The following is a 69,879-nucleotide window of genomic DNA, read 5'->3' as shown; positions in this document are numbered from 1 at the left end:
CGCGTCATAAGATAGATATATCATTGTACGACGGAGAAATTCGAGATTTAAGTGCAAAACTTCTTGACGCAACTACAAAAATTAACGATATTAGCACAAAAATATCATCAGCGAATCTTGAAAAATTAGCGCGTATTAATATACCATCCGAGGTAGAAACAAAAAATCTTACTTGTCATGTACCATTTGTGTTAAAAACACAAAATGACAGATGGACACCCGAGAATAACACATTTAGCTTTACCGCGCCAATTACTGGCGTATATCAAATATATGTTATCTCCGTGATAAAATTCAAGATAATAACTGAAGTTTATAATACCTACGACGAATTTTTAAATATTTTGATAATTGCAAATTACACGGAAACATTTACGCTAGAACCACCAGATAGAACTACGACAAACCCGATCATTTATGTTGTAATTTTCGAATATTTATCCGGAACACACGCAATTGGTTAGATAAATAATCAATAAATGACCGCATCGGATTACCGATACAATCAGGCGCGTTCATGGCAGGATTCGTTAAAAAAGCTCCTCGACGAATATCAAACAAAAATAAAAAAATATCAACGCAGATTAGTTGCCATCGATGTTGCTGTGTACGCGGTAAGCGCAATAATCGCCGGTGCAGGAATAATCTTATCCGCGGTGACAACAATTGCGCCGATCGTAGCAACGATAATAATCTCGTCGACAACAACAATCGCAGGTGTTCTTAATATTATCGCAAAAAAAATATCCTCATGCACGAGTGAAAAATTATCCCTGTACACGAGTAAATTATCCCAGGTCAACGAAGCGTATTCGAAATTATCATCGTTGCTCTCCGAGAGTCTCAACGACGGAGTTATATCCGATCTCGAATTTTCCATGATGATAAATATCTACTCCGAGATTGAACAAATGAATATCAATAATGTCCGAACTAACTCAAATCGTGACAAACACAACACCACCGATAACAACGCTGATATCGGCAAGCTCAACCAGGCCAGAATTTAGTATCGATTTTCCAATTCCAATTAGCGTTAAAGAAATTGCGCTGTCACAGTTACGTGTCTATAACAGTTGGCCCAATATTAGATCAAAATCATTCGGTAGATTATCATCGAACAATTCGCTTGTTTTTGCCAATAAAAACCGTCCCGATGGAACTCCCGATTGGATCGTCGTTGGCATACCAACAGGCAGTTACGAAATTGAGCAAATTAACAAGGAACTTACCAGTAGAATATGTAATATAACCGGCGATGCTAAGCCAGGAATAAAAATATCCGCACACGAACCAACGTTGTCGTCGATGATCGAAGTAAAATCACCATATATCGTCGATATTTACCAGTCATCGATCAGGACCGTGCTGGGTTGGCCTGAAATCGCACCTCTGGCAAAACCAGAAAAATCTGATTTTATTATTCCAGGTTGGCACGAAGAAGCTCCTCCAGAGTTACCGGAACCAAAAAAATCTGATTTTATTACCGATGAAGGATGGTACGGAACTATCAGACACAAGCCTCTAATCCACAATGCCATCAATCTCATGAACAGCTACAAATTTAACCTGGTAATGTTCGCTTTTACTTTCAGGGACAAAAGAATTCTCTCGTGGTTGCCTCTTCCCAAAATTCCCCCCGGTGTGGAAATCTTCGACGCTACCAACATTAACAGGATAATAGCCCCCATAGACGGTATCTTGATAAGAAGAACCATCGACGAATTTAATCAAGAACATAAATTACAATTAAATTTATTGCGGGGATCCTTTCATGAATGTATCTTAAATAAATCAGGTTCATGCAGCGAAATTATCGAACGCGTGAAGATTTTAAATCAACTTGCGAGTGATATTGAATATTATCACGGTATGTTCATTCGGGCGATAATTGATGATATATCAATTGCCGATTATGTTCTTCCTATTAGCAGCTTCAAGTTGATCAGAAATTCGGGAGAAAAACAAAAATTCATGACAGTATTCGAATTAACCGAGGAAACGCTACCAAATTTCAAATTTCCTGATTATGACGTTGATGAAATGAGAAAATCCGTCGTTGATACCATCGATGAGTTATTTCCGAAATTACATGCCGCGTGGACTAAAAAAATACAATCAGAATCAATTCTCAAACACAATAATGATCCAGCCGGGCAGGGACGACATATCTCGCCGGGTATCGTTAATATAACGGAAGTTATCGCGATTAATCTTCACGCGGATGTCGTTGAAGGTAGTTATAATGTAGATTCGTCTACGTCAAAACAGGCACAGCAGGGATTTATCTTGTATTCGTTTTCACCTAGCGCCTCTCCGGGATTTTTGATAATAAAAGAACCCGTTAATCCGTTTTATCTGTGATGTCACAATCGATTATTGTCGAGGATAAATTTCAAACTGACGGATCAGAATGGAAATTTGCTTGATATACGCGGGGAAACATTGAGTATAAATTTGCTGGTGAGATCGTGAAAATAAAGAATCTTATTTTTAAATCTGTCTACCAGAGAGAAATGACCAAAAAAATAAATAAAAATCGGGAAAAAATAATATTTTTTTACAAATACGCGATTTTGACTACCAACTACCCCGTCAGAAATAAGAAAAAATTGATATTTATTTCACAAAATACAAGAAAAATGTACAATTTTCTTTATTTTGACTACCAACTACCCCGTCAAAATCAGTAATTTCTAACTTTGTCAAATTATTTTTATTCTTCACAAATTAATTTTATTTATTAAGAATATTAATTTTCACTGAAATTTTTTTTTTTTTGCTAAGTAACAACGAAATTGTTCAATTTTCTTGATTTTGACTACCAACTACCCCGTCAAAAATAAGAAAATTGTACATTTTTCTTTGATTTTGACTAAAAACTACCCCGTCAAAATCAAGTAATTTGTACATTTTTCTTGATTTTAGTAAAAAAAAATAAAATTTCAGTGAAAATTAATATTCTTAATAAATAAAATTAATTTGTGAAGAATAAAAATAATTTGACAAAGTTAGAATTTTCTTCATTTTGACTACCAACTACCCCGTCAAAATCAAGTAATTTGTACATTTTTCTTGTATTTTGTAAAATAAATATTAATTTTTTCTTATTTCTGACGGGGTAGTTGGTAGTCAAAATCAAGAAAATTGAACAATTTTTATTTTTTTTGTGGCAAGAATGAAAAATCGAAGATTTTTAATTTTTATTTTCATCGACTAGCTTATTTAGCTGCCTGACGCGTGAGCTAGTAATTTTTCTTGACTCGTACTCATCGGATAAACTCGATCTCACTTTTTCTACCAGCATCGATAATTTAACAAAATCCTCGATTTGATCATCGCTGACAGACGCAAGCGATTGATACATCGCAATCTGGATTTTCTTTATGAATTTGTATTCGGATGGTAGCGTGTACCTGTATTCGAGTTTTCCTTGGACAATCGTCTCAAATTCGGACCGGATTTTATCTGCGTCCAAATCCGAAGATAAATTTATATTTTTATTTTTCAAATCCTCGATGGCTTCGATGATGTTATTTATATTCTCCTCGTTCATATAATAATTTTGTAATATTTAATTAAATTTCCGAGTCTGAAATTATCGGGATATAATAAAATTCGATCCACTCGCCGAATTTGTAGGAAAATGTCGCGTTGATCATTTTTTCTGTCGCACGATGCACCGATGCTACTTGAATACCAAAATATCTTGCAGCTGCATACATCGATGTAAATACAATTTCCTCGCTTGTCTCTCTATTTATTGATTTAACCGCCTTAGCTGGTCGATATCCACCGCCGTTACCAAATTTAGAATTTTCACTAGGAGTTACCGCTCGGAGATTTGACAGTTTGTTGTTAAGTTTATCTCCGTCGATGTGGTCGATAACAAGACCGATTTCGATTGGCTCGTGGAAACATTCGAATACGAACTTGTGATTGGAATAACTTGTGGATCTTCTTTTCTTGTTTTTGTTGATGGTAAATTTGAGATATCCATATTTATCAATTATACAGACATGTTTCTTTGTTCTGATATGCCTAACGATGCCATCCGGTGACGCCTCGTATCCCGTGATCGTAGGATGAGATTTAAACTCGTATGTCATTTTCTCCGGAATTATTGATTCAAGAATCGCTGATTTTGGATTCACATAAGATATTCTGTTTGTCTAAGTCGTTATTAGCTTGAAATCGATTAATATAATCTTCTTCACATGTTATGACCGAGGAAGATTTTTTTTCGTAATATCGCCTTAGTTCCCGATAATTTTTCCCTCCACACGCCAGACACAATCGAGTTTTCCCTCGCGTGCCAACCTGGCAGCGTAGACATCGCTGTGGTCCTTTGCTACCACGCCGAATCGCATGTATGTGAGCGCCGCAATAATCGCCTCTGCAGGATTTGTCACAGAAATTTGTTGAACCGATTAATAGCCATTTGCAATGCATTATTAATTTAGATATTTGTCTAAAATATAATCAATGGATGCATTTGATCTTGATGAGGCAGAATATATTATTCCTGAGGTTGATCGAGCCAAGAAAGAGTTCTTCGACGATGGAGCGGTTCACACTTGGTCGACCTGGAAAACAAATTCCATCGATGCTACGATGAACCTGGAGCGAGCTAAGAAAATAATCGAGCATATAAAGACCGAGCATCCCGAAGAGCGATTTATTTTTGGAATAAAATTTATCGCACAAATGCCTGATGATACCTGGATTATTCGCGATAAACGAGATCCAGTGCGTGGCGGTAAGAAAAACGTTATTCTTGACAAAAATTCTAAACCAGGATTGTTATTGGGAATCGATGGCCCTTATTATGCTAGATCGTATCCAGCCAGCGCTGTTGTTTATGGAATTTATCGGCTAAATAACAATCCGGATATAAAAAACCTACCTGCGATGAAAGAATCACCGATGATAAATTGCGTAGCTGAACGTGTTATCGAACACATGAAAAATGCTAGACGTGGATCTGGTTTGACACAATTGAGGTTGGATAAAATTAATGCGTGGGCGAGGACCGTCGCTGATGGTGCATCGGTAGATGACGTGGCTGTGTTGAGTAAAAAACTAAAATTTCCTATCACGGTGAAAACGTTATCGGGAGAAATATTATACTCGTCGCCGTATAGATCCCGAGGAGCGCCAATCAAGATTATCGATCATAACTCCCACGCGTGGTCGTATTCGGTAATGATATTTCCGCGGGATCGTATAGTTAAATTTTATCCTGTGGAAAATTCTACGGAATTTTCTGCGGAGAATAATAATTCCGATGCCATGTTTAGATTTATTAAAAAATTAAGTGTATCGGATCCAATATCGATATGGTTATTTTCGAGCGAGGAAAAATACGATCAATTTATTCTGCCATGTGGCGATATTTACAGAAACGAAATATTACATGAATCGATGAGAAAACTCGCGGTGAAATATTCGCCGAATCCCCATCAGTTACTGACAAATTGCTTTACAATTTCGTCTGTGGCCGCTCATGCCGCTAGAGAGAAAAACTCGTGGAGGCCTACAAGAAACGAATATCTTGCTGATATTCAACTTAGCTGTATCGAATATGGCCATGGCGGATTATGGAATACCAGATACGATTTCGAGGATATGATTTCCATTGACATGAGCGCATGTTATCCTGGAAGTTTTCTTGGATATGGCGATTGTGCCGAGTATTTTGCTAAATTCGGCCATCCTGCCAACGAGATGACAAGGGTAGCAATTAACGGACCGTTGCCTGATTTTATCATAACAGGATTCGCTTGTGTCACGTCGTTCGAATTTGCTGAAAATTTACATAAAATTTGTTATATTTGGTTCGGCAGGCATTTCTTCCAGCGTCGTTGGGTTCCTACGGTGTTGAGATATATGCTAGATTCATCGATGTTAGTGTCGTTGACGGTGAGTGAGGCGATTATATCGTATAGGAAACAAACAGATGTGTGGTTGCCGACGGATTGTGATAACGCGAAAGATATAGGAAGAAAGATAATCGGTAAATTTACTCAAGGTGGATCCGTTGATCACAAGCATCGGCACGCTAGATTATTCATCAACGATACTGAGATGGATTTTATAATCGCCGATACAGCGTCACAAGGAATATTTTGTAACAGGGAGAATATTATCGTTGATGGAGCAAAGTTAGGTACCGTGATTAGTTATCTTGATGGAGAATCAGCGCAATATACACATTTACGATCATCGATGCTCGCCTATGTGAGTATAAATTTGCTCTCGATGATAAACAAATTTTCCGATATCGCAGTAAGAGTAGCAACGGATTCGTTCTATATCGATAAAAAATACCGAGATAAGTTGGAAAATTTAATTACCGACGGTAGCTCATGGGGAACTTGGAGAATAAAAAACGAGGATATTCTAGATTATTGTGAAGACGCCGACGTTAAAGATTGCGATGAATTTCACCAAGGTAGATTTGAAGAATCTTCGATGGCCGCATCTGCGTTCGATCCAATTTCACGCAGTAAATTCGTTTACCTGAATGGACCTGGCGGTAGCGGTAAAACAACGCGAGTAATAAATTTATTTGTAATTCTGACATGATCGTATTAACTCCGACACATAGATTAGCGCGAGAAATAAGGCAGCGTGGCGTTAATTCTTGCACGTACCATAGCTATTTCAAGTACTGCGGTGGATCATGGGACTCGGTGCGCATGGGAGATAAATATATCAACAAGGTTATAATTTTCGACGAGATTTGCACGGTGAATTTAGATATATTAAAATCGATATTAACTTGGCTGGGGGGAAAAATACCGCCGTAATAATGTGCGGTGATCACGGCCAACCTAATCCGATTGATGGTGAATCGCCTCACGAGTGGCTCAGAAGCTTCGTTGATTATTACGAGGAAATCGACGCTGATCATAGATCGACAGATATTTTGTTGACCGAGTTTAAAAAATTGATTCGATTACAACCGAATAAGATTCAATGTGACGTCATGAGAAAAATAATCGATGAGACTCCGATGAGCGATTTTCTAAATTTGTGGCGTCCTGATCATTTGATCGTCGCTAGTAGGAAAATTATTCGCGATATTATCCAGGAAATGTTATTCAAGCTTCATTGTGAGAAATTTCCAACGTTGCAGGTACCGTTGTGTTATAGGCCCGCTAATACTCGGCGACAAAATATCAATGTTACTTTGCCGTGCGGAGAGGAGAAAAACTTGGTCCTGAATGATATTATCTTCGTTGATATTAATCTTGTTAATGACGCGCTAAATGCAGAAAAATCACCATGGAAATTAGGTTACGCAACAACGATACATTCATCGCAGGGATTGACCGTCGATAGTCAAGTTTGGATCGTCGATGATAGAATATCTTGGTCAAATTTAGTATATTTGGCCGTGTCGAGAGTAAGAAAATTATCTCAGCTAGGACGAATTCGAGTAAACTACATTAGTGACGCTGGTGGTAATTGAGTATCTTCGGGTACTATTTGTAATTCCTCTTTGGTAAATCCGCGTTGTGGCGCCAGTGAATCTAGAATATAAATTGCCGGTCTTCCTGATGATCTTGTTACGGCGGATATTTTGTGTGTTGTGACGCTCCAAGTTGGGTCGGTTGCTCTTTTTCTTCCTCCTTCGACCTCACCTTCCTTATACAAATACCTGACTGTGACCGTACCTAGTACAGGCTGGATTGTTGAATCTCGCTTTAGGGGTATATTCGATTTTGTAATTGCAATTGCAGGCTTCATTGATATTGTTCGAGTCGTCTCATTATTTAACGCGTTAATTACATGAGGCAATCTTGATACCCAATCGTGAGATCGATTATCCTGAATGAATTCACGCGCGTACTGGTATCCGAATAATCGTTCTGCGAGCGTTTTATTGAATCTTTCAACGATAGCTTGATTGCGATGAACACCTACAATACCGCGACGGATTTTGACGTTATTCTTTTTCATCAGTGAAGTAACCGCGCCAAGGAATTCTCGACCTGGATCAATCTGAAGAAGATTCGGCCATGTTAATGGGGATCGGGAATAAATTTCGTTAAATGCCTTAGCAATTTCCGTTGATGTTTTATTCGATAATGGCTCTGCTTCTTTGTACCTGCTAGCGATATCGACGATGGTCAGGACGTACTTGTATGTGACTCCGTCAACGGTATCGTGAGGAAGAAACATTAGATCCGCTTGATGGACCTCATTGGGGACGCTGACGGTGAAACTCGCGTATGGTATTTTTTTAGGTGGAGGGAGATATATTTGCCAAATTGCCTGTTTTGATAGCCACGATTCAGCGATGGATTTTTTTTACCGATGCGACTTTGGCGAGTTTGGCGATCGCTGATTTTCCTCGCCAGAATCCTCGCGGAGAATAATATATCTGTTCCATATTATTTACCAGCGCCGAATACTAATTTGCCTTTCATCGCGCCTTTGATCAACCAGGATGCCAATTTCTCTTTGAAATTTTTATTAGGAATCGCGTTTAATGCGTGAATTAGCTTGATATCAGCGAGATGCCTTTGTTGTAAATCTCCGCTGTAATATGCGAGGTCGTGATCATAACAAGCTCCATCGATGGCGTTTATCGGATTTTCACCTTGCTTTGGTCGTTTATTCTTGTCGAGTCTGATGTCGAGCCTCGTTCCAGGTCCGCAGTAATTGTATCCTGGTAGATGCTTTTCTCCGGGATATTTTGGCCAGGGTAATCCAGGTAGATTTTTTAAGGAGGCTGCGATGTCTCCTCCTGTTCTACTTTTTTTTTTGTAAATCTAAATTTACGTGTCTTGCAAACTTCGCATTCTCCTGCAATTGCGTTCCTATTGTTGCGTGTGACGATTTCGGTTGGATTTATCGTAGCTGTGTGCGTGCGACACTTAACACAATATAGATCCATGTATTTTAGTAACATGAATGTAATTGATTTTTCAGCCACGAAACAACGCGAGCAAGTAAAACATCATGCAGCATTACCAAATTCGATCAGAATGATAATCATTGGCCCGTCAGGATCGGGTAAGACACAATTATTGCTAAGTTTGATCATGAGATGGCTGAAATGGGACAGGTTGTACTTGGTTGCACCATCCGTTGATGATCAGCGTTGTTATCAAGTACTAAAGGAATTTAGTGACAATACCGACGAAGGCACGATCGAATTCATCACGGATATCAACGAAGCTCCTTCCGTTGAGAATTTGGACGATGATATTAATAATCTTGTTGTTTACGACGATGTTATGCTAGATAAACAAACTAATCCGGCTAGAATATTCTCGCGTGGCAGACACAAGAATACCGATGTTATTTACGTGACACAGAGATATACGCAAATTCCAAAGGTGATCAGGGATAATTGTAATATTTTATCGGTATTCAATGGCTTAGATACGCACACGCTGAGAAATATCCACCAGACCTGGTGCAACGGTGACATGGATATAAATAAATTTAAAAATCTGTTCAGCCGCGCTCAGATGACGCCGCATGGTTTCATCACGATAAATCTTCATGATCCACGTAGTCGGTATCGTATCGGTCTTGATCAAATTTATTCATGAAAACGCAGCCCCACGTGGCAACAAAAAATAATAACACAAAAAATTATCCCAACCTGGTTTATTTCTGCCTCGGGTATTATGTTTTATGATACTCTTGGCATACCTACCTGATGCATCGAGTCTGAATCGCACGAAAATTAATCCTCGTGGAAAGCCGTAAAAGTGAAAATAGAGGCTTCCACGGATAAAGTTCTCGTAGGAGCGTTTATTTTGCTTGGAAAAAATGGTCTGTTAAGCTTCCCTGCTGCTTACGTATTGATTTCCCTTGTATATTTGTAATTATTTTAACACTGCGTTTAATTGTAGTGTCTATTCATGTAAATTGATTTCTCTGCATTGATTGAATTTGTTTTTTAAATTACATTATCGATGTTGTAAATACTGGTGGTGGGAATGGATATTGGTGGGGTTCATGGGCGCTTGGTGGGATGGTGGGTATTTGCCCCCCCCCCCCCCATTTCACCTCAAAGCATGTTTTGGCCTACATCCGTAAAACATAAGTACTGTCCCCCAAGTAAATCTGGTGGGTCTGTATTTAAAAAAAAACAAACATGATCTCTCTCTCTCTCTCTCTCTCTCTCTCTCTCTCTCTCTATATATATATATATATATATATATATATATATATATATATATATATATATATATATATATATATGCGTGTGTCAGATTGTTTAAGTTAATTCTTATATATTTTTAAAAGTCGATAGAATGTCTCCGGCGAATGTGTTCTATTTTCCCGACGCAGATTTTGCCTTTCTGATAAACTGGTAACAGTTACCTCCCGTATATGTTTCTTAGTCCGCCAGATACCGCTGTTTCGAGAGTAACGCCGAAGCGCAGGCGCAGTGCACAATCAGCTTCAGGACCTTTACGTTTCGTACCGAATCTAGTCTGAAGCCGGGAAATATTTTGTGAAACATGGATCCTCAAGCATTTATGGATATTGCCACAAAAGTGACTAAGCTTAAAATGTATCCATATTTCGATATAGCACACTATATTTTGATGTGCATAGCTGTGAGAGAAGATATGACCACATCAACCTCAGGTATTTTGCTTGTTCATCACTTAAGTTACCAGAGGTTCAAACTCGCATTGTTGTTTTTATTTTGAGAGATGAATTATTCTTAAGTAACGTTCACAGCCGGTAAGATTTAATTTAAATAAAAAAAAGACCGACGAAATAATTGCGAATCCAAACCTTTTGTTAACGTTTTAGGCTGAAATGCAAATTGGTAGTTGGGGTACCAAGACTCGAAAGAGCCAGTTTGTTTCGGAAGATTTCCTTTGTAGCGTTTATAGTTTGTATCGTTTTGATTTAGCATATGCGCGTATCGTGCTGTTACGGTTGTACATTTTTGGTGACCGCTGAGACTAAAATAGACCCTAACCATTCTAAATATTGCGAAGCCTCACAAGGCCAGACAAAGCCTGACAGACACGTGCAAAGTCTAATTAGAAAAAGTGTATTTATATAGTAAATGATATTGATGAATAAATTAACCAAATTGAAAGGCTAGTTTTCCTTATAATTATGCAGAATTAAATGACCAATAATTCGGTGACAAAGTTCGAATTCGAATAGTGATAAAGCAATAACAAAGTCTATCAGAATCATATTTGAAATGTTTGTTTTTATTTTAGAAAATTTTAATTAGACTGATTATCAATAGGTAATGCAATTTTTCAATATATGTCCTAATGATATATCAATTATTCAATGACAATTCTAGATAATATGATCTGTCTATATTCAACAAGCATAATAAAGGTGAACAAAGTTGTATTAGAAAGGTTTATTTATGTTGCAGTATGAGTTTGTAGAATAAATCAACCAAATCAAAAGACTATGGTTAAACATATGCCCATTAATTGACAGCATATTGGGAAATAAATTCTGAATTTGGATAATATCAAAGTCTGACAATATCAGTTTGAATTGTTTAATGTTTGAAAGTGTGTTAGCTAGATAAAATATGGAAAGAAAATCTCAAAGTACATCCAATTGCATTTCGAAATGTATGTAAAAAAAACTCAACAAATCAGTTGATGTTTAACTAAGAATAACAAAGGCACAATAAGCCTTACAGTCATACAAGGTGATAATAAAATGTGTACTCTTGTTGTAGGGTGTGTTTGTTGCATACATTACCAAAATATAAATATTAGATTTGGAACCAATACCCTAATGCTTGACTGGTAATTGGGAGACAAATTCTGAATTCATTCCATGTGAAAAAGGCATACAAAGCCAGTCAGAATAGTAACTAAAATGTCTTGTTATTTTAAAATGTGTATATCCAATAAATTATCGACACATGGCTAAATTTTCACACATGCTCATTGTGTCCTAAAATGCAAAGTCATAGAAAGTGTTGTTGTTATCAGTCCTAATTTGAACAGTAGTGGGTAGGATTGTCCCTTAAGTTAAAACAATTTGCTGAGAATTAATATATACCAGTACGGCATAGTTAAAGTAAGTAGCGAGTCGTATCCATGGATCGGGCATTACTTTTGTGAATGACTCATCTCACTTAAATATATTAAAAAAATTAAAAAAATAAACAATGAATTTGAGTAAATTCAAAAAAGAATAAACACATCGAATGATGGGTGACATATCAAATTAATGGCAAAAATAGCTATTTTTAAGAGTATATAGAAATCCTTTTAAGCTGATATTACTACCTTTGCATGATGTTTATATAGTTGCTTGTGAATCTATTTTAATAACCAGATTAATATATAATAATAAATGAAAAATAAATAAAAGCATTAATTTTACATTATGTCTGAATAACACTCTTTGTCAGTATATTCTGGTCATGAGAATTTAACTCATAACAAGAATAATGATCATCTTATTATTACAAGAATAAAAATATCCGAACAATTAATTTCTGATCAGAAACATATGAAATTTCAAATTCATGGATATAAATGCCATTTCAAATGTTCTTTGGGGACCATACAGTTCTACCAATAATTCCAACTGGTAGGAAAGACCGAATGTATTTTAAGTTGACAGTGCTGAAATAAGAAACACTGGAGCCATATCTGAGTTTTGTGTGATTGATGTATGGAACAATGCTTTATTGTGTGGTTGTGTCATTGTGTATTTATGTAAATATCATTAATGTAATGGATGTATTTTGTCTATTCTGCATAATATTTGTTACAATTTAGTTCATGTGTCGCATATTATATACTGTATTGCTACCAAGACATTTGTTCCTTCTCTCTACAGATTTTAAAAACATTCACATCTGTTCATGACATTAACAGAGTTCCCACGCTACTGGGAAAAAGTCAGGAGAAATGAAATTTTGTTTCCCGACCACAAAAAGTTCTTGAATTTTGCAAATATTGATGAAAGTCGGGAAGAACCTGGGAATTTTCCAACACCACTTAACACCCGAAACAATCATTTAATTGAGTAGTAACTAAACTGATAGTGAGTTCAATTTATCAAGTTTAACCAGAATATTCGGAAGTGCAGTGTTGATCATTTTGGTTGCTTGCAATAAACATATATGCAGAGTCAATCCAAATGCCCATGGATTAGATTTGTCTAGTAGACCTTTATTTTCAAAGTTAGCTCAATATTCGTATCTTTCCTTACATAGAAGGTATGAAAACCAGCCTAGCATCACACAAGGCCAACATGGCGGTGGCAAAGTGTAGCCGCTTACCGGATGGCCTAGCAAACTTTAAACGTTGTTAGATCGAGTGATACATGTATGAAATCGATATGAAAATTACTTATTTTCTCAGAAATTGTGAGTATTTAAATTGCTATGTCTTTAATCTGCTGAAAGACAAGATAAAACTACATTGTTGATGAAATGTAACCTGGTACTTGCCATTTACATTGCTAGTCGCATGAGTACACAAATCTAACAACCTACATTTTCAATGTTGTAGAGAAAAAATTAAAAAATATTAAATAAAAGGCGTATAATGGTTGTAATAAAATACAAAAACGAAAGAACACAAAGTTCTCCATATCTGTATATTCTGAGAACAACATCTGGAGTTTTGTTGTATCATGTGACTACCATGTTCACGTGTGCTCTCTGCTTAATAAATCAGACTGGCCAGATTGCTGGTTTTTACAAAAAGTATCTGACTTTAATTTAATATAATTAAATTTCTGTACAACAACATTATAAAGGAGTTTGTTGTTGATATCATGTGACTATTGGACTTCCGATGTCTTCATTTGAGATTTGTGAAGTCATGTGACTAGTAATGCAGATGGCGAGTTTTGGGTCAGTTTTCATCTGTGTCGTAGTTTTGTCTTGTCTGTCTGCGGATTAACGACATAACGTTTATAGTACTTGCCATTTCTGAGAAAATAAAACATTTTCTTATAGATTTCATGCAGGTATGAGTCAGTATAACATAAGTTTAAATTTTTTAGGCCCACTGGTAAGTGACTACCATATGTCGCTACCACACGGTGGTGTCAGAATTCCAAATTTTCGATATGCAGTTGCAATGACCCAACACCCCAACATAAATGTCCAAATATGAAAAATGGGGATAGGAATATTCAGAGGAAACTTGGATTAGAAAATGGACTGCTATTCGTTTTACGCCAGATGAAATTGTTGAATCAGAGCTGAAATGAGAAATTCTCGTCCCTTGTATTATATATTAAAAAATGATATGACCCCAGTATCAATACAGGTTTGCGGACTGGTTTAATGAATTAGAAGAAGACAAGTTGATAGTACAGAAAATTTAGTCCTTGTTTATACAGCAGTATATAATTTTGAAGGTCTTTTGTCAAAATTTAAATCAACCCTTCTTTAGAATTAAAGGTTTGAAAGGAAACAAAACATAATTTATGTTAATTATGTTGTTCCCACTTAGCAACATAATGCAGCAAAATAAAGTTATACTTTTTATTCTGTGCATTGAAATGACTTTACATGCCAATTTATAGGAATATAATCAAACTTGTTTCATGTGATACATTTTGTGGTTTTGTACATGATCATCTTTTCTGACTTTGATGTTTTTGGAGAGTCTTGAAAGAGAAACATCTTTAGATTTTAAAAAAAAATACATGTTTTATGATCTAAAATGTTCTTTAATTCCCTTCCCCTTCTTCCAGGCCTTTCTTTTTTCCTAAATTATTCGGTTTATATGCGAGTATATACTGTAATACTTTTATGTCCTATTCCTATTTTACGTTGCCACACAGCAAAAATTATATACTATTCTTTTCCTTTCTTTATTCTTTAACTTCACTATTCTCTGGCTTTCATATGAATGACGAGAACATTTACTAGTTTTTTGGTAAATTCCTTGTGCTGAATAGCTACTTAACATAAATGCTGGAGAAATGATACCCATAATATAAGCAGTACAGGTAAAACACATTTTTAATTGAACATGTGAAATAAAGAAACATTGTTCAAACAGGAAAAGGTATCATTGGTCATAATTACTGCATTATTTAGGTAATTTTCCAAATATTCGTCAATTTCTGGATTAAAACTAATAATTTCTTAATCTATTTACCATTGACACTAAGATGCTAGTGATGTAGACCTTAGATTGTATTACATTATGTGTCATTTTTCTTTCTGATGATACAGAATTGGGATTATTTTTCTTGAAGATATAAGAAAGTTCACATTGATACTTTATTTGATATTACCAAATAATGAATGCAGTTATCAGAGGCATACAGTTCCCAGTACACATAGGAAAGAAAAGTGCCATCATTTAGCAATCATCTGCACAGACAGGAAGAATGGATTTGTATTAGTCCAAAAGAATGATATATTTTGCAAATAAATTTAGATTGAAGGTTTTAAGAATGGTAACAAAGAGTACCTTCTTGTGCATAAATATATTTGAAGTTTTTGTACATATGTTTCCCATGTGTGTGTGCACAAGACAGAAAGGATGAGAGAGAGACAGTAAAATCAAATGATGAATTTGTGAAATGTGCGCAAGTTTTAAACAACTTGTATTGTTTTTATAAAATTTGTTTCATTTTTTGGGGGGAGGAAAGGCAGCATTAGTGTTTGCAAATTCAGCTTTCACTTTCAGTGGAACCAATTTTCTACCATAGATGGTATGATTTGAATCAATCACCCACTCAAAAACGAAATTATGGGCAAAAAAAGGAGACAACTTAATCCTGCATGAAGAGAATGGACAGAAACACAACACACGGTTCACATGCATGTTGCCATATTGAATTGAAATATTATATATACTTAACTATAAGTTGACCCCCACTTATTAGATCTGCAAAAAGACAATTTCTCTTTGATCTTTTTATAGGTTGGGATTTTGAAAGTCAGATCCATATGAAGTGGGCATATGTCAGTGTTTCAGAGTTGCAAGGCAGATGAGAGAGAATAAAAATGACAAAACCAGTTAAAAAACAATTGCATCATTGAGTGGAATATGTTACAAATAAATTAACAACTTCTAGTTTGTTCTAATTAAATGCTTGACATCTCAAATCTGCTTTTTATGATGATACCATGAATTCAATTATAGGTCACATACTTGTATAAAAATAGTTCCGAATGATCTGATTCCCATAATATGTTAATTGAACACATTATACAAATAAACAATGAAAGTTAAGTCCTCATCTTTGTGATTCACAGTATCATATAAATGTCACCATCTAATGTCCAAGAATTCATCCTTATTATCTGATAAAGTTCTAATATCCTCCATCATCTTCTAGTCATTGTAAATTGCCATCATCTAGTTGTCATAAATATATTCTGACTTAGTTTCCTCACCTGTCATGTGTGGTTGCTTATGTAAGAATGAGCTTGGGTTTTCTAACACTTTGATAATACATTCTGCGAAATTTATTAAAGTTTGCAGCTGAACACGTCATTTGTATGGCAAGATCATAGGGAGGCTGAACCCTATGATTGGTGGGACAGTTTCAGCAACAGAGAATCATATCAACCAGTACCTTGCCATCTGACAGCTGTGAAAGCCTGTATGGGAGTAGATGTTGGTTCAGATCATGCCTTGATGATGGCAAAGTTTAAGACAATAATTAACAGCATAAAGAATACTGGACTGCAGAAACACCTGCAATATGACACCTGCATGCCTAAGGGTGTTGAAAAAACCCCACCAGGAGTTCGCTATTTCCTGCTTGAATAGATTCTTGGCTCCATTGAAATACAGTGGGAATAAATGGAAGCACATTGTTGTCAACCTATGAGGAGACAGAAGAAGGTATTAAGAAGACTGAAGCTGGCTTTCAGAAGATACAATCAAGAAGATTGAAGATAGATGAAAAATTAAGCAGAGTCTGATATAGGCAAAGACCAGAAATAGCATCTTCATGAGAAAAACAATACAAAGAATAAATAAGTCAAGAAGAGTGTGAGGAGATACAAGTGGGAACTTGCCACAGATGATGAGAAAGCTTATAAAAATGATTTGAAAACGGTACACTATCACAAGGCAACTATCAGGAAGAAAAACCAACTTTAGTGAGCTTGTCATGGGAAGATCCTGAGCAAACCAGCAGAACAGATCAACAGGTAGAAGGAACATTTCAGCAGCTTGCTCAGGGTCACACTATTTTAAAAACCACAGATCACAGAAGAGGGAGAAGATCTGGACACAAACATAAAACCCATGACCAACAAAGAGGTCATACTGTAATCAGGAAAATCTTAAGTGGTAAAGCCCCTGGCTCATATACCTTCAGTAAAACCTTGATTGACCTTCTACAGGAAATATGGGAGAAAGCCGTGCTGATAAAGTGGAGGAAGGGATACATTTTCAGGATCCCAAGAAAGGAGAACTTAGTGACTGCCAGAACTGGAGAGGTGTTTAGCTCCTATCCCTACTTATCAAGATTCTTGCAAGTCTGATTTTGGATAGGACCAGGTTTGCTGTAGATATCAGGAAGAGAGGGGGGTGGGGAAACAGGATTCTGGGCTGTGAGGTTATATACAGACAGATAGCAACACTCCATGTTATGATAGAATCAATCTAAATCAGATATCCACAGCCCTGCATGTAGATCTGATAGACTCCAATAAGAGGTCATGTTCTGTTAACCTTGTGGCTCACCAGTCAATCATAACTTTAAATTTCTGAAAGTGACTGTCACGTGTCATTCAGAACATATCATTACTAACGATAACTCTTCCCATCATAAGATACAAAAATTAAGTGGCCTGGAAATTCCAAAGGTTATGAACACATGAACTTTTATTATTGTCTACCTGATCGACATGCAGGAGTGTGGAGATATGATTTTAATCCGATTTCTATAGAACAGTAGAAAATGACTGAGCGCCCATTTAGACCAGGATGTTAATACTTACTTGATGTAGAGTATGTAATTGGTAAATCCAATAAAGTTCTCTATCTTTCCTAAAGATGGTGCTAGTAGAGAGAGATTTAATAATTTCTACTATTTAACACTGTGTTGTGGTCAGATTAATTAAAATGCTTAGACACCCGAGAATCTCTTTGATTACAGATATCCCTCAGATGCTCTTTTATTCTCACGTGGAATTCCCTTTTTATTTCACCTACATATTGTTTACCACATTTTTTGCAGGTGAGTAAATAGATGATATTATGTGTGGTACAGTGTCCTCTAAGTTTCGATTTATATTTGAGGTTAGTAAATGAACTTTACAAGATCTCAGATTTATTCATTCTATTTCAGAAACTGCAATTAATGGTCTTGCAGTCTAATACTTTGTTAGCGAATGTTTTTCCAGTAAAACCAGGATGTTTGCTAGAATACTTAGCTCTTATTAATTGGTTACTGAGTTTATAACCAATCCTCTGTGCAAAAATCAGTTGATCATGAAAGATCTCTGGGAGACTGTTTGATAAAATGACAGAGATTTTTGATTGTATATAGGAGGAAAAAAAATTATCTTTATCATATGTAAAGATAGCTGGTATCGCATAGCAACACACTGAACTTTTTTGAATCAGTTTTAGTAATACTGTACAATCTAGCTGGCTTGCTTTCTTAAAAGCCTTTGTTAGAATCATAGTTGGATAGCCTCTTCTTTCATAAAATTAAATTAAATGTGAGGCATGTTTTTCAAAGTCCAATTGTTTAGTAAAGATTCATCTAATTCTTAATAATTGACTAAACAGACCAGAATTTTTTACAATGGTATGGATGGTAGGAATCGTAATGTAGATAACAATGTTTATCTGTAGGTTTACAGTATCAGTCAAATACTATTGCTATTTTCATTGATAACTGTAATATCTAGGAACGTGATTTTGTCCTTTGAATATTCCATTGTAAACTTAATAGTTTTATGGTAACTGTTACAGTATGAGTGGATTTTTTTAATTCCATCTCAGAGCCAATTGATATCATAAATATATCATCAATAAACCTAAGGTAGATGTATGGTTTATAGGGTGCTGATTATAGCATTTTCCGTTCAAGTTCACCCATAAAAATATTGGCGTCTGATGGAGCCACTTTTGTTCCCATTGTGGTTCCACCAATTTGGAGATAATGGGTGTCATTGAAAGTGAAGTTGCAATGTATAGCCAATTTTAATAAAGCCATGATGCTATGATTAGAGAGATGATATTCATTTTATTTAAAGCTAGTGTTCTAGCTTTAGAGGTTATACCTTCATGGTTTGGTATACAGGTGTAAAGAGAGGTGACAGCCATAGCGACCAAGAAGAATTCATCCAGTAAATTAAGAAACGTGTGAACTTTATAAATAAAGTAGGTCGTGTCCTTGATATAGGAAGGTATTAATTTTATGAATGGTTTGATGTGTTCCTCAACGAGACTGCTAATTTTTCTGTCGGTGAATTGTTTCTACTGATAATTGGTGTTCCAGTGATTTTTTCCAGAATAAGGCATTTATATATTTTATGGAGGAGACCCCAGCAAACAGGAGGGTTTGCCTCCACATCCAAACAGTCATCTTCTTTTGTTATAGAACAGTCCCTAGAATGATGGTCACTCTTGTATGTAAATTTTGTTGACTACTGGAAAGCATTTGACATGGTGGATAGAAGCACCTTCACGAAAATCCTGAGTTCCTGCAGAATCTCAGAAGCTTATCTGGATTCTCCAGTGCCTCTACAGAAACATGACCTGCCATGTTATACCCAACATGGACTCGTCTCCTTCTTTCTCAGTTCACATTGGTATCAGACAAGGATGCTTACTTTCACCAATGATCTTATTAGTGATAGAGACCACTCCAGTGGCCTAGTGGTTAGAGCATCTGCCTCAGAAGCAGGAGGTCATGGATTCGAACCCTGGCCGAGTCATACTAAAGACTTATATAAACGGTACTAACAGCTGCCTCACTTGGCACTCAGCATTGAGAGGTTAGTGTTAGGACTGGTCGGTTTGGTTTCAGGATAATATGACTGGGTGGGACATCATGCTACATGTCTGTGGCATGATGCCTCAGTGCAAGATATCACCATACACTGCCATACTGCAGACATCGTATCGATATGACTGATTTTATTTTAAAGCTACGTTAAAAATCCTAATCACAAACACACACACACGTGATAGACTGGGTGATGAAGATGACAGTGGATCAGCCATGAGGATTACAGTGGACTTTGACCAAAAAACTGGAAGATCAGGACATTCTAGATAATATTGAAGTAGTCACACACACTACAGTGCATGCGATTAAAGATAGATGGCCTACATATCATAACCCAAATGACCAACCTGGAGATCAGTTTTTGACAAGACAAAATGCCAGCGTTGGATCATGTTCACTTAGAGGGACAAGTCATTTTGAATGTCATTAAGTTCACATACCTTGGCAGCATTGTGAACAGGTCAGGGTGAACAGACGAGAATGTCAAGACCATGATTGCCAAGCACATCATGCTGTTACCACCCTTAGACCAGTCTGGGGGAATGATAACATCCAACTGAAAGCAAAGCTTAGACTGTTAAACTTCAGCATCAGATTAGTGTTGCTTTGTTGGGCAGAGACCTGGAGAGACACACACAAAAAAAGGAACATAAGCTACAGATCTTTGTCAATACTCATTTCCACCAGATTCTGTGCATCAGATGGTCAGAGACTTAATCCCTAGTCATGAGTTATGGCTAAAAACAAGTCATATTCTGATATCCTGCACCATTAAGGAGTGCGGATGGAGATGGATTGGACATACTATGCAGAGAGTCCAGTCCAACATTGCTCACCTGGCCCTGTATAGGAACCCTCAAGGCAAACACAGAAAAGGATGACCAGTCATGACAACCGGGAAAGAACCCTGGACGCAGAACTTAAGACATCCATATGTCCTTGAAGGAGACAAAACAGACAGCCCAAGACTAACAAATGGAGAGCTACATTGAAGTTCCATTGTTTCAGTGCAAACGAAGTGGAACAATGATGATGACATGATTATGTGCAGCAGCCGTCAGTACATGGTAATACAGTACATGTACATGAGTTGAAAAATAGAATAGTTTCTTTTTATGAGTTGTTAAATACTTCTGTTCTAGTAATGTTAGTTTAGAAGCTACAATTTTACAGAACAGGTATACATGCATAGGATAATTCCAATTTTTTCATCAGTATTCAAGGAGTTCATGACATTCCACATAAAGAAAACCCAGTGGAATTTTGCAAGAATAAGTTGGATGTTCCAAGTAGCACTGCATTGGTTTTTTTTTAAACATTTTCATTGTCTTGACACCATTTACTGATTTGATGAAGATCATGCTGCAGATGTTCTTGGATTGTGTTGTTAATTTAACCAGATGTGTGGAATGTTGCATCATTTGCACACATACCAGTTCAGTGTTATCTATATACACTGTACATTCACTTCTCCATCAGTCCTGTAGCTCATCTCTCCCATATGTCCTACAGATCCTATCAATCGGTTACTGATAGCTGCCATTGAGACCACCTCAGGTATTTGCAAAACAATGATTGTGTAGTATGGATAGTTGATCTGATTAATTATATCCAATTCTTGTACATAGTCGTTATTGAATCGACATTTGAAGAAATTTGCTACTTCTGCTGTGTTGAAAATACAAGCAGAGTCTTGTCAGTACATTTACCCTCAAATGACCTTATGGATATTAATAATTTTGTTTCACTTGTCTGGCTCTGATCTATATAGAAGAGAATAAAACATGCATGTGTTCATGTAAATTAATTAAAGTAAATTAATTAAAGAGTTGCTTAGAGTACTTGGAACAAACTTTAGATATTGAAATTGTTGATGATATTTAGATACAAGACAGTATGTTAAGTGGCTCTAATTAGCAATAGTAACTTGTATGTAGTTTTGAATGAAATATATATTTTATACTTGGACTATGATAATCTTTGCCAGCCCTCTACACATAAAGTACATTTATTTCACATTTTATGTTTTGCTGCAGAGGTTGAAAGTGGGTGAGTCTGGACAGATATGTAGTAATAATTTCCAAGTTAACAAATCAACTTCTAGACAACTATTACTGAGATATCAAAGATTTAAGATTCACAATATTTTATTAGACCAAGACTCATAGGGTGGTGTAGAGTTGCACTTGCTCGATGTTATCACTAAGAAAAGATTGTATTCAGCAATTAGTTTTTTCTCTCAAGAAAATGGTAATAGAATAGCTTTTTGATATGTTATTATCCACTAAGTCCAGTTTCTTCTTTACATCAAAAATTGAATGATCCAGTCACCCATATCAATTTCTTTACGTCAAAAATTGAATGATCCAGTCACCCATATCAATTTCTTCAAACCATACAAGTCTTCTCTATTATGAGTGGTTGATCAAAAGTCTGATTGGTGTTGATATAGATCATTTGTTCATAAGAAAGTACTGATTTGCTTTGCTGCATTTTTTTATCAGTAATTTTGGAAATAGTGTGTACATGGCTACTACAAGTTTGCACTGAACAAAATGATGCCCCCTACACAGAATAAACACCATAACCTCTGAAAAGGTGGTGGAGGTGGGGTGGCTTGTATCACCAGCCCATTACAGTGGCATTGGGTGCATAAGATAGAAATAAATCTGTAATTTTCTGGTAGATAGTCATCAAAATACTAAAATATATGGTTTAATGTGAGATATACATAAAAGTTTTTAGATATACTAAAATGTTGTTCTAGGGTTTAATGCCATTTTTCAGCACTAGATAGGCTATACATGGAGGCCAGTATAACTGGTGGAGGAAGAACCCTGGAAAACCCAGGGAAGAACCACCGACCCACGAGAAGCTACTGGCAGGCTTTCCCACGTACCCACGCTAGCCAAGCCTTGGACTCGAACCCACGCAGACAGAGGTGAGATGGCAGTGATCCGGAACGGTGAGCGCTTTAGACCACTCGGGTATACTAAAATGAAATGAATGAGTGTTAGCATAATAGACCATTTGAATTTTTTGTATAAGGGCTTTGATTCAGTAGTAAACTGCTTTCATAACTACTTATGTAGCAGCTTCATTATCTAACAGAATGAAGGGATTATTAGCTGGACCAATTTTTTGGGCTTTTATAGTGTACAGTATCTTCATTGATATTTGTTATAGTTTGGGCCAGGAATGACAAGTGAATAATTAGTACACAACATTGGAAACTATTTGAACACCTTTTCACCCAAAAAGGAGCCAAGTTCATGAAATATTTAGCAATTTTAGCTGAATATCTCAAAATGTATTGCTTTAATTTTGCTTAAATTTGAAAGTTGCAGAATGTTACTTTCTAATAAAGTGCAAAATTTGTAAACTTTCATAATTTTGTTGTTGTTGTAGGGTTTAATGCCATTAACGACCGACCCACGAGAAGCTACTGGCATACTTTCTCACATACCCACAGTGGCCGAACCCAAGACTCTAACCCACAGAGATGAGATGGCAGTGATCTGTAACGGTGATCGCTTTCCGCCACTCTGGACCCCTCATAATTTTGTTTACATTACCGAATATTTTTTATAAAGTTAATGAGCATGTGTTGACTTAGAGATGAATAAAGTTCTGTTGATTATGTTTACCTCTAAATAACTTGTAGTCAGTATAACATATATACTTGCTTATATGTTAAAAACAGTTGCAAACAACATCGACTTTGATCAGCCATCACATAATGTGCTAGCAGATTAGGGTCAGTATTGTTTGTTCTACTGATCACTCCTACCAAACTGCATAGACCCATATCTGCAAGCACATTATGCAACAGCAGATCTAGTTCTTTGCAATTTTCAGTTGGACTTTTATTTGTAAGTATGTTATTGTGTTATGATTTTCTGGTGTTTGGATTCATTTTACATGTTTTATATATCATGTATCCTTTTCCATGCGAAAGATAAAACTAAATTAACAGAAATTTAGACCATGGAGGCATAAATTAGTGACAATTTGAGATGCTGTGTTTGGCAGTGTGTGCATACCTTGTAACTTTCAGTGTTAAGAAAATCAGCTGCAGAACCTTTTGGGATGCTGGAGTACTCAAAGTAAAAGTGAATGCATCCAGTTTTTTCTGCAGGTGGGTTGCGTTATCAGTTAATATGAACCATTAAAAATGGCATAGGTTTTCTATGACTGTGATTATACATAAGAGTTTTTAGTCCTGGGAAATATCTGGCAATCACCCAAATCCCATATACACCAGACGGAAATGGGCATTTAACATGAACATGTAATATACTTTGTGAATATTTATACAATATTTACCACCAGGTATTTTTAAGTTCATTTGTAAAATTACAATAATGTAATAGATTTGGATAAAGAAAAGTACAATAAATTGTTAATGTACTTGGCATGTATTATTGGTGCTGAAGACAGTGTAGATCTTTGTTTGCCAGAGAATTTAGAGGGACCGCCATGAATAGCCTACCATGTGCTGAAAAATAGCACTAAACCCACACAACCAAACCAGAGTATTTACATAATTTGAAATCATAAATGTTTTTAAAGAGCTTGAGGGAGCTAGTGGATGATATTTATATACACAGTAAAGAAATATTTAGGAAAAGACTGAATCTTCGCAAAATAATAGTTTGTAGATTTTTTGTTGCTTGTGGTCTTTATTTGTGCATTTATAAAGAAAAACAAGACTGTTTGTAAAACACATCACTCCACTTCTTTACCTCAAACAGACTCAAGATATGTTGCCTGAGGGTCGGTTCCCTTGGGGTAAGAATAGACCCAGGTACTAGATGGTTTGGTTTAGTGGGTTTAAGGCCATTGTCAGCATATTATGGGCTATACATGGTGGCTAATATGTTTAGTGGAGGAAGAACCCAGGGAAAACCATGGGAAGCAACACCAACCCACTGGAAGCTACTGGCAGGCTTTCTTATTTGCCCACATTAGCCAATGCAAGACTCACACCCATGCTACAGAGGTGAAATGCCAGTGATCTATAAAGGTGAGCACCTTCAACTGTCTTGCCCTCCCGACTCAGTATTCATCCATACAAAATAAGGAATCTCAACTCCATCTGACATGTTGCCACTTGGGTCTTTAATCACCCATATTAATCTCATAAATTAGTTATTTTCAGTTAATGTAAAACAAATAGTTATCGAGTCTTTCTAACGGAATATTAGTCTAGGAGTTACAAAACAAAGTATCTGAAATAAAACATTTTTGGTAGAACCATTCCATTCATATCCAAAGGTTTGAAGTCATTATCTTGAATGGTGTATGAGTTGCAGAACAATTGATTGACCTAAAATCTCTAAACATATACATAATTATACAGATACAAAGTCTTCTCCACACTCAAGGGATAGATCAAACTTATGAATCCATTTTGTGCATCCACAAACCATCTCCAGCCATACTCAAGGGATTAAAATCTGTATCTGGGAGGTTTTGTTGGAGTTGTTGTGTGATACAACATACTCATGCACCAAATGATGGACAGGATAACAAAATCATCACTTTTTTTGTTTAAAAAACACTAACAGGTATAATGAATATGTTTACTTCATCTCATTGCCATTATATTGACTTCTGTATTATATGTATTTCTCTAGGACCCACATTGGTTCACTGATAGCCAGAATGGTGTGGTTTCATTCCTCCACTTGGGGCCCCGAGTGGCCGAGTGGTCTAAAGCGCTCACCGTTACGGATCACTGCCATCTCACCTCTGTCTGCGTGGGTTCGAGTCTCGGATTCAGCCAATGTGGATATGTGAGAAAGCTTGCCAGTAGCTTCTCGAGGGTCGGTGGTTCTTTCCGGGGATTTCTCGGTTTCTTCCTCCACCATTAATACTGGCCGCCATGTATAGCCTATTGCGTGCTGAAAAATGGCGTTAAACCCTACAACAACAACAACATTTCTCCACTTGATTAGTTCTGTAGGACCCACAATACAAATTCAGTTCCCTTAAACCTAATGCAAACACCATGATATGAAAATTCAATAACTTCACATTTTGTAGTGCTCGTTATCAAACCTGTATTTATCAGTATAGGTGCATCCTCGATAACAGCTTATTTGCAGAGAACGCTAGATGAGCGGCATCATTTTCTGGATCTTTGTGTTTTGAAACATGCTTTCAATTCCGCACCATAGAGTCAGGTGTTAATTTCAGTAATGAGTGTTCCAAATTTAAGGAAAAAATTCCATCAGTATAACAATGTCTCTATTTTTCTCATAGTTACAACAAGGATAAGCTCTTAGAAGATTCTTTTTACAAAAGTATATCTTTCGTTATCAACCAGTCCTGGCCAGCTATACCATATATACTCTATTTTATCTTCACCCGTTTCCACGCTGGTTCCCATTTTTCCATACAGTTAGTACCAGGAGTCCTGTATTGTGTTTTTGGGTATGGCACCTAGAAAACACTTTGCAATTCAGAGTTCAAAAACCATACCAACATTTCAGTAGATTGCTGTTTTTTTTTTGTGTCTCTAATTGTAGTGTACGAGTTCTAATAGAAAAAGAGTGTTACAAATGATAAAATAGTGTTCATATTAGAATCAGTTTAAAATAGTGTTCATATTAGAATCAGTTTAAAAGTGTTCACATTAGAATCAGTTCAAAATAGTGTTCATATTAGAATCAGTGAATCAGTTTAAAATAGTGTTCACATTAGAATCAGTTTAAAATAGTGTTCACATTAGAATCAGTTTAAAATAGTGTTCACATTAGAATCAGTTTAAAATAGTGTTCATATTAGAATCAGTTTAAAATAGTGTTCATATTAGAATCAGTTTAAAATAGTGTTCATATTAGAATCAGTTTAAAATAGTGTTCATATTAGAATCAGTTTAAAATAGTGTTCACAATGGCACAAGTTTCTTTGTGTACCACTATGTGGATAGCTAATCAGGTGAATAGCTTCATGTACATGTATTACCATCTGTTCTAATGACCCTGACAACACTTGATGGTATGAGTGATTCATTAGAACATGGAAAATGCTATATGTATAGATGTTAGAAGTGGTGGTACCATATATTATTTTATTGATTTATTAGTTGTTATGACTTTAGAAAACAGCTGTTTCCCATTACCCTCATTTGCTCTTCAGAATCCCCCACATTTTTAATGTGACACAAGTTTTGATACCAGATTTTGTTTTTTACTCAGACTGACTCCCAGTTTTGACACCAAGGAGATTTTTGACTCTCAGTCTTGCACCCTTAGGAGAAACACTGAAACAGTTATCAATATATTGGATTTATTATAAATATCTAAATAAATATATAACAACTAATATCTAATGTTTCTGCCCATCTTTTTTTTAAGTTGACACAGGACAGACTAATAAAACAGCAGTGGTGCCATATGGGCATGCAGAGCTGCCCATTTATATGACTTTGTTCATACATGTATCTATCAGTTGGGGCAACAGATCACACTTGGTGTTTGTAGACTACTATTTGTAAACTTGTCATCTCCATTTGTATTAAGCACAAGATCACAGACATGGTATCATCATGGTGTTAGTATACAAAGATCACACACATGGTATCAACATGGTGTTAGTATAAAGCAAAAGTCACTGAAATTGATTGGTTGGTTTTTAACACCAGATTTTAGCTCTTTATTTGACTTTCCAAGGAAATGGAGGTAAGTGCCTTTTCTAAGGACATGATGAGGCAGTTGACCCAGGCTGGCTTGGGAAGGTACAGAACCCACAACCAACTGAGCAAACCCTATATCCCCAGATAAATTTGATTATTACGTTGCTAGATCTGTCAAAATCATAGATAGAAGTTGAATTTATCTTGGGTAAATATGATTCAGACTCTGAGAAAGAAAGATTGTGCTTCTCTGACATGTTTTTTTTCAGTATGTCTTAGTCTTTTCGTTATTAAGTATATAACAATCACTGAGTCAAAAGTTATCATAAACATTTTATAGAAAATTTATTTTAATTTGTGTCAAAGTAAAATTATATATCGTATACCATGGTATATCGGAACTTATGACGAAACTTACCACTGCATACTGCAATTATACTTGTACTAGGGACCAACAATTTATTACTCAGAGGCAGGGGTCTGATATGTTTTAAAAAAATATATACTGTCATTGTGTAGCTGGAAAATACCATATTTATTTGCACATAAGATGAGTGCAAACTGCATAGACCCAGATCTGCCATTAAATAATCTGCTAGCAGATTTGGGTCTGTTCAGTTTGTTAGGAATAATCAGTAAAACAAATATTATAGACCCAGATCTCCAGGTGCATTATGCTGTTACAGATCAGGATCTCTGTTCTTTGACTCAACTTATAAGCAAGTACATTTGGTACATGTTCTTCAGATTTATAGCAAAATAATGCCATATTGCAACCCATATATTATTTGAAAGAGAAAATGAATTACCTTGGGATAAAAGAAAATAAATTATCTCGAATGAAAATCACAACCCTCCTCCCTTTCCAAAAATTAAATGGTTGGATTTGCTATGTGTATGTTAATATGTTGAACAAGTTGTAATCTTAAAAAACTGTAGCTAAAGTAGGGTGATCATATAGCTGATACATTATGAAAGACATTTCAGACCTTGTTGATAAAAAAAATAGGATGTGTTGACAATGAAGCTTGCTAATTTAGTAGTTAAACTGTTGATAATTATAAAAGGCAGGAAACTTTTGTTGGGGCTGCCAACACCTGGGCAAGATAAATATCAGAAAGGAAAAAGTAAATATAAAACACTTAATGAAAAAACAAGAAAATATTAAGTAGACTTGAAAAATGGCATAAAATTCAAACAGAAAGCAACTGTTCCCCAAGAAAATTGTAGGATGATTCACATTCCTACAAAGTAATATACTTAACACATCAACATATGGTAGTAAATAACTTGTAATGATGACATTTTTTCAATACAGCATTTTTCAAAATTTGGATTTGGTCTGACTGTCTTTTACAACATCCCATTTGGCCATCACATTTTAAAACTTCACATGTGCCAAACATTTGATTAAAGGATCATAAAGATAAATACATATATTTGTAATATTAAAATTTAATCTGTAACAAAAATTAATATGGCTGTTTTAAAAAAAATACCTTGTTATGAAAGCATGCTGTTAATATCATTAAAGTTGTAGCAGGATTTTTGGGGAATTTCCATGCAAGCCATGTTAACACAAACTACAGAAGTACCAGTACAGTGAAAGAGTATCATGGTGGTACCCATGGAAAAAGATACCACAGTATTCTGGTAATACCCACATGCCTGTACCTGACAGATGAACAGATAGACACATTATCACTATCGTCCCATTTGCATATTTTCATGGAAAAGTTTATGAATGATAGGAGACTATTTAAGAGAAAATCAATGGACATTAACCATATTATTTTGTCTAATAACATCTGTATTCTTTGTGAAGGCTTGAGCAGAGTAATGAAGCTACATATCTGTTTGGGCTGCTACATAGCTATGGGAAATATTCTACAGGGAGAGATTCCTTCTCTCCCTGGGGAATCTTGACTGCCTACAAGTCAGATAGTATGCAGACTGTAGCATGTGCAGATTATGTTATAAACTGTTGTTGTCATGGAGCCACATCATGCAACCTTCCAGTAGACTGGGAAGCTGAAGTGTTATTACAGTGTATGTAAATGTATACATCAGAAAATGTTTGTGATTTGTGTGTGTGTGATTTTGTCGGAAGAGTTTTAAAAAATCAAGTGAATTCATGAAATGTACTCAAAAAGACAATTGTTACTAATTTGTGAATATTTTGATGATATTTTATAAACTATGAATATCAGACAGTTTCGGTCTTAAAACTCAAAGAAAATTCACAGTTCAGTTGTGGAGGATAGATCAGGAGTTTCTACTAATGTAAACTGAGTGATGTTTTCATGGAATATAAATTTTCAGGGATTTGTCAATGTTACAGACTATTTACATACAACATATATTTCTTAAGAACCCAACAAACAGTTTATAAGAAGAACAAGATCCCTTCCCCAGTCCAGGTGGGTTTGGCATGGTAACTGAGTGGTCTGAAGTGCTTGCACGTACCAACCACTGCCATTTCACTTCTGTCTACGTAGGTTTGAGTCTTTGGCCCAGCCATTGTGGGTATGTGAGAAAGCTTGCCAGTAGCTTACATGTGGTGATCATTCAAACAGTGGATTTTCTTGGGTTTTACTGGCTGTCATGTATAGCATATCATGTGCTGAAAAATGGCATAAAACCCACAACAACACTCTTCTGGTCCATGGAATGATGTACCAACTAAATTAAATTCCCATAACTACAAAATTGATAACTACTTACTTGAAAATATATATAAATTCATACCTATATAGAGAAGATATAATCTATTAGTTTTGTGTCCCCTTTTATATGTCAGCTGAAAGGCATTGTATAATGTTATGACTTTGCACTACTTTTTATATATTGTATATCTGTCTGAAAGGCAGAGTGTATAATGCTATATCTGTCTGAAAGGTTGAGTGTTATGACTCAGTACCTACATTGTCTATACTGTATATGTCTGAATGGCAGAGTGGTGTAATGTTACGACTGAGTAATACTTTGTCTATGCTATATATCTTAAAGGTTGAGTGTTAGGACTCTGTACCTACTTTGTTTGTTTATACTGTTTATCTGTTTGAAAGGCTGCATTTGTAATATTATGACTATGTACATACTTTATGTAAACTGTATATCTGTATGCCAATCTTTTATATATTTATAGGTTACTGTATTTGTATGTGAAAATATAAATTAATTTTTCTGAGCAATAATGCACAACATTGTGAGTGCAGTATTTAGAAACCAACCACCTAGTTCATATTTACCCATGCAAATTTAGTAACCTTATTATTATATTTCATTTTGTACCTAAGGCTGAATAATAAAAAGAATACATTAAAAGAAGCAAAGTAATTTGAATTTATGCTGGATTCCGAAGTAAATGTACACTGTAATAATAATAATAATAATGACCTTATTTAAAGAGGGTAACACAATTAGCTATAAACTAATCTACCTTGAGGCCCTCATACAAAGGAATTTATTTATTTAAGCTGCATCTCTGAAGCCATTGGATATATTGGGTTTGGAAGAAGGAAATAGAGTGGGCATTTCTAATCTCAACTGGAATACTATTCCAGAGTATTGGAAACTTTTTTTAAATAACTCCTTATTTGGTTTGGGAATTTTATACTGTTTGGTAGACATGGATCGCAGGTGGGGAGTATTACCAGGTAGCCTATACTGGAATAGTGATTGTAAATATTCAGGAGCACTATTCTGAGATATCCTGTACATTAATTTGGCTTTTCTCAAACAGATTTGATCTTTAATAGGTAATATTTTTAACCTACCAGCTAAACTTTCCTTGCTTTCTTTCTGGATATTAGCCCAAATGCTCTTTTTTGAAGCTGTGCCAGCTTTGCTATGTTTTTATCATTTGAATTACCCCATACTGTACTACAGTAGTCCAAATAGGGTTGTATGTAACTGTTATAAAATAGTTTCCTGTGCCTTTCAGGGAGAAAATGTCTTATCCTACTGAGAAGCCATAAACTTGAATTGACTTTTTTACTGGTATGTTTGATATGTTCAGTCCATGATAGGTTATTATCTACCAGAACACCAAGTAGCCTATCATGACAGACTATTTGCAGATTTGTATCCTTCCATGTCAGACATAGTTCATCACTATCAAGATTTGTCCTTCTTTGATGTGTTGAGATAAGTAATATTTTAGTTTTACCAGTATTTACCACCATGCCATTACATGTGCACCAGTTTTCCAGTTTGTTTAGTGCACTCTGTAAAGAAATTTCGAGCTCATGCTTTGTGTTTTGGATGTCTGACAATGTTGTGTCATCTGCATAGAGATCTGTAGATGATATTGAGTCTCTTAGTAAAAGTGGTAGGTCATTAATAAATAAAATGAATAGTAGTGGACCTAGAATTGAGCCTTGTGGTACTCCATATCTAATTGTTTCAGGTTCAGACAGAACATTATTTATGTAAACATGACATCACACTGGTAGATTTTCAGTTTCTTCAAAAGGATTTCATGATCCACCATGTCAAAAGCTTTCCTGAAATCTACAAATACAGTTCCTATTATTCTACCTTGGTCAAGTGCTTGAAGCCATTTATCAGTTAGGGAGATCAAGGCAGTCTCACAGGAATGGTTCTGTCTAAAGCCTGATTGATTAGGGTGTAACAGCAAGTGTTTGGTTAAATATGACATGAATGAGTCATGGACATGTTTTTCAATCAATTTTGACAAGTTTGGTAGTATTGAAATTGGTCGGTAGTTAATCAGCATCATCCTTAGAACCAGATTTGTGAATAGGAGTTACTTTTGCAGTTTTCCATGTTTTGGGGACAGATGAGATTGCAGTACTTAAATTAATTATGTAGGTTCAACTATACACACTAACAATACAGTATTAATGTGCACATAGTGTTGCCCAGTGAAATTTGAATGTGGTCATGTGCTTAGTCATTCGTTAAAAAAAATAATTCTAATTTTGGTCTACTTACAATTGAAATTTAGAGTCATGTTGTAAATGAGTGCATATTGAAACAATTTGTCCAGTTGGATTTGAATGGAAGAATTTTTTGTTTTTCTGTCGATCCAACTAAATTCTGCTATTCTATTTGTGATGGACTAGATTTATTCTATAGGATGAACATGTGACTGAAGCAGTGGAGGGACTGGCCTTGATGCAGCTGCATTGTTTCTGTTTTTTTCATTGATTGGAACCATAATGTGTGGGAAAAAAATATAAATTCTTGAAATTGAAGTCCTGAAAACCATGCAGGATTAAATTTTTGCTAGGGAATATCACATTGTTTTTTAAGTGCAGCCAGGAGAATGTAATTTCTGTTGGAAATGTAGTCAAAATTACAGTACAGTTTCATGGGGGTAATTCAAGATACAAAAAAGTAGAATATTTATTGCCATTGTTATTACCTGCGAAAATCCACATATGTTTATGCCCTGTCACTTGCATGCTCTTTGTTGGAGAGACCCCAGCTATTTACATGATCTGTATGACTTCTATCACTACTACTATAAATCCAAACATTTTCTCAGAACTGTAAATTGGAAAAAATTAAATTGCAAAGCAGTTTTACTAGTGGAAACAAGATATCTTATCATATTGTCTGAAGCTGTTGTTTTTCTATCTAAAAGCACCTTGAGTTGCATTTCTTTTTCCAATTTAGTGTTTTGGACTGATTTGGGAAAACGGGACATCTCTGAGGTAGCCCTTAGCCTTAATATGCCTTTCTTAGCGACCCTTGAATATGAATCATAGTCTGAACCTTTCAGCTTGTGAATAGTTATGAAAATTTCTCCTAAATAAGTGTTTAAACTGTATGGTATTTTCATTACAGTATGTCTCAAGTATGTTGTGGACATTGCAGATATCACATTCGTTTGCTTGGTTGAAATTTTTTATATTAATGACTGAGCAAATTCATTCACATCTTCACTTTATCACCTCTTCTGTCAAATGGCCTAACCAACTTCTTTAGTTTAGCTGCAAAGAAATTAATAAATCAATAGCTCCAGCATCTGCTAGATGGGCATACATTGTGTATTCATAATCAAATGAAGTTCCTAACACATTATACTATCTTTAGACATGCCATGTAGTATGAAGCAATACAGCGTGGAAAAATATTGCATGATTCTGACAATGTCAAGTTGACGGAGAAAAATAATGGATATCTAAAAACGTATTTTATGGTAATGTAAAACAAGTGCTTGTAGGTTTTTTAACACAGATAATTGAGTGAAAGATGTACGATGAAAGCCAACCTAAGCAGATCTTTTGGTAGAATTCAAACTTTTGTGTCACAAGTTAGCCACACAAACATGTTTCTATTTTAGGAAAATCATGCTGTTGTGGGATGCGTGCTAACCACTCATAAATTGCACCCAAAAGTCATCCAAGTCTACAAAAATTGTGCATCATATTTGCAGTCCCTGCATTTATTTCGTTGCTAAACTGGCCATGTATTTTATTTTTCAATTCAAGAAAAGACATTGGCTAACAACTGAGCCACCATGGATACTGCCTGGATTAGTGACCTCTTAGATATGCAGGAAGGTGCATCTGGCCTTTCTCCCCAGGCTTTAAAAAAAAAATCTCCAGGTCTTTTTTTTAAACATGCCCAGGCTTATTCTACGTCCCTAAGCCAGCAGTTGTTCTACAATCCTCGCACTAACCTCTTAATGCTTTCCCCAAGAACACATTCTGACAGCCAACTTTGACTGGCTTTAGTGGGCATCAAACCTTCAACCTTAGGATTACAGATCAGATACTCTACCAGCTGAGCAGCTATGGTTTCCTACTTGTTTTGTACTTTTATTGTAAACTCTAATATCAGTCTGTACATTAATCCACATGGATCACAGTTTGTGTTTAGAGGGACATCTTTATTGAACACTTGATAGAAAAGTGTTTGTGTGTGTAAACATAAAGAAAAGATTAATTAAATACATGGCTTACATTTTCTTTGGGATACTTTCAGGGTAATTTGGGAAAGTGATTACATAACCCGAAGATATGGGGGATGGCATGATTAAAAGTTTTTGCATATAGATATATTATTTTTTTTTAATGTTACCAACAGATAACTGGACACAGTAATGCTCTGGAGGTTTCCATCAAAAGAAACACTTTTTTTTTTTTTTTATTACTTACATACTTTCATATTTTCATTTGTAAATATAGTCATGGGATCAGAGGTCGCACCATGGTTAAAGCATTGGGATTATGACCAAAAATGTTTGGGTCTGATTCCCATTATTGGATTGGCCCTAATTGGATGTCATGATTTGTCTTTTGACAAGGCAACATATTTACCTTGACACTATAACCTTCAGAGAATTGCTATGCCATTAAAATAACAAACCTAAACATACCAAAAATAAAATATTTCATTCATGTCTGATATAATTTATCTTTTTAGTAAGCCCACCATTTTACAGAAAACATCCCTTAGCCTGTTGGATTGCCTCGATGTTATTGTGTTTTGGAGGGAGTATCCTGGCCAATCTACTCCTTGGAGATCCCTGCCTTGCACCATTGAAAGATAACCGTAGCATTCTTACAGCAACAGCTGTGTGGTAAGCCTGACATTCTCAGATACCCATGTCTTTGAAGTACAGTGGTCTCACACTATCAAGTATCACAGTATTGTAATAAGCTGGCAGTCTAGCCACATAAATGTTATATGAATGAAGTTTATTTAAAGTTTCCGGAATGACTAGTACAGTATCATTTTTTTACATCTACATATATTTATTTGGGGGAGAAAAAGACACTGTTTACTGGAAGCAAGCTTCTTATTAGGTGAAGAAACCAAAAATAAAGGAATAACTTTGAATTGGATAGTGACGTTTCCAGTTATCAGGAACTTGCACATTATGCATCATCCTTGAGTTGAAAACTTGGTTTATATCATACGGACTCTTACAAGCACAATGATACTTAGTTGTTCATACATTGTGCACTCACTGCTATGTACCATTTCAATATTGCCAGAGATGCTGTCAGGGTGTATGAATGCACAAATCATGCAAAATATTTATGATTTTGTGCACTTAGGTAAATAATGAACTCTGGAAATTTCCTCCCCTACTAACCCTTTTCCCCTCACTCTCCTTGTTTTGGTGACAAGGAGGGAGATCCTCCCATTAGATAAAATCCTGGCAGCATATCTGCATTACTGTAGGACTCGGGTTACTAATTCAGTTCCCATAGTAAACCTATGCAAACACCATGGTATTAAAAATTCAATAACTTGCTCATGATCAAACCTATATTTATCAGTATAGATGAAACCTGGATGTCAGCTTCTGTGGTGAGGAAAGGATATGAGCCACAGCATTTTCTGGACCTGCATGTGTTTGAAACCAGCGCTTTCAGGTTTGCACCAAAGAGTCAGGTGCTAACTTTAGTAATGAGTGTTCCAAACTCAAGGCTGTTAAAGGACTAAAATTCCATCCATAAAACAATGTCTGTTTTTTTCACTTACAACTAGGATAAGCTCTCTAAAGATTTTTTTCTTCATAAAACATAACTTACATTATTAACCAATCCTGGTCAGCCAAACCCATCTATACTCTATTTTGTGTTCACCACATTTCTGGGCTGGTTCCCTTTTTTTTTTGATATCATTAGTACCATGTGTCCTATGAGGTCATTTAATTAAACCTGTTAACTTTTACAATTCAGAGACAAAGGGAGATAAATGTGTGCAACCATGTTTTCACTCTTTCAAAATATGGTGCCCTTAAAGGAAACACAGAATAGCAGTGTATTACATCACATCAGAAAGGAGAATACTCCAATCAATTGTAGTTTAACGTATGAGAAGATAGTGGTACCAGTCTGCAAGCTGCCTAGGTAGAGCATGGAAGTAGATATCTTTTCTTGAGACTGAAAGCATTCACGATCAAGCCACTAATTAAATTCCCATACAACTTTAAGATAATAATAATTTATGCATTAGATACACACACCAACTTAACATGCTTTCCATTCAAATGATAAGAATTTTTTTCAGCCATAAAAAAGGATCTTCTGCAGCAGTTTTTTTTATTTATTTTTTAGCTTGATACTGATTGGTAAACAGAGCTACACTCTGGTGAGCACCTAATAACATAGCCTTGCACCAAAAGTTCATATGTTATTTTGTCAGAAGGAAACTAAATACAGGATATTAAAATAAAAGGGAATATTTTTGTCTCGTATGCATGTAGCACATAGATTGAAGTTCATAAAAATTATAATGGGAACAAACTAAAACCATTTAATACTCAGTGGTGCATATCAAAAATATTTAGCACTGTTTTATTTCACCATCAGTAGACTGGTTATCAGGCTGTAAAATAATTAGTAGTTTTGTACATATACTGAACATCAAGTTTTAACATTTTTATATATTGACAAACTTCAACACCAAGTAGGCACTATACTAATTTGCACGATAATGATTCAGATGATAACTATCAACATTTATGTAAGGCCGACAGATGATAAAAATCAATTTTGCCTTTCAAGATATGTTTACCATTTTCGTCCATTCTAGTTCTACAAAACTGATCAGGTGCAGCAATTTTAATAGTTTGTCTCATGATTTTTCTTAATTCTGTGTCTTCTATTCAGGTATGTATGCATGAGATATGCACCTTTAGCATTATGTAATAAAAGGTATGAAATCAATTACTGTTGCAGAGATAATTTGGATGCCTAAAATGTTCAGAATTTATTTTATTGTACTCGTATATTAAATGTCACTGGCCACCTATATTGCACAAACGTGTGGTATTATTATAGTCATAAAAAAATGCATTTGTTATGTATGCACACCATACAAATGTTTAATTAGACTTAAAAATCCACTTTTTTAAATGATAAAAAATTTATTCAGCAATCTCTGTAAACATTCTGTAGTTTCCACGTGCCAGAAATGGATATGACGTACATTTATCCCTTCTATTCAACCTAGCCATTCAAGTGTTTAATTTCCCCACGTAAATGACTATGTGATATATCTTATGATCATGCTTTTGTACAGCAAATATAGTACACTGTGTTGTATATGGATGTAACTGAAAGAGTGATGATAGAATTTTTCTGAAAGACCCTGTTTATCACAAAAAAAGTGGATTGAAGCTGTGTGATCGAATAGGGTGAGGGATGGGAAAGTCCTAAATCTCAAAGAAGGTTCTATGGTGCATATGAGAAGAGTATAAGTAAAGTACATCAAATAAAAGAATATAGTACAGTAATGTTGCTGCAGATGTAAAATATTAATGTCTAAAAAAATCATAATACTTTTTTTAATGTGCAGAGTGTAGACTTTATCAAACTCTTTATTCAGCATTATTATAACTAATATGAACTCAAAGGATTTTAAAAAAAGAAATGTGAGGTATTACTCTGGAACGTTTTTCATTTATAAGTGTATGAGTCTGTAGAATCAGTCGTATATATATATATATATATATATATATATATACACACACACACACACACACACCTTATTTACCATATATATCAGGACATGATAAAAATAATAATTTTTTCCTGTCCCAGAACTTATGGTGAAACTTTTTTTCATCAAGGTATGTGTCTCAAGACAACAAAATAATTTTGTGTTGAATTTGTGCCCCCCCCCCCCCCCCCCATTGCATGGTATAAATCAGGGCCAATATTCTCAATTTTAGGTACACGTGGTTGGGTTCTTTGCTTAGAGGCCTGGGGTCAAGTATGCCTTCCTGTTAAGAATATGTCGTGGTCACTCTAGTTACTGTCATTAAGTACTCATTTTTATCAAGCTAACTATTGTAAATGGGGCACTGCTCTTCTTTTGGGGTATTTTCTTTTTTTCACGATAGTAACGTTTCCGGGCAAATTGTAGATCATCATCTTTTCTAGAGGTTTATGTGGCCCTAAAAAGGGCCGTTTTTGCGGGAAGCTGTTAGTGACAATTTCTTTATGGTACAAAAGATATATAAACAAAACACTTATTTGAAAATAAAATGAAAGAAAAAATCTTGCATTGTTATTTTTATTCCCTTTTTCATCATGCAAAATTTATCAAAGAAAAAAGATATATTCACAAACTCTTTATATGTAGCATTTGCCGGCTGGCATATGCATCCTTACTGTAGTGTGTATCACTTATGTCAGATAACAAAATCACGAATGATATGGGAATGTCACCTGATTGCTTGAAACCACCTGCCATTCATGCATGATATGTTATAAGGTTCAAAATGACCAAGATTGTATTGTATCAAGGTTAACTGTACGATGCTATCTTTCAAATAAAAATCATTATTTGAAAACACATTCACTGTGAGTGCAAATGATAATCTTTTCGCTTGCATGAGTTACAAAAGTATTAAACCATGTTAATTGCTGTGTATACTATTTATCCAATGAACATCAGGGAATGTTTGTATCAATTACAATGGCATATGGCAAACAAATAGAAGCCAGGGTGATGAATAAACACAACTGCCAGCGAACAATAAACTCACTACTTAAACTTACTGACAGGATATTAGATACAAAGGTTATTTTATTACAAGGCAAGCCAACTCCAGAAACTGACTTTGGATTCTTTTAAGTGTGCTGATTTTTATTGTTTTTTTGTGAAGTCGTTCGACATAAGAAAGCTAACTTTGGTTCCTTTGGATTCTTTTAAGTGTGCTGATTTATATATATATATATATATACAAAGTCAGACATAAGGAAGCCAGCATTGATTCCTTTTTACCTGTATTAACGGGAATTTTGAAAATAAATTGAAACAATGGAACAGTTTTGAAAGCGACACAATCTAGTGCGTCGTGCACACATATTGATTTATGGCTGAACAGTAAATTAATTTGCAATAGTTTCATCTAAATGTTCACTATCCATAGCTTATAGTGTTTTATTTTTTGACAGCAAGAAGCATGTACATCTTGTAAGAATTAATGTACATCATTTCCTTGGCATCCTCTGTAGGTTGGAAATCATAGCTAACGGAAAGTGACAGTGTTGTATTCTTCTATTTTGAGTATATTAGTTATTATTTCTTCTTTACGCATGATAATTTTTTATTCTTTTTGTTCAAGTATAACTACTTTTAATCATGTAATTTAAATCTGCTGTAAAAAAAAAAGTGTTAGAGTGATACCAGTGATCTTGAAGGAATGTTTATAGCAACTTTGAGGTTCATTTTGCTTTGCATCACTTGTCGCATGAGACATTTATGATGTAGGGGTCTGGAACCTAAGGCCAAAAGTGAGTCTGATTCTAGCTCACAGGGCAAAGAAATAATAGACAATTCAGATTATAATTTCAACAGTGCAGAGTGGATACTGCAGTTGCACTTGAAACTCAAATTATAAACAAGTCATATTACACCAGGGGTGGGCAAACTACAGTCCGCCAAGGGCTTTCATGTGGCCCACCAACGGTTTTCATGCAACCTAGGAACAAGTCATCATTCGCACTGACTCTGTTTATGTTACTCTGTTTATCAAATAAATGTGCTTCTTTTGAAGTTTAAGTTTAAGTTTTCAAATATTAACAACATATTAACAACTGAAAATTAATTAGATGTTATTTAGAAAAACCTTTTGTTTTTGCTATTTCAAATATTAATTATTTTACTTAATGAATTATGCGGCCCACGACAAGGTGTAAATTTGTGTATGTGGCACTTGCACTGGAAAGTTTGCCCACCTCTGTATTACACTGTTAAAAATCATGTCAGGTCCAGTGAGAAGAACAAAAGGTTAACTGCATTTGAAACCTGGATGACGTCTATTGTTTTTGGGCAAAGTTGGAAGGATTGCAAGAAGGAAAGCGATTTGCATGAATAAGAACCAAACTTTGTGGCAGGCTTATATTTGTGATGAGAAAGGCATAGTGGATGAGTAGGTGAAATGTTAAGGTCACTGACTTAAAATAGAACAACCTGTGACTTTTGCTCCAGAACTGCTGCACAGAATTTGCACAAATCTGTCAAAATGTACTGGACATGAAGGTCTGTCAGAATGATATAATTGATTCTATTCCATCATCAAATATGGCCACGATTACTAAAATAGAGACTTTATTTTAAACTTTAAAAAATCCCACTGGATAGTATTCAGCCAGATGTGACAAAGCATTCAGGCCTGAAAACCTTTTAAATTTATTCAAATAATGCTGTTCTGCCATCTAACGTAGCCAGCCAGCATTACTAAAAACAATCTGCCATCTAGCATAACCGACATTACTAAAAACAATCTGCCATCTAACATAGCCGACATTACTAAGAACAATCTGCCATCTAACATAGCCAGCATTACTAAGAACAATCTGACATCTAACATAGCCAGCTGGCATTACTAAAAACAAAAAATATTTTACCCATTTTATCATAATTTGGAGAAAAAGCATTCTGGCATGAAAGCATTTTCAGTTTAAAATATAGATGACGCTGAATGTCTGTCAGACACTGTTACTAAACACAGAAAACTGCTAAACAGAATTTGACATAAAGCATGCAGGCACAAAGATCTTTTAAGTTTTGTACAAATGATGTTTATATGATATCCAATTTGCCAGCATTGCTAATTAATACAATTTGAAACGTAAAAGAAGTTCCCAAAAACTGCTCATGTGGATTTGACCAAATGAGACATAAAGCCACCTGGATCGAAAGCCTTTTTAAGTTCCACACATTATTCCAATCCACTGTAAATATAACCATAGTTACTGAAAATGGAAGAACCTTTGAATGACTAATTCTCAAAAACTGGTCAACAGGAAATGAACAGATTTCACACAAGGTATTTTGACATAAAGCCTTTCAAGGTTACACAGTGATGCAGATCTGCCTTCCATTGTGGCTACCATAAAATCCTTTAAATATGAGAAAGAATCATGCCAACTGAAATTACTTGGCCAGCTTCCCTTCCATTTGCCTGCACATAAATTTTCTTAACAGGAATATGATTTTCCATACATTTATGTGACTTTCCTTAGAGGTACATGATTTGCTCTACATGTTTATGATTTACCATACAGGTATATGATTTTCTTTACAGGTATTTGATTTTCTACTCACCGTTTGACATAGTATACAAAGTTGTACGACTACTGCCATGCAAGATTGGGATAGTTTGTCTGAAGGAGGTACAGAGGGCTAACAAAGTGTACCAGGCAGTTTCCCATACTGCCAAGCTGTACCCCAATGGTTACCTGATCATGGTTATAATAGGAACTGTTAAAGGTAAATATACAGACAAACTTCGTTTTTTAGATGATATTGTGCAACAAATGAAAACACATTGAAGACGAAATTTACAATCAGTCCCTTAAAGGTTCACACAGTCAGCACAGGAGTATACACTGACATATGAGATCTGGCATGGAGCCATTGACCTCCACTGGGTTTTGAATTGCAGTTTCTGAAATTGAACTAGAGGTCATTAGGTCAAAGTGAACTTTACAACCATTGTAGCTGAACATAATGTTGCCTTTACTATTTTTCAGGTCATTCTTCTAAACTATTAAAATGCATATTTTCCAAGTCAACAATATTTGGTTACACCTTAATAAAAATTGGTTTAATTAACAGATAATTGTTGATTGCTTTATTGAGGTCTTATTAAGGTTGGTAGGAATGTAATTGCTAATCTGTAATTGTTGAACAGACATAATCCAGGCAAATAACTTTCTCCACCAGAGAAACATTCCAAGACAAAATTGGTTTCAACCAGGAAAACATACCTATTTCAGGCCAACTAGTAAATTTCTAGCATGCTTGTGTTAATTTTGAGGAGGCCTGGAGAGACAGCTTTCTGCAGAACACCTGCTAAAGTTTTGACTTTTGTCACATTCATTTTCCTATGGTGATTGTTCAAATGAATTCCACAATGCTGCTTTTATTTCGGCCTTATCATCCTACGTTGGAGTCATTTTATAGGGCTGAGTGTGAAAAGAATGTGAGTAATGCAATAGAGGAAGTGTTTTGTGATGCGTTTTGAAATGTATCTTTGCAAAGTACAAAATTATATTCAGTAGTAAACAAATAGTGAGAGTATCAAATAGCTTAAAGTTTTAAAAAATCTCTTCTAGTTGACAAAGATTGTAAAACATTTTTACATGCATCAACAGTATTGACTGTGAATTTCAGTAAGTATGGATTTACCAGCAGAGGAAAGAGTCAACCACAAGGAATTCATCTGCTACAAGGTACATTGCACTGCAGAACTTCAATGTTAAAGGTCCAAAAAAGGATGCAAATTATGATAAACATGATCAGACTTTCCAGTATCACTGGGAAAAAAGTTTGTCCAGGGATTGAATATGATGAAAAGAGGTTGATTCAGTTTTGTTCCACACAGGTGGCATACCCTGAGGGAGTATGAAGAAAAGAGGTTGATTGTTTTGTTCCACATGTGTGGAATTGTTGTTAATAGGGAAATGAAAACTTGGAACAAAACAAAAATGTTTTACAAACATCTTTGCAACCAAATATATATGGTTTAAAAATATTCAAACTTCACTTTGTGTTTTATGTCACCTGTGCTAGCGATCATGAGCAAAGTAGAAACTTTCATAGCACAATAAAAGTGTTTGAATCACTTTAGAAAATGCAACAATCAATCAGCTTCCATTGCTTTTTTTAAATTTGGTGCTGACTTCCTTTGATGAAAGATGCTTTTTTTATTGAAGATTGTGGTCAGCTTGCTTTGATAAAAGGTTATTAAAGTCACTGCTAAATGCAAACTTTTGAGGATGAAACAAATGCTGGTTTATTATTGCAGCGGTAACATCAAATAGTTGTAGTAGAGCATTGATTGAGACCATTTTTTTTCTTCTTCATTTGCTTAGTATTTCTACACAAAAATAAGCACTTTAAAGATAATCAGCTTTCTTTGAAGTTTCAGCAAAACTATTTTTGGGGTACATTAAAAAAATACAACTAAAAACCCGACAAAAAACCTTCTTGTCTGGATTGGAGTTAGTATTTGGATCTAATTCTGCTCATTTAGTACATTTCAATGATATGAACTTGTAGAACAAAAACACATAATTGCAATTATAAATTTTACATAAGCTATTGTAATTTGGCATGTAACCATTTTCATGATGGCTTGCAACCTATTGGTTCTTTATCTGCATTAAACCAAATTTTTCTTGTTTTCTGTAGGTGCTGGGAGTGGGTTCATGAAGAATTTTGAGCGGCTTGTTCGTGGAGTGTGGATTCCTGGCTCAAATGAGATTCTCCAGCCATCATTGTATGTAAATGGCACTAGAATACTAGTTAACCTTTAATTCATTAGCTGGTGTAAAGATTAACCGTTTCTTAGCAAATTTTGTTCAGCAAATTTTGACTTATTAAAATGTCTTGTGATCAGTGGCCACCATGCATTAAGGCTTGTGTGGAAAATCAATTTCCAGAATGTTATCCTCGTAACTGTTTTACCAGAAAATTATTTTTATATCTTCACCCAAGCAACCATTTGCCTCACCTGCAATAGACATAATAAAGAAAGAGATGGAGCTGTAACAAAATGATTTTTGTATTGCCTCTGAATTAGAGCCCTGGGACAAGTACAGGTCCCAGTCCAATGTCCAAGTCACTCATCATTCAAAATATTGTCATTTTCCTTGGTCTCTGTGTGGTTGATAACATAGTTGAAATGATCAAGCACCAAGAATTAAGTTATCAATCACATGCATACATGCCAACCATTATGCTTTTTTTCACTAAATTATGCCTTACTCGTAAATGTATTCGGATTGCGCATTTTTGGTATATCCCCCTCCAAGAAAGATGAATAATTGTTTTCTCCTTTTTTTATTGACATCTCATTAATCCTACAGACCATATTCTAGAAAAGACGTCTTCTGTTTAACTAAGATAAGATTACACTTGTCCATAAATTTGCATGCACTTTCCTAACAGTATTATGTTCTATTTATAGCAACTGCCCCATTTCCAAGAAACATGCTGGTTCTACTTTCAAACCTTTAAACTCAGTTTCTATTTATAGCAGCTGTATGGCTTAGTTAGGAGAGAACAGACTGGTTTTCTAACTTGTAATCGTTGCTTGCAGATTCTTTATTCAAATTCATATCTGTTACAGAACCAGTCTGTAGGTATTTGGTGCTAAAAGTCATGTCAGATTTATTCCAGTCATTGTGTGTGTTAGAGCAAAAATGTTTTTCAAATAATTTCACAGATGGATTAGGAAAAGACGAAAAATCGATTCAGAGATGAATACATGAATTGCACAATACAGTGTTCCATTTTAGGGCAGCTTCATGACCCTTGCAGGCTGTGTGGAAAGGATTTTAATACTGGTCATGGTGGTAAAACATAGAAACCTTGAATTGGCTTGTTTTACTAACTCCAATACTAAGGTAACTTCTTTTTTACAGCAGAACTAAATTGTGGACATGAATATTATAAATGCAGAGGCGTTATGTACCAAGTTCTTAACAGAACACGGACTACCTCTAGTGGTAGAAAACTAGATTGGACTTTTGTTCAAACAGATGTTTCCTGATTCCTAAATTGCAGAAAATATTCATGTGCAAGAACAGTCATCTAATATTGTTAGGTGTTTAGGAGTAGATACTTCACTTAAAATTGCAGAAGCCATGAAAATTGGGCCGTTTAGTATTGCAACAGACAGGAGTAGTGATTATAATGACAAAACGTTGTACCCAGTCTGTGTAAGAGACTTTGACAGTGAAAAGGGCAAAGTCAGAGTGCTCTTCTTTCATGACCAGAATTAACAGTAGATTCCACTGGACGAAACCTTTTTTTATTTGCTTGATAATACTTTGATTAAATATAAGTTGACAGAACTGTATGTTTTGTTTTTAGCTGATACTGCATCAGTGAAGACTGGAATTCATGAAGGAGTTGCATTCTATATTTTGAAAAATGTCTCCATCATTGTTCATATCAGGTTATCATATGATGCACCGTGCTGCAGGAGAGGATGCTGATAAATTAAAAGAGAACCCCTGAAGCATCATTGGCACTCTACCTGACAATGTACTTAATGCGGACAGAGTTGACTTTTTATATCTTATTTCCCAGCTAAAAGACCCAATAACTGGAAGATATAAATTTCTTCTTTGTCAGTTATGAAAGGAATATTGGTTCTTTACCATTCTAATGCTGACTGTGAGAGATTGTTCAGTATTGTGAACAAAAGTAAAACTGAATTCAGATCCAGTCTCTGTAACCCATCACTTAGTGCTCTACTGGTATGCAGAACATTCATAGTCTCAGCTGGTACAAAGTATTTTGAAATGCAATATGAGAGCCTGTTGCTTTTTAAAGCTCTAAGTGTTATATATGAAAACTTTAAGCAGTAATTGATGTTAAAAGTCTAGAGGGATAAATAAATCATTGTGTACATATGCTTACTGAATTTTTATCATGTTATTTGTGGATTACTCTTTTTCTGCTCAGATTACTCTTTTTGTCCACTTGGATTACACTTTTTTGTTGACAGGTGTTGGCATGTGATGCTTGAAGATTTTCACTATTTCTTGTTTCTTTTAGGATATTCTTTGCTGTGTTGAAATATATCTTCTCTCCTTGTCCTTGCATTTTACATTTGTCTCCTTTTGTTATTATGAAGGTGTCTGTGGACATGATAGGCAAGCAGTGTTTTTCCGCATTAATACTGCTCCTCATAATCCCAACCTCCAGCTACATTATCAAAGTAATTGGAGGAGGGCCACCACTTCAATCCTCCTGCATTGAGAGGGATGGTCAGTCATTTTCTCCAGTGAGAGAGAATAAAAAGTATAATTTGTGTCTGTCCTCTCCATCCCACATCTGGTTTCATTATTGAAGACAAAGGGGGATCGCTGTCACTCCTATCCTTATGCATCAAGAGTGGATTGTTTGTCCCCTTCTCAAAAGAGAGAGGGTAAAAAGTATAGTCCTTTTTCACCCAGTCATTGGATACAGGACAAATAACTCCCCATGCTAGTTAATATTTATGTGCCCTTATTGCATATGTTTGTTTTTCGCTAGTGTTTTCATCTCTGTACCACCCATACTTGGCAGACATGGAAAATGAAGAAGTATAAACATTTATCTAGGCAATAAACAGAACAGTTTACAGCCTTTTGCCCCAGATCAGTGTCTGAAGACTTTTCTTTCTTTGGAATCATCTCCAGTTTATAAACACTCTCAGGGACTAGGAAATAATCTGACCTTCTGCTGCTTCCCCATTTAGCTGTGGTGAAGGGTATAGTGTCGAAGTTAACACAACAGCAAAATAGTTGTTCAGACCCCACTTTCACCCCACAGTCCCTTGTTTTTGCTACAGGATTAAGTGCATTTGCCTGATTGGCCACTCAAGCCTTCTTCCTCGACTCGAAGAGCATCCCATCAGGGTTTATCGATGGGGACCTGGACCCACATCGGCATAAAGTCACTTGCAGCTATGAAGCTTAAAGTTCAGTTGTTGTTTACCATAGCTTCACACTGATCTTTTTGTAGTGGCATATTTCAACCTTTTGAGGGAGGAGTCTTTGTCAGCATCCACCTTGCAGAGACTTCTGGAGGTTGTTACCAAGACAGCAAGACTCTTACTCTCATTGTTAATGGCACTTTAATTGAACTTCTCCACCTCCTTATGGATGTCACATTAGAAGCTAGTATGGTTTTTCTGGATCACAGCAAGGAACATTTGAGGGCAGCTCCACTTGAGCTTCATCTCTCAATGGCCTCTCACTAGTTGTTGGCTGTCATCTCAGGACCAGCTAAAACAGCGTAGAAGTGTTCCAGCCTAGGAAGTCTTGAAACTGTTGTTATTGTTACTCCGATTATATGGATGGTCATATCAACATGGGGATGTCACTAGAAGTCTTCTCATGTCTTGCTTGTCTTAAATAAAAATGTTGCCAGTCTGATGTCTTGAAAAGCTTTCTATTGCTGCCCCTGAATAGAAAGTCATAACATGGTGTTTTTTCAGAAACACCTTTTATGATATCTATTTGGTCCTAAATTAAAACGAGACTGATCAGATGTTCAAAAGGACCACCACATCAACTATACTGAAAATCATCTAATTGCTACTCCAGAATGGAAGCTTCTTATGATTGGTCCTAAATGAAAATGGTGCTGATCAAATATCCATTATGCCATCTTGAGAATGTTATCACTATCAGATATGATTTTTAGTGCTTGTTAGTTAAAAGGTAGAAATGGTCTTATCTTGAATTTCTTTTCAGCCATTAGAAGCATCAGTCCCATCAAGTAGCTCATTTTATGAATTGAGCTCAGAAAATCGATATTAAGAAGAACAAAAGAGGTGCAAGGAGAGCCAGTTTATATAGTTTATATTTTGCCCCCAACTTCCAGCTTCCAATTCTTAAAAAAATAATCACTCCAGTTTCATGCCTTTTCAGCCTCACTTTTCCCAGATCCTTTAAAAAAGGTGATTCCAGTAAAATTGACTCACTGAAAATCATTAGGGATTCCTGTCATCTAGTATTGCAACAAGTGTTTGATACATAGACTTTTTAGATATGCCTTGCTATGAGAAGTGTTACTCAGTTGACAAACCCTGACTTATCTAGGGGTTAATCCTAAAATAGGAGATACCAATTCTGACTCCTCAGAATTTAATTTATTTGGGGATGAATTTCCTCAGTGGACAGATTGTGTTAACCCAACAGGATCACACACATACTGTCCCTCACAACAATATCATGCGATAAGACTTCATTTTTTGTTCACCTCAGCCTTTCTGTGGATACTGAATGTGACAGCAGGCCTAGTTCCCCGAGGAATACTTAATGAGACCTCTCCAGATTTTGTTACTAGCAAATTGGATATCTTACTGTGACCCCTTTCAGCTAGGATTCTTTTGGGATCTAAATTTCATCAGCACTGAGTTGGTTAAACCAAGGCGGATTTATGACTTAAGTTCATATACACGACATAAATTAACTTGTTCCTGTACACCAACAAAGAACTGAGTTGAGGCACTCACTTGAAGACAAAAGGGGTAGTCCTTCAGAGTTTATATTCTTGGAAGGAATCTGCTCTTCATATCAACAACATACATACCCATTTACTAGCTCTATAAGAGTGTCAGCCTCATAAGACACTGCTTGGTTATGGTTGCCATGGAAACCATTGTCATGGAATATCTCAGTTGTTGAGGAGTTCCCCTTCTGTTTGCCTGAAGTGTGGAGTCCCCTAAGACCAACAACTTCAGAAGATCACTTTCATGGTATGCGAGGCAGAGCAATATCCTGGTGCATAGCCTTTCTGGAGAAGGATGGTCAGTCCTCACAAAATTGTCTCTGCACCTCTGAGAAGCAGAGTGTTTAGCTGTGGGGGTCAATGATAAGACTTTTTGCAACAATGCGTCTTTTTATGTATCTCAGTTCTAGACCAGAGTGCATGGACAGTGGATGCCTACTGTCTGAAGTGGAACTAACCTATGCTGTCCCATCATTAAGAAGAAATCTTAAGTCCATGACAGAGTCAGAACTTCAGCATATGCCTCATCCCAACAGCCCCCATATATGTCTCCAGCAGTCATGTTTCAGTGATTTCTCCTCAACCTGTTGATGGACACCTCAGGGAGAGATCTACTGTCATAGCACAAATGTCTCTCCTGCATATCAATCCAAAGATTTTCCATCTTCACACCTGACTCTTTATATAATGATCCATCCGCCAAAATCAGATTTTGAGCAGGGTTGCAAATTGTATTGTCCAGACTCAGACTCTGTTGACCTTCAAGGCTTATGATGCCAAATGGAGAGTATTCTGTGACTGGTGCCCATCATTCACAGCAGAGGATTTGCTTCTCTTTCCGTTCAAAGAAAACAGACTGCTTAGTCTCAGCCATTCAGGGCGTTGAGTAATTCTCTCCAATAACTTTCAGTTCTCAGTGGGCTGCACCACATGGTCAGGCTCTCATCTTTAAGAATTTGTCAGATACTTCTGATTTATAGACTGGTCTCTCATCCATTAATGCCTTGAATGAACTTTCTGTGTGTTCTTTGGTCATCATCTAAACAAATTATGAATCATCAAGTGGGCTTTCTTTGGGAGCCTCACTTCTCTCATTGTAGTCAGTGATGAGCATGAGTGAAATTTATGCTTTTTCTCGGGGGAAAGGGCTGCCTATGATTCAGTCTTCTTTCTTTGCCAGACTGGCACACCAGACCATACAGTAATCAGCTTCCATTGGAAGCGCATGAAGCAGGTGAAATCATTAGTTTCAGTGACATCTCTGCAAGGGATGATCTTGGCCAGCCTGGACAATCTTTTCAGGACAGTATTGTGATCAGCTACCTTTGGAAATCAATAAAGCAGTTAAAATTTCTAGTCTTGTTTACATTTGTGTTTGGGATGATCAAGAAAGAGCCTTTGCCTGATTAGAGCTTTTTGAAGTCTTAAATTTGGCTAAATCAATAGGGAACTAAATGATCCAAAACACCTTCTCTCGAAGGTACCTCTGATATTTGGACAGCCATCATCTTGAGTTGAAATTATCTATCAGTGAGAGAAATTTTTCCGTCATGAAAGTCAAAGCCTTTTAGGGTTTTTGGTATTGCTGCATCTTTTTTTCACTGCATAATGTCATGAAAGTTATATTCTGGTGGTCTTGTGCTACATTTTTCTTTGTTCTCTATTCAGTGTCACACCAGAGAGACACAAATTAGCCCAAATTCTTAGCCCAGCCACTTGTAAATTCATCCTCCAGTCTGCACGAGAGCACCCTACTGATAACAGGTGGTATGCTTACTCAGATGTCTAGTTAGGGGGCCAACAGCCACCCATCAAGATAGAAAGGCCCAATTAGTTAATAACAGCTAATGTTCTGCTGCTATTAAAATGCAGTTTTGGGGGATATGACTACATTTAATTGTGTAATACATAACTGTTGATATTACCAAATCCCCTACTCCCTTCATGCACTGATGTCATTTTATTCATTGTCAACTTAAAGTAGGACCATCTTGTGAATGACAAAAGTGACTAGGGCTTTGGACAGGAACTGTATTAGTTTAGGTCTTCAGTGATTTAATTGGAAGAGGGAATTCACCTTGAATAAGGATTAGTGCCAAGAAATGTGAAAGCAGTGCAATACTAACTGGTAAATACTACATAAATAAAATTTATTTTACCCCAGAAAACTAAATTTTACGCAGATGTTGATCAGGGTTCAGTGGATACATGTCCCTATTATTGGTGAAGGGGAGATAACAGGTTGTACTTTCTCAGTGAAGTTCTGGTAAGTGGTTTGATTGTATGTTTACATTGGTAGGTTGTCATCAGATTTTGCACACGTTCACCAGGGTACATGGAATGTCAGAAGATCAGATGTCAGTTTCATGGAGAAAACATTTAGGAAAGTTGATAAATTCATAGAAAATTGTCCATTTGTTAAAAACATATGAACACAATGCTTGAAAGGTTTAGATGTGTTCTTCTACTTTATTTTTTTCTTTTTTTTTTGCAGTGTAACAAAAGCCTGCTGTGTGGCATCAGTAGTGTTTATGTTGGAAAAACTGAACTTCATCACAGTTCCTCATCCATTAATCTACTTTGGTGTTGTGATTTTCTTCGTTTACTTCAAGTTGTCAGCAATTCTTCTGGGTATTCATGATCCCTTTGCTCCATTGGAGAACCTATTTTGCGCCATCTTTATGGGTGGGATGTGGGATGCAATGAGGAGAGCTGTGGTTCGAGAGAAGAAAGAGGATGAAAAGGAGACCAGGAACGACATCCCAGGAAAGAGTAAAGAAGACAAAAAGAAGGACTAGAGAGCCTTAACTAGGGAATGTAGCCTGTGATCCATGTTGACTCTATCATTGCCAGGGTCACTTATATGCATCTATCGAGCTCAGTTTAAATTTGGGGAAGTAGAAGTAACCACGACTGTTATTATTTTCATTTTATTTTGACTCTGAATGTATTAGACATGCATCGTTTATGCATAAACATGCAAGACCTGCACTTCACTAAACAAATATGTTAGATTTTTCTGTTCCTGTAAATGGTCTTGTTGAGTAACTTTATAGATATTTTCCTTATGCAAATCAAAACTTGTGTGCATTATACTAAAACAGTTAAGGGCTGTTCCAGTTAAGGACCCAGGGAAGACAATTTCCATGTGAACTAGTCAACCTGAGATGTAATTACGAATTTGTATTATCTCTGAGTAATCAGACTACCTTGGCATATCTTTGTTTAAAACCTGCTTTCCCTGGGTACCACGTATGTTTAAATGGAACAACCTTTGGCGAAATGCAAACACTATTATATTTTCACACGGCAGGGCTAGTACTTTCTTCATTAAAGAAAGTACACAAGTATTTTTCTTCCCAAAGCAGACATTGATTTAAATAGTTTGCATGATCGTTTTTTTTTTTCTTTTTTTTCTTCAGTTCTTTATTTGTAGTCCAAAAGAGCTTATGAGATGGTCTGTTGTTTGTCATCTGTCATACAGCGATCAACCTGTTTACGTGTTTGTTTTGCTGCTTCTCCTAAACAACTAGGAGGATTGCAGTGAACCTCTACACACTCTTAAATATCCCATGGTCTTGGTCATAAATGAAATGGTGCTGCTCAGTATTGTCACCACAGCAGCCATCTTGAAAATCATTTTATCACTGCTCCTATTGGCATGGGTTTTTCACTCAAAGACTTGTTATGATGTTGACATGGTTCTAAATGGCAGTGGTGCCAATCTGACATCAAATATGACCACCATGGCAACCATCTTTTAAATCTTATCATTTTGAAATGGGGATGTCACTAAAAGACTAAATGAAATGAGTGTCAATCTGGTGTCTAATATGGCTGCCATGGTCATCTTGAAAATCTTGTTGAATGGATGGCCCTGTCAACATGGGGTTTAACTGAACAACTTCTTATGATGTCTAGTCGGTCATATATGAAATTGGTGCCTATCTGATGTCCATTAATGTTGCCACTACTGCCATATTGAAAATTTAGTTATCACTGAGATTTTCACCAAATGACTTTGTAGGTTGTCAGTGTAAATGGTGTTGATCTAACTTCAGTATGGCACCACAATGCCCATCTTGAAAATCTTATAGCTACTTCTCCTAGATGACTGGCATGTCAATATTGTGCTTTCTCTGAAAGATTTCTTATGTTGTCTAGTTGGTCGTAAATGAAACTGGTGCCATTTTGATATTAGGTATGGCTACCATGGCAGTCACCTTGAAAAATTTTATTGTTTCTTCTCCAGACAAAGTCTTATCATCATGGGTTTTCCAACAGATGACTTCTTATTTATTTATTTTGGTCCTAAAGAAAATGGTGCCAATTGGACATCCACAGCTGCCAGTTTGAAAATATTGTTATTTTGGAAGAATATCGGTGTTGGTTTCATCTATCTGCAGACAAAAAGAAGAAATGACCTTACCTTAAATTCCTTGAAATTCATTGTGGCCAGTAGAGTGTCAGTCCCTTTGAGGGGCTTCTGTTGTTGTTAAGTTAGTTTCAGAAGAGATATAAGTTAAGTGACCATGGCAATGTAAGGGATTTTAAGTACCCAGGATGTAATTGCCCTGTAAGATGAAGGTGCACAATGAAAATCAGATTTTTAGGTAAGATAGTGAACATAATTTAAGGGTGTTTAAGGAAAGATATATAGAATGACTCAGAATTGCAGTAATAAAAAAAATGTACTGTTGAGGAGACAAAAATATAGTATTCCCCATTCCACCCCATTCCTTAAACGATCACTGTAGAAAGGAGTTCACTTTTTTTCAATTATCCTGTCTTGGACAGTTCCTTGATCTCATTACAGTTTTAGTGTCTCAGCCATTCTGTGATTTTCACAGAACAGACACAATGCCACACAAGAAAGAATTTAATGCACCAAAAGTGGCACAAATAACATTGTGATTTGCACAGATCAAACAGTTTGACCCCAAGAAGAAAGTTATTGTGCCCAAAGTGGATAACATGAATAAGGTGAAAGTGGATAACATGAATAAGGTGAAAGTGGATAACATGAATAAGGTGCTTTTTTAATCTTTATTCTGATACAGAGTCATTAAATGTCCAAATTGCTTAATGATTCTTTTTATGACTTCCACCCAGTGAAAATAGGCAACAAATTTAAGTAACATATTGAAGCAACTGCCACTCAGTAAAATAGGAAACAATTCAAATAATGTATTGAGGTAACTACCACCCATTTCTTTAACATTTTTTACATATTGTAGTCTCTGCAATGTTCACAAGTCACATTCTTCTAATCACATGATATGCCTTTACCTAGAGCACATTGCATTGAAAGAAAAGGTATCCTAATTTCATCAAAATATAGTTAAGAAACAACAGATAGCTTGTTTCTTTACATCCTCTATCACGCTCATACTGTGAACACAACTAAAATGACAACAGAGATGATAAGTAAAGGCACTGGTAAAACCTTCATAAAGTCAAATAGAAAGTGAAACTTGCAATATCTCATTTTATTTTGAGTTTATCATATTATGAACATCATATGGTCCACTTTTTTTTATCAGACCAGGATGAAACATTGTATGATTTAATGTAATTTATCTATTGGTTCAAGTTAGCAAGCTTGCCTACTTGCAGATTGATCTTTGACCTCTAATTATTAGCTTGAAAGTGTATATTACTAATGATAAATTCTGAAGGTTGTACATTTTTGTAAACTTTAAGGATATATTTATCAACCAATTATTGATGACTGTTTTTTTTTTTTAAAAGTTGCTATCATTTGGTTGAGAGATTAAACTCATTCTCAGAGGTTAATGCTCTCAATACTACCAGTATATTAATGTCAGATACTTCCTGTTTATTAATAATGATTACTGTAGAAGTAAAAAAATCTTTATTGTAAATGTCAGAAACTTTACTGCATTCAGAACATATGCTAGATGTTTCTTTATTTGAAGATGTATGAGTTTTATTTTATGTTATTAAACAAATCCAGTATGTGATGAAAAGTTATGTAGAACAAGTACATTAACCTATAATGTTTTCCAAGGATATGCTTTTCTAGGCAAAGGCACTGACTTTTGCTGAGAAAAATGCAGTGGAATATAATCTCACATTGATTGGTATATTTTTGTTAGACATGTCCTGATAAGAGCAGATACTCCAATCTTTGATAGGTAATAAATTAATTATATGTGCATTGCACATGTCCAGCAATATGGCTGCTTAATTATGGCCTAAGAAAAAGGCAGTTTTACTGTGTGGATATAAATTTTCGTTAAAGCACAAACATGGCAAGTTGTTTTGAAAACTGAAAATAGTCAATGGAGTTCTTGGGGCATAAGGCATTTGCTGTTAAACATACACTGCTAATTGAACAAAAGTTTTGAACGCTGTTGTTGTCATTCCTTAAACACTACATTTATGTAGTGAGTAGAAAAGAGGTTCAAGTGTTGTAGAGAAGGCTGCATATAATGGAACAAAACAAGCATATGATAAGTTAGGAGGAATTAGAAATTTGGTATTTCAAGTAAGGCAACTGGTCAGGTTATCAAATAAGAGGTTATTATTAGATATAAGTGTGAACTTTAGAATTTGAAACGCAGTTAAGACCATTATGTTGAAGTGAAGAGGTCTTTTTAATCCACTTCCATTTAGACATCTGGTGAAGAGAAATTCTTCAGGTGGAGTGGGGTTTTCCCTGATGTTTCAAACCTTATTCCCATTTTTTTTAAAGTATGAATCATAAGTTTTTTATTTTGTGTATCTTTGCATAGTTAATTGTTCATTGTTCAATGGCATATAATGAAAAATTTTAATTTGTGTCCCAAGGTGCTTAAAAACTATGAGATTTGTTTTAGTGTGTTCTTAGTTCAAACTTTTTTAACTTTATTTGTTGCACATCAGCGGTATGCATTCAGTAATTCAGACATGATTTTGGTGGGTAAATGAAGATGTTTGGAACATTTTTGCATTTTTGAGTGGAAGGGTTTCAATCAAGACATGAAATTCCTCCATAGACATAGTTTAATACCTGCAGTGTCTGTGGTATAAAGTCCGCTCTTCGGTTACTTACAGTAGTTTGTGTTTCTTATAATAGACACTTTATATGCTTTGATTTTCTGCCCATTGAAGGTTAGTCATGCCATTTGCAAGGACGGTAATCAGATTATGCTCCATGGAGGAAAGGAATAGACTAGATGGGTTAGTTTCCTTGAACTAGTTTTAAATTTCTATTTTGTTAAAAAAAACCTACAGAATGATTTCAGTTGAAAATGCTAATCTAAGGTATTATTGCTTTGGGCGATTCCATTGAAATGTACATGGTACACTTGGAAGGCACTTAAAATATATTTAAAAAATATATGCCAGAGACTCATCATTCGGAGAGTTTGAATTAAAAGGATTCAAAATTCTAAATTTCATCAGGTGATGACTATGCCATATTAAAAGTGCCTTCCCTGGGTCACAAGTATATTTTCCAGGAACATGTTATTTCGTCAGAATATTTTTATTTTTTTAAAATAGTTTTTCTTTTAAGAGATGAAACATGCAATTCTTATTACAATCAACTCATTACAAAATCATTTTATTCCAAGCAGATTTGTTATTATATTGAATTTTTTAAAAATATTTTTTTCAACAAGTTCTTCTTGTTTGGCTTTACGCAAGTTGATTGAGGTTGACAGAAGAGAAAAAGATAAGAAAGATCTGTTTGTTGCAACTAATTTTCTCAATTGTTTTGCAAATTACTAGCAAATATTTGTGGCAGCTTTCAAAATAGTAATTTAATTACTGTAGTATTGTACATACCATTGTTATATTTCTCTCATTTAGCCAAAACAGTACATTAATATTGGAGTAAGTGGGAAAAAAAGGATTTTCAGTCTGTTTGACTTTACTGTAAATCTTGAAATCTTTAATTAATAAAGCATGGAGTGGAACATGAGCTCACATACTATTTATTAAAATGTTTGATCTGCTTACTGGTTTCTTGCACTCTTTTTGAAAAATCAATTGTAGTTTCATGTCAGTTATTGCTGTATTTGGATGCTCGTCTGTAATGTCAGTTATTTCTCTTTTGGATGACCATCTTAATGGCAGTTATTTATCTTTCGGATGACCATCTTAATGGCAGTTATTTCTCTTTTGGATGACCATCTTAATGGCAGTTATTTCTCTTTTGGATGACCATCTTAATGGCAGTTATTTCTCTTTCAGATGACCATCTTAATGGCAGTTATTGCTGTGTTTGGATTATCACCTTTAATGTAAATTTTTGTGTTTTTGGATGATCTCCCTTTAATAGTTTTTTCAAAGATCAAAAACTATTCATTTCCTGTTTTGTGTAGGCTCTGAAATACTTGTAAACTTAGTTGCGATGTCACAGTAATAGTATATTGCAGCTGTTTTAGTAATTGTTGTGAATAGTTTAAAAGTATGTGTGTGTGTGTGTCTTTGATGTTGCTGGGGGGTGGGGAAGCACCAATCAAATAATAATAGCAATCAGGAATGAGATAGCTGCATGGTGAAAATCATTGCTGTGTGAGAACATTATGATCTGTAAGCTACATTTTTCAGAATCATAACTGAATCATTTGTATCTGTTATCACCTTGGCTATTGTTTTGAATAGTGTCAGTGAGTAAATGATGTCTAAGGCAAAAAGCTGGTGGGCAGAATGTGACAGTGTATTATCCAAGTTATTGCTAAACAAAAGGGTGTTAATAGCAGGGTTCCTCTAAATCGTGTGAGTTAGTATCATCCTTCTGATATTATTTAATGTAGTATTGTCAGAACTCTCAAATATATAAATATTCTTAATATGTTATCAGTTAAAAAAAATAGAACTTAAAAACTCTAATGTACTCCAGGTTTAATGGTTCTTGTTAAAGTTTACAGTTGTTTCAGGTTTTAGAGATTGCAGGCAATAGAAGGTGTGACAGTGGGATTATGCCATTCATTTTGGTATTTTATGGTACAACATTGCAAGGTGTGACCGTGGGATTATGCCTTTCATTTTGGTGTTTTATGGTACAACACTGCAAGTAATTATTTATTAAGTTCCGAATCAGTTAAAGTGTATTGCCCAGAAATATATGCGGGTAGCATACCAAGACTGATCTAATGATAGGATTCAAACCTGAAAATTTTCAGTCACAGTGATCATTGTTTGAATGACTGACATTAGAGTTACCTGAGTTTGACTGTATTGAGAGAATTTTATCAATATGATTGCTAATGTGCTTGATAAAACACAACAGATCTTGACAGAAAGTGGTCCTTCATAAATTTGATACAATTTGACATGATGAAATCAGTAGAAAACAGTTTTCACAGTTATGTCTAATGATTTTAAATCGTTGAATGTGAAACTGGTTTTACATAGAATTTTATTTAGGAAGATTTTCTCAGCAGCCTTTTGATTTGTAAAATCAGGAATATTTTGCACGCATAACACATTACATATTTTAAAAATCATGGTACAATGCTTGCTGTAAAATCATGGAAATAACAGAAAATCATTATGTTCCCTAAATTCCATGCTGGTCTTTATCTGAAAGTATCTTAACTTGTCCATGTGTAACCGATATTTTTGTCATATACACATGCAAATTAGGGTTTGAAGATGTATGTACACTGTTTTGGGAAGAAAGTTCGTAAGAGTTAATTTTCCCAATTTTTTTGACTCACAAATCATGAAAATTCAAGTTTTTAGAATGGCGTAATTTTATTTCAAAATGCAAAATCATGGAAACATAAGATGCAGATTTGTCAAAACATGCAAAAATGTAACAAAGCAAAAGCATTCTTGTATACAGGATAAAGTTCTGAATAATGATTTGTTGATTTTTGGGTTTTTTTCAGGCACAGTAGCACATAGTAGGTTATTTAGTGTCCAGTCATTTGTAGTATAAAGACAGCTGATTTTGTCTATAATAGCAAAATAGTCCGTGAGAGACTAGTTTTAGCAAAATCTCAGCTTTATGGCGCCAGATATTTTCATCTTGCCTTTTTGCGGGAAATGAAAGATTTGGCAACCCTTTTGGCAAGTATTTAACACAGATATTTAGTCTGATTTCAGTCCCAATTTTTTAATGACTCCATTAGGCTGGCCTCAGGTCTTAAATATTGCATACGAGTTGAATGATTTCCAAAGTCAATATGCGTGTCTCTCCATTATAGAAGTCTGAATCTTTGTTACTGTAAATATTGGAATGTTTCCAGTTGGGAAGGAGTTATTTCCCTCTTATCATTTTGTGCCATGTACCATGCCCAGTATATGTAATTTGGTTGTAGTTCACTTATCAGATTTCATTTTTTTTTTAACTGAAATTTTTCTTGAACTATATAGACATAATTGGTACCCAAAAAATCATCCTTTAAAAATATAAAACTCGTCACAGAACACTCAGCAAGGTAGATAATCAGAAAGTGTGAAATGCCAACTGTGTATTGGTACATTTGTGAATAAAATTGTATGGTTTCAAAAGACTTCAGTGAATTATATTTCAAACCATCTTGTACAACATTTGTATATTTTAATTTAATCTGGACTGTGAAAGCTGCATTCAGGGGAGGTAACATTTTATTTATTAATACTGTTTGTTAGATATACTTGGTTTGGTTTGTTGGTTTTAACGATTCTGGGAACACATTGATAGTTATATCATGCCAAGGAAATGGGACTTGTTTGCACATTAGATTTCTGTTAGATATCTGATAATTTTCTGTCACTTAATGTACATTTGTTTATGGACTCTTTTTTTTGATATAGCACATCAGATGCTTAGGGCTGTTACATACAGGTTCAGAAGGGATTAGTGGACATCTTTGTTTTAATAGGGTACTACCGATAATTTTTACAAAAAAATAATCTGCAAGGAATAAAGCTTAAGACCCTACCCCTAATGAAAAAAGAAAGAATGTAAATTTTGTTCCCCTCATCTAGGTCGATTGAAAAGGAATAAATCTGATATGAACAAGATTTTGTATGTTTGTCAATCAGATGATCTTCATTTGCAAGATTTTGTATGTTTGTCAATCAGATGATCTTCATTTGCAAGATTTTGTATGTTTGTCAATCAGATGATCTTCATTTGCAAGATTTTGTATGTTTGTCAATCAGATGATCTTCATTTGCAAGAGGATTAGTTTGATTATTAAAATAAAGCAAAACATCAATTTTATAATTATGATTATATTTGATGCTTGGAACACTTAGGACACTTTTTTCCCTCAGAATTGTCGTACTGTGAATTTTTCCCCCAGATTACTGTAAATTAGAGTTCAAGCATGATTAAATTGAATCTTTTAAAATTACCAGTGTTTAACAAAAAAACTTTTTTGTGGGTTTTATACACTATCCAGATAAATACAGTCTGTGCATAAGTGCATGCAAAATTGGACATTGCATTAGTCCAGGAGGAGATTATCAAACAAAATAACATGAATTATTGCCATTGGCAAGGGATATTCAGATAAAATTATGGACCAACCATCATTTACAGTATTTCTTAAAAGGAGCATCTAATGGTTATTCCTCCCAATAACTAGTAGCATCTAATGCTGAGTCTGCCCAGTGACTATTAGCACCTGATGGTCAGTCTACCCAGCAACTAGTATGACATTAGTAATGTGATAGATATGGATGTGGGGCCACAAGTGGCCAAGTTGTCTAAAGCGCTCACCTTTTACGGATCACTGCCATCTCACCTCTGTCTGCCTGGGTTCGAGTCTTGGGTTTGGCCAATGTGGGTATTTGAGAAGGCTTATTCTTCCCTAGAGATGAATAGTTGTACACAGGTTGATAATCAATCACCTGTGAAGCAACAGAAGTAGAACTATGAAGTACTTGGATGTTTCTGATTACTATGAGTTTATGGCATACCACAAAATTGATTATATAGTATGGTTCCCTGTGGACCATCAATAGTACTTATAGTGGTCATCATCTTTTCATCCCAAAATTTTAATGTCAGTACATTTTAAGGGAAAAATAGCTTACACAAAATTTGCTAAACTCTGATGGTCTCTAAGAATTTTTGGTTTGCAGGGCTCAATTCTGTTCCCAGTATGCACATTCCTATCCTATTTATTTGTTAAGCATTTTTACATGTTTTCTCTTGTCTTTCCATTTGTGTTATTTGTGACTATTTACAGAACATATCCATTTTTAGGTCATATATAGGTACAGTCTGGTGTCATTGATCTGGCATCCATTTTTCTGATATTCACCAATATTGAATCTTGTTAGTATCAATAAGTGGTGTCAGCCAAGATACACAAGCTCAAATACATACATACATACATACATACATACATACATACATTGCTGTCATGTCCAGAGAATAATCTGGTACTTTGTACAGCAACCATGTGCAACTTTCCCCAGGGCTTGGGCCAGATAAGCTATTTTTAAAGCCACACTGAGGTAAATAAGTGGCTAAAACCAGGTTGTGGGCTATAGGCTGCTGCATGGTGTATAGTTAACCTCATTGTGTTCTTGATAGAGTTACTTCCCTTTTGAAAACAAGTCTGGTATTAAATGTAAGCCTAGAATTTACAAATGTACAGTGTGTGGGGGTGGGTGGGTGTAAGGTATAATATGTTAGCACAATTCTTTCTGTGGTTTTGATTAAAAGGTAGATTTAAAAAAATGCAAAGATAAAGAATTGTACAGAAAAAACTTAAGAAGATAAATCCTTCCAAATAAATGTAAACATGCACAACAAGATAAAAGTTAATGATGTTAAAACTCTGGAAAAGCTATGTATAAAAAAAAGTTAAGGTAAAAAAAATTCCCACTTTAAAAAGTCTCCTAAACTTGTATTGTAAAAGACATTTAAAAAATATATATTTTATATTTCATATTATTGTGAGATTTGTGCACATTTACTTTCATTTTGTTGGAAATAATTTCTTTATATCAAATAAGCCATTTATGAGAAGCTTTGAAAAATATGGACCCTGCTACTTTGGAAGGTCAAGTTACAATTTGCTTCTATTTCTATTGTCCATAATCCAAGTTGAAACTTGTTATACATCATTGTGTTGTAATTGAATAAGCACTGAAGGGTTAGGTATTTGCGGTGGTGCAATGCTTATTCTTTCAAATAAAAGAACCTTGTTTTCTTTATTCGAATGAATGATTTTAAAATTGGTAACAACCACTGTGTTTTCATATTACATGTAGTATAAAGCTTAAAGCCTTAAACATGCTAGATATACTTTTTGTTAAGAATATTTAACAATTTAAAAACAGAATCAGAGCCGATTTTCTTTAATTTATGGTTATTACATGTAGTGATCTCTGTATGGAGTTGTCACGTTTTTATGTTGTTTTCTTCCAATACATCATAATAGGATAGTTTTGATGTGAACCCTGTTTTGCTGGATTTGTAGTTTTGTTTTATCTTCCATTGTAATAAACTTTGTTTCATATGCAGGTCTTTATTGTGGCATTCTTGAAGCTATTTTAGCTAGCCTATACAAAGATCTTTTGCAATACCCTAGTGTCATTTGCTTCAGCTGCAGACAAGACAGTCATGTAAAAGTTTTGTTTTACTGCCAGCTTTATGCATAAAACTTTCATGTAAACTTGGGGTGTTGTGGCATCATTCTGAAGGGAAATTAGGTCATCATGATGTATCAACATATTAATGGACAGGACATAATTTGTTACCCATGTCCATCATATAATATTTCACAAATTTAGTTTCCATTTAATAATGTTTCAAGGACTTGACTGATGGAAACTAAAGTTTGGTGTTGCATTGAGAAATCCTCTGTCAAGTTCAGTTTAAACTGTTTTTTTCATCCAAATGTTACTGAGTTTATTGTTCCTATTTGACTCAAAACTTTGCCCTTCCAGTTACAGTACAAATTGGTCTTTCATGCACGAGTTATTATTTAATTAACAATAATTAATTATAATTACAATAGAGGCTTCACCCATTATTTATTGATGCCAATTTAGTATTGACTCAATACAAAACCCAAGAAGAGTGAAACCAAGGAAAATGGTGAGGACAAAACAATGGAGCAAATACAAAAAAAGTTGATTTTTTTTTTCTACTCTTTAATGATGACAGAGACATGCCCTGCACATGGTTTACCAACATAATAGCATTAGGCTGAAATAAACATTAGAGTGTGGTAGATATATTTCATATGAAATCAACATTAATTAGAAATGTGGCAGATATATTTGGGGGCCCAGAGTGGCCGAGTGGTCTAAAGCACTCACTGTCATGGATCACTGCCATCTCACCTCTGTCTGCGTGAGTTCAAGTCTCAGGCTCCGATGTTGGTACATGAGAAAGCCTTCTAGTAGCTTCTTGTGGGTCGGTGGTTCTTCCTGAGGTTTTCCAGGGTTCTTCCTCCACTAATTTTACTGGCCGCCATGTATAGCCTATCTTGTGCTGAAAAATGGCGTTAAACCCTTCAACAACAACAACAGCAGATATATTTCACATGAAATCAACATTTATTAGAGTGGGGTAGATATATTTCACACATTTCACTTGAAATCAACATTTATTTGAGTTTGGTAAATATGTTTCACACATTTCACATGAAATCAACATTTATTTGAGTGGGGTAGATACATTTCACATGAAATCAACATTGACAATATCTAGACATAATGCCTGTTTGCATACAACTTTGGTTCAGATATGAAAGTTTGATCAAAGCTAGCTTTGTCTCAAGATCACTTTCAAGGGAATTAAAAGTGTTCATTCACTAATAGTTAAGTAGCACCAACACTGATATGGTTAAAAACTGCATTATTATTATTTCAAATTCATATTCAAAAAAATTCCCTTATATTTGCAGCAATTATAATATGGCATAACAGTTAGCAAAATTATGACTGGAAAGTTACCTTTTTTAATATTTGTTTGTGTGCATGTGTTGACAGTTGTGTATCAGAATTTATGATCCAAAGGCACAGATCACAAGACTTCTATATTTTCGATTTTCAGTTAATGAGTTTGCAGACTGCCAGGTGTAAAAGTAAATTGTCCGGTAGAATATGATGGAGTAAAGAGATGTTAATATGCAAATTTATGTTAAATACAAATTAGAGAATACATCCCAGAACGTTATGGATCACTGCCATCTCACCTGTCTGCGTGGGTTCAAGTCTCGGATTCGGCTAATGTGGGTATGTGAGAAAGCTTGCCAGTAGCTTCTCGTGGGTCAGTGGTTCTTTCCGGGATTCTGGGTTCTTCCTCCACCATTAATACTGGCTGCCATATATAGCCTATCGTGTGCTGAAAAATGCCATTGAACCCTACAACAATAACAACAACATCCCAGAACATCACCAAAAAGTCATAAAATGGTAGAGATGAAAATCTTAGTAAGGATGCTACAATCTACACTATGTCCTATGAAGGTAATGAGAGACATGACAGAAATGAAAATATATAAATTTCAGAAATACAAAATTGACTCCAACTACCTAACTGTAAGTTGAGAAACATTTAAAACACTAGAAGTTAGACGATGAGATTTTTTAATAAAATTTAACAGAAATCAAATGTTAAGGCAAGGATGGAGGCATTTAAATTTCTTGAATCTGGTACCAAAAAGCTATGGTATTTATACCATAAAAAAACGTATTTTTTATTTTGTCTCATCGGGATTTTTATGCTGTGCATGTCCCATCAAAAAGAATTGTCAATATAAACCCAAATCAATTGTAATGTGAAGAAATTTTCCACTACATTCATGGGGAAAATAGTAACACTTTCAATGTATAAAGATTTTGAAAATGCACTGTTTCAGAACATTCATTTAACAAGTTTAAAATGGATCATCTGTCACACATTTAGTTTCAACTATATAGGACACAGGTAAAAGTAATACTTGGCAAACATGTTTGTAGCTAGGATGAAAACATTTTAGTAAGATTTCAACAAACCATGACAGGTTCAAGAGTAAAATTGGACTATAATTTTGGTATTGGAAGTAAGTTTCTCCTGCAGATACGTTACCTGATGATATTACACTAGGATAACTTTCTTTGCTACATCCAAATCTAGCCCTCCCGGAGAGATGAAAAAGAAAAGAAAAACCCTTCTGAATATATATTGTATATAGAAAAAGGGAAGCAACTCTCATAGGTTAACTCCCCTTTATACCACTTGCTGGCTGCCAGTATATCTTGTTTAAACCAGTTTTCCGCTTTTGCGTCACGTGCTAGGGTAGCCGACAGACAATCGAGTTACTTCAAATTATAGATGCTAAATGGTCCACTTTTTTTAGTGGTAGAGTAATTTAAAAAAAAATATTTTCTACGATATATACATTTTTGTAAAATCCAGTGCATTGATTGATAATTTTTTAAAATTATCATACAGTTTTCATCACATTAGACTTTACACAGTGACCTATATTTTCACTGGTGGAATTTTTGGGGCATTGTCTTTAGGCCTTTACTCTAATTATAACTCGTTTTATAACATATTTGGCATTTTTTTTAATTATACATACATAATTTTTGCATGTACTTGTTTCTTTGTTCTCTTTCATTACATAAATGACAATAGGGTGCAACAATTACAAGAGACAGAGTTTCCGCGGGTCCTGGAATTTAGTAAATAGATTTCAAGGGCCTCAAACGGTTTCATTTCAATATATTGTGATCCTTGAGTTTTGTGAAATGGCCCTGGAAAAGTCGTGGAATATGTTTTTATTATGTCTGCATCAATTCTGAAGAGATTCAAAGTAATAGAGGACGTTCACGAAACTTGCCTGCTGTGTACCAATTGCTCCTTGTCACACACTTGTGAAGTATGTGCAGTGCGGTCGTGGGTTCGATCCCCAGGCGAGTCATACCAAAGGCTTACAAAAATGGTAATAACAGCTGCCTCGCTTGGCGCTCAGCATTAAGAGGTTAGTGTTAGGACTGGTCGGCCTGGTGTCAGGATAATGTGACTGGGTGGGACATCATGCGGTATGATGCCTCAGTGCTATACATCACTATAAACTACCACACGACAGACATCATAGCGATATGACTGAAATATTTTTAAAGCTACATTAAAAATCCGAATCACACGCACACACACACGGACAGAGAATACTTGGTGTAACGTCCTTTGAAAACAGCTCAAGGGCTGCAAAAAAGAGAAATATATATTTCTTCTTCAAATTGGTTACTCAGCTTCTGTCCCACTTAAGAATCTCTCACAAGTCTCATGGGGGATGCCGAAATGACCCCTCCAACCCCAATGAAGATTCAGAAGACAACGCCAGGTCTTTATACATTTGGAATCAAAGTTGTAGCTGTGTATGTTCTTATGTGTATTCTCTTTAATAAATAAGGCTTTATCGTCCAGGTTATTAACAACGGAAGAGGAAACTTTTCAGAATCCAGTTGGGGATAAACCTTTAGTTCCGCCGACAAGGCAGGACACTTCTAAGTCATATATCAGGGCCTGAGGGCGCAGAGTTATACCTATCTCCACCTATGAGGCATGAATATAAAATTCCCTCCTCTTTGTGCATGACAGTGTTCTTGTCAGTTGTGAGGGTGTCTTGTTTGATTCATAAGGACGTACGGCCAGCTGGACCAAATGAGCCATACTTTGACTTGCCCATATGCTGTTCCATCTGTTGACCGACTGGTCCAGCCATATAAGTATGCATTATATGTCTTCAGTGGTCACAATTAACTTATGTTGGACTGGCAAAATTTCCATCAATCCACATATTTAGACAGCTATCTTGAACTGAAAATGCCACACATTCGTACTTACAAGGTGAAAGTCTCTGTTGATGTAGACAATGATGACGATAAACATTTTTTAGGACATTGCTTCAGTCAGCAAGAACTTTTGTGTCTCAGAAAAAAATTCGACCCTGTATTGCAGAATCCTTCTTTTGTCTGAGTCGGTTTGCCAGCTAGCTTCTTCTCTGATGCATGCTGTTCAGAAATACCTACTGCTGACAAGGTTGTTTCCCCCTTTGGCATGACTACACTACGTTGTTATAAAGTGGACTATTAATTATTCAGTGACACCTCCAAATTAGTGAGGAACATTATATAAACTTTCTCACTATTCTGACTCTGCGCATCGTTGCTAGCCAATGTTTTAATGTGGTAACCCTATCTATACCTTGGCAGATCTGTCAGATATTTCAGTGCTTCAGATCTGTAATTTCACTGGATGTGGCAGCGTTCCACAGCATCCAATCAAAATGAAGTTAATCTAATTTGAACACTGTTCCAACATGATCGAGAAAAGGGAGCAAATAACTGGAATGGACTCATAAATAAGAAATTTTCCACTGCTGATAAATGTTTGTACAAATACATCCTTTACCTCAGACACATCTGTAATGGCTTTGGTCTGGAACATTGTTATACTTCCGATGCTAAACTGAAAGCTGACGGCGCAAGAGTTGCCACTGCATCTGTCAGCTCATCCTCCCTTATCCTGACACCCTACTCTAGAATTATTCCAAAGAAAGGACAATCGTCAGCAGGGATATAGTAAAGGAAATTCCGAAAGATATCAGAATAGCTGTGGCCAGGAGAATTATAGTAGGTCATACACCACTACTTCTTTCCACCAGGCAGGGAGAGGAGATAAAAAAAAAAACGTTTCTCCACCATGCCCACCCACCCCCGCCACCCGTCAGTGACTTACATCTTGCCCAGTCCGCTGGCTACCCACCCAAAGGAGCTAAACTTCTTCCTTTTCGTCAAGCTTGGATCGGTCTCTTTCCGCAAAATGATTGGGCGACCTAAGTCCCGTCGGAGGGCCGAAGAATACCTTTTATGATGGAAACCCAAAGCGATCCAATGAAGGCGGGCATACTACAGAAGGAGATAAATCTTTTATTCGTAAAGCAGGCGATGGAAATTGCGTGAAAGTCTTACTCTCAATGTTTCTACTCCAGACTGTTTCTGGTGACGAAGTCCAATTGCTAATTGAGACCTATGATCGACCTCAGCGGCCCAACCAATTCAATTCGACCACAAAAATTAAAATGGAGACGGCAAGATCAGTCATTGTTTCACTCCAACGCAATGACTACGCGATCATCTTAGACCTGTCTGACGCGTATTTTCACATTCCAATCCATACGACATCGCTTCGCCTTTCGGAACACAATATATTCATTTCGGATTCTTCCTTTCGGCCTCAATGTACACACTCGGGCCTTCACAAAAGGATTAGACTATGTCATCTCAATGTGCAAGATGACCTCCTCCACAGCGACGGCGGCATATCTGGACAACATTCTTCAAAAACTTTGGGTACGTTCGATTTCGGTCCAGTATGTGAAAAACCTTCTTACCCTCATGCGCAATTTAGGGTGGATTATTAACATGGAGAAGTCAGACTTTATTTCTTCTCAACATGTTATCCAACACGATATGGAATTCATTTCACACCTCAATTTCGTACGTCTCTCTCAAACACATCGACAATGTCGTTCATGCATTGAAGAGGATTTAAAACAAAATCACGGCAAGTGAGTTTAATCAATTTCTCTGATTGTTCAGTGCGACTGCAGATTTTACTTGTCCGCCATGGCATGCACCCATTACAAATTCACCTTCTATCCGAATGGTGACCTTTCAACGGCCATCTTTATCAGAATATTATGATATCAGCCCACATTAAAGACTTTCTTCTCCTGTGGCAAGACAGGAAATGGCAGGAATACACCTCAAAAACCCACAACCGGAAATCACAATCTGTACAGATGCTAGTCTGTCGGGTTAGGGAGCACACATGATACTGGGCTTTCAAACGGTCAGTGGCAAGTGGACGTGTCGATCGATGCCTCTTCACATTAGCCTTCTAGAAACGGAAGCGATCCTCAGTGCATCCACGTTTGGGTAGAGTGCTTGCACGGACATACATTCCTAGTACTGTCGGATAGTTCGGTAGTGCTCACGTACCTTTCCAAACGGAGAGGGACGAAATCACTGTACCTTTGTGTCATGGTATGGAATTACGTTCCGTGGTGTGCCCAATAGCAAGTAAATATTCAGATCTAACGTACCAGGAAGGCTCAACGTTTTAGCCGACTCATTATCGAGGAGAGGACAACTACTGCACACATGGTTTCTCCATCTTTCCACATTCAATCGAGTTTGCGCACTATGGGGCCGTCCAGTGATAGATCTCTTCGCAACAAAGTGGGGAAAAATTTGCCCACATTTGTCTCCCCTTTTCTAGACACAGAAGCATGGATCGTATATGCTCAATTACTTTGCTGAGAGGGAATGCAGGTCTACGCTTTCCCTCCATCAATCCTGGTACCAAAAATAGTTCAGCAAGTGATGAATACGAGCTGACAGATAGTTTTAACCGCAACTCTACGAATTGAGCAAATCCTGGATCAGTGCTCTGATCTCCCAGGTGACAGACGTACCCAGGAAAGTGACGGCGATCCCCACCCTGCTCAAGCAGCCCAGATTCCCACCCTTCTTTCCATGTAAAGAGAAACTACTCCTTCATGGCTGTCTCTTTTCATAGACGCCTTGCGCAAAAAATGAGTTTGGATCTTGTGTTATTGAGAGACTCGCAACAGCTAGAAGGTCCTCCACTGTGATGACATACGAAGGGAAATGGGGGTAGGGTGGGGTTAACGAATAGAGTCCCATCCATGATGTCCCACCACTTTTCTTCCATTCCTCAGCTGGTCAAGTTAGCCGCCATCATTATAAAGGGATACAGTCCATGATCTCTGACACGTTCCGTCATCATGGGCGAGACGATATTGGACACAGCAAGAACCCTTCCGACTTGATATCCAATGTAATCTATCCAGACCAGGCTCAGTCACTCTATTCCCAAAATGGAATCTTCCCTGAGTAAAGACGTGGCTTAACTTTTCAAGTTCGAGCCGGTATCATCCATATACTTCAATCGGCCATCATATTAAACTTGCGTTCTGATTGCGCTTGATTCGGTATTACCATTCTATTTTGACTGGAGAGATAAAAGACGAGACAGTCATGTCTCGCCCCACCAGTAGAGACAGGAGGATAGACTTCAGTTGCAGTGTTCGAAGGGTCGCCAATCAAACTGGCAGCTTCTCCCCAGGTGGTTTCATCATCTCAATTCTTTACTGTGTAGGCGACGGAAGATGAGGATGTTTACGAGGCAGTAAATGAAGTTTACCGCCTTCCACCACTTCGAAGCTGTGCCATTCACCTTCCAGGTCTTCTGACAATATAATTCGCTCTAGTTTGGAGCCGCTCTCGGAAGAACAATTATGCAGTTTTTCTGTTGTTTCTTCATTCTACCATGTTAATGGGCATTGCACAGTGACTTTCACAACGACGTGAGGCAGCCAGATAAATTGGTCAGCCCT

At 35.8% G+C, this 69,879-nt stretch overlaps 1 protein-coding gene across 2 annotated transcripts; it reads left to right on the top strand.

Moving 5' to 3' along the window:
* Positions 1-10,409: 10,409 nt before the first annotated feature.
* LOC149806482 (trimeric intracellular cation channel type 1B.1-like) lies at positions 10,410-61,971 on the top strand. 2 transcript variants are annotated; one of them, XR_016420272.1, is made up of 6 exons: positions 10,410-10,623; positions 34,985-35,141; positions 41,616-41,800; positions 43,727-43,814; positions 51,042-52,196; positions 52,228-61,971. XR_016420272.1 is itself a non-coding variant. In XM_089953682.1 (5 exons), the coding sequence occupies exons 1-5, from the start codon at positions 10,494-10,496 to the stop codon at positions 51,343-51,345; spliced, it is 864 nt and encodes a 287-aa protein (XP_089809808.1). In that variant the 5' UTR covers positions 10,410-10,493; the 3' UTR covers positions 51,346-61,971. The 2 variants fall into 2 exon arrangements, 1 of the variants encoding a protein (XP_089809808.1); XM_089953682.1 differs by having other exon boundaries at positions 51,042-61,971.
* The last annotated feature ends 7,908 nt before the right edge of the window (positions 61,972-69,879 follow it).

This window comes from Sinohyriopsis cumingii, chromosome 1, assembly GCF_028554795.1.
Source record: "Sinohyriopsis cumingii isolate HCF-2022 chromosome 1, ASM2855479v2, whole genome shotgun sequence".
Lineage (NCBI taxonomy): Eukaryota > Metazoa > Mollusca > Bivalvia > Unionida > Unionidae > Sinohyriopsis > Sinohyriopsis cumingii.
This window is presented reverse-complemented; position numbering and strand designations above follow the sequence as displayed.

What these genes read in the sequence shown, in the direction of transcription:
- LOC149806482 (XM_089953682.1), top strand. Translation starts at nt 10,494, where the DNA reads ATGGATCCTCAAGCATTTATGGATATTGCCACAAAAGTGACTAAGCTT. An exon ending in TATGACCACATCAACCTCAG is followed by an intron (nt 10,624 to 34,984) that starts GTATTTTGCTTG and finishes TTATCTTTTTAG; the next exon opens with TAAGCCCACCATTTTACAGA. An exon ending in GAGATTCTCCAGCCATCATT is followed by an intron (nt 43,815 to 51,041) that starts GTATGTAAATGG and finishes TTTTTTTTGCAG; the next exon opens with TGTAACAAAAGCCTGCTGTG.